The 69535-nt window shown below is 50.8% G+C and overlaps 3 protein-coding genes across 7 annotated transcripts; 1 reads left to right on the top strand and 2 right to left on the bottom strand.

The window, feature by feature from the left end:
• Positions 1 to 8835: 8835 nt before the first annotated feature.
• On the top strand, positions 8836 to 19860 carry SLC2A6 (solute carrier family 2 member 6). The gene is made up of 10 exons (XM_034751938.1): positions 8836 to 9148; positions 11259 to 11421; positions 12071 to 12277; positions 13163 to 13262; positions 14097 to 14308; positions 14713 to 14865; positions 16338 to 16446; positions 16743 to 16925; positions 17378 to 17523; positions 18983 to 19860. The coding sequence occupies exons 1-10, from the start codon at positions 9048 to 9050 to the stop codon at positions 19145 to 19147; spliced, it is 1539 nt and encodes a 512-aa protein (XP_034607829.1). The 5' UTR covers positions 8836 to 9047; the 3' UTR covers positions 19148 to 19860.
• Positions 19861 to 24660: 4800 nt separating this feature from the next.
• Positions 24661 to 38966, bottom strand: CACFD1 (calcium channel flower domain containing 1). Its single transcript, XM_034752073.1, has 5 exons — positions 38615 to 38966; positions 32167 to 32239; positions 31027 to 31152; positions 29138 to 29245; positions 24661 to 27367 (listed from the first exon to the last, which is right to left on the bottom strand). Exons 1-5 carry the CDS (start codon positions 38736 to 38738, stop codon positions 27274 to 27276), a joined length of 525 nt encoding a protein of 174 aa, XP_034607964.1. The 5' UTR covers positions 38739 to 38966; the 3' UTR covers positions 24661 to 27273.
• Positions 38967 to 41057: 2091 nt separating this feature from the next.
• On the bottom strand, positions 41058 to 68047 carry ADAMTS13 (ADAM metallopeptidase with thrombospondin type 1 motif 13). 5 transcript variants are annotated; one of them, XM_034793924.1, is made up of 32 exons: positions 67802 to 68042; positions 67464 to 67530; positions 66097 to 66380; positions 64591 to 64732; positions 63889 to 64025; positions 62928 to 63011; positions 62665 to 62789; positions 61408 to 61554; positions 59645 to 59779; positions 59192 to 59342; positions 58166 to 58270; positions 57384 to 57535; positions 56694 to 56757; positions 55680 to 55806; positions 55315 to 55463; positions 54577 to 54697; positions 53741 to 53821; positions 53280 to 53461; positions 51699 to 51834; positions 50728 to 50857; positions 50460 to 50639; positions 49741 to 49930; positions 48474 to 48591; positions 47963 to 48092; positions 47663 to 47842; positions 47072 to 47251; positions 46074 to 46278; positions 45121 to 45469; positions 44226 to 44372; positions 42156 to 42332; positions 41624 to 41808; positions 41058 to 41378 (listed from the first exon to the last, which is right to left on the bottom strand). In XM_034793924.1, the coding sequence occupies exons 1-32, from the start codon at positions 67874 to 67876 to the stop codon at positions 41220 to 41222; spliced, it is 4794 nt and encodes a 1597-aa protein (XP_034649815.1). In that variant the 5' UTR covers positions 67877 to 68042; the 3' UTR covers positions 41058 to 41219. The 5 variants fall into 5 exon arrangements, 4 of the variants coding, with proteins under 4 accessions (XP_034649815.1, XP_034649816.1, XP_034649817.1 ...); XM_034793925.1 differs by having other exon boundaries at positions 48474 to 48588; XM_034793926.1 differs by lacking the exons at positions 66097 to 66380; positions 67464 to 67530; positions 67802 to 68042 and adding an exon at positions 65206 to 65252.
• Positions 68048 to 69535: the final 1488 nt, after the last annotated feature.

Here is a 69535-nt window from a genome sequence, read left to right as displayed (position 1 = left end):
CCACCACAAGTAGCCAAAGGCAACGTGCCCGCTGTTTCCATACATTCCCAGGGCTTTGTTGCACTAGGGACCCCAAAACGCTCTCTTTCACGCCTGCATTTTACTCAGATACCAGGGAAGGTGGTGTTAACTTGGCATCATAGAGTCGGGTGGAGCTAGGCTGTCCAGCTAAGACATTTCCCCTTCCACTAAATTTCTGCATGGCCGAGGCCCAACCAGGGAGTGGGGGAAGATTCAGAATCCAGAGGGACATTGGGACCCAGCTGAAGCATGCAGCACTGGAATCAAATCAGTACATACGTCCTCCCGCCGCCCTGCCTGCCGCCCCCAGGCAGCACTCTGAGATTAGAACAGATAACAGAGAGAGGGCCAGCCAGCACGAGGACTGCCTGAGGACCATGCCTCGACCACTGGGCAGCCACCAGTAGCACATTCACAGAGCAGATGGGATGTTTTTACTCATCTCTCTTCTGAAAAGGCTGACACGAGGTCAACAGGAGGAAGAGAGAAAAAAAAATTACATGGTGGGAGGAGGGGGTAGAGTCAGCTGAAGGAACCAGGCCCTGTTTGTACAGGGAAGTGGAACAAGATGCTTCCAAGAACTGGGTTCCTTCAAGATTTGTCCCTAGGTCCGGGGACTTCACACTCACCCCTGAAAGTGAATTTCCCTTTAGCACGACAAGTTCAAGGACAAAATTAATCTCTCCTCAGTGAAGACAGGTTTGCAGCTAGCCCCTAATTTCCAGCATAAGTCAAACAGCACCTGTGACCGCAGGCCTAGAAGAACATCCCCTGTCTATGAGGGGACGCTACACAGAGTCAGCGTGCCTGTTAAGGACTCACCTGCATTGCCCACTGACACATTCCCGCTCAGGAACACACCAGCCCCCCGGGCCCCATTCCTGGGATACAGGCACCCTGCACCCTCCAGTACCTGCTTTTAAGGATGATTTGGGGCCTGTATAAAGTCGCAGCCTGGCAGGAAGTTCCTTTACCCGGAGGAGCATGTGGAAACTACTTCTTTTTCCATGCTGTTCCCAGGAAACCATCACCATTTCCCTGAGGGACATTTGTGCAGCCCAGGGTTTTTCCAGGGGGGGGGGGGGGGGGAAACAGATTCACTCTGCAACATCGTTTACCAAAAAAAGTGCGTTGGGGCAAGTGTTGATGCCAGAATTATTCTTCACCCAACCAAGCTAAAATTCAGAATTGCAGAAGCTAGAGTGGGAGTCAAAATGGCTCCATTTTCACTGACAAATTGACCTAATTTGGAGTCAAATGCCATTTCACGGGGGTTTGTTGGTTTGTGTGTGCGCACGCTAGGTCTCTGACTCTCAGGGAATGTGTGTGCTGTGAACTCTGCCACACAGCTCCCAGTCAGTCAGCTTCTGGTAACCTGCAACAACAGCCTCCTAGGACACCAGCAGAAAAGTTGTCAGACCAGCTCTGCCTGCAACTTTGCAGGAGCCGGGCAGGTTTGCAGTGACTCAGTTCTGGGAAAGGGGGAGAGTTAGACACACTCCAGGCTGAGTGGAGCAATCCACCCAGAGATACAGGGGCCAGGAGACAGGGTTTAAAGTGAGTTCTTGGTTCCCAACGGAAACACTAGACAGCCAGCTCCGTTACAGTAAGGCACTTCCAGCTACATTCAGAACCACATCCACAGCTCAGACCCATCTTTTGATAACAGGCCCATGGAGATGGCTTACCTGAGCCTGTAAACCCATGGAACATCTCTCCCCCATCATATCCACTCTCCAGCTGGGACCCACACTTATGTTATAAAAATCTCAGTTATTTTAGAAGGAGTGGGGAATAGAAAGAATTGGCCCAATACAGTGTTGTATGAGGACATTAACCTAGTTTTCTCAAACCATCCTTGTAGTTAAATCACTAGACATGGACTCAGGTTACCTGGGATCAATTCCCAGCTCTGACACCGATTGCCTGCATGACCTTCGGCAAATCACTTAGCCTATCTGTGCATCATAGAATCATGGGTTGGAAGGGACCTCAGGAGGTCATCTAGTCCAACCCCCTGCTCAAAGCAGGGCCAACCCCAGACAGATTTTCACCCCAGTTCCCTAAATGGCCCCCTCAAGGATTGAACTCACAACCCTGGGTTTAGCAGGCCAATGCTCTAACCACTGACTATCCCTCCCCCCATCAGTTTCCCCCACCTGTAAAACAGGGGCTAATACTCAGCTAGCAGAGGTGCTAGGAGGATACATTCAGTAGTGGCTGTATGGTGCTTAGGTACCATAGCAACAAACCCATAAATAAGGCAAACAAAACCTCCTGTCAGACCCAGCCTACACTGCAAACTCCTCGGCAAGCCTGCTGAGCCAAGACCCCTCTTCCTTACACCAGTTTTACACCTTTGATTTCAGAGGAGTTACTCCTGAATGAGAGAAGCAGGCTGTGTTTCCTTAACCTCCCTGTGAAGCATCATGCACAGCCCTGGCACTGTGTACAGGCACGTACCAATGAGCTAGAACTCACATTCCCCAGCATTTAGAGCAGGCACTAAACTTAATGCCCTGGTTTTAAAGAGACCTTGAGGAGAGGTGGAGCCAGGGGCAACCAAGAGGAAAACTTTAGGCCCTTCAGCTATTCATTGGAGGCAGTGAGGGAAACACAGTCAATCCAGGACCAGAGGGTCCAGCAGAGAAATAAGAGATGTAGATATTTACCTCATTCTCCTCCACCACAGGCTGACTCCAAGGACAACAACCCACACAGCTCCTCATCCTACAGACTTCCTCAACCACTCAATTAAGCTCAGACAGGTGATGATTTCCTCAGGTGTGTGGCCACCTGAAACCCTTCTCCTCCTGGAGGCAAGGTCTCCTCTTGGTCCTAACACCCACCTCATCCCTCTCTTTGTTGTTTGGAGGCCAACCCCTCTCTGGGAGACTGGTGGGTTCAAGGAGTGCCAGTCAAAGATATCTTCCTGCCAAAGTATTTTCTTGCCATTGGGGGTCCTGTCTGACATCAACCCATGGATTTGCATAGAGACCCCCAGCTGTGGGCATTCTATCCTCAGAATATTTAAGAGTCTCTTTCAACAGGAAAAATATATGAGTATTTGCTTTTCATCTGAGGCTGACAAAGTGCTTTACATGCAGTAATAAATGACACCTCCCAACCCAAGTGGGTGGACAAAGCAATTTCATTAGCCACATTTTACAGACAGGGAAACTGAGGCATGGAGCGGAGAGGCAATTTGCCTGAGGTCACCCATGGCACAGCTGGGAATACAACCCAGTCCTCGGTCCCCTGTTCTAACCCTTCAATGAACTATTTCTGCAGTGTTGATATACAAGTGTAATTTATTGACCTCGCCTATAACAGAGTCAGTAGGTATACTCAGCTTCATCTGTGCCAACAGGACCCCTGGCACCAGAGCGGGTAACAACATACAAAGTACTCAGAGGGTTCTAGGGTGACCAGACAGCAAGTGTGAAAAATCGGGATGGGGGTGGGGGGCAATAGGAGCCTATATAAGAAAAAGACCCAAAAATCGGGACAGTCCCTATAAAATCCGGACATCTGGTCACCCTAGAGGGTTCTCACTGAGACATAGAGAGCTACATTTTTTTAAAGCACAGCTCTGCAACTCGTGCATTTGTGTGCTTACAGGGGCGTGCGAAATGGGTGATTGTGCATACAACCATGGGCATGCCCGGGTGCCAGATTCCAGCACACAGTTCGGTTAGTCTGCGTGCACCCCCTGGGCCTCCGGGTACAAACATTTGGCCCGTCACATCAAGGTTATAGATTCCTGCAACATCCCCAAGATCTTTATAGGAGATGGCATGTCAGAGCACAGCACAGAGCTGGTCTCTGATCACAAGCGGGAAGCTGATGCTATCCAGCACTGAGCTCCCCAACACAGTCACAGAACAGCAATGTTCTGAGAGCGTCTGTGTAGAGCAGACAGTGTCCATTTGGTTACAGAAGCCTGTAATAAGTGATATAATAGCTGTCGGCCCCCTCTATCGATAGCTCAAAGCACGGTACAGGCTGCACGCTGGTATATAAAGGATCGTATGATTTCCCAAGTTATTGGGAGTGCCTTAAATCAAGGCACAGAGTCAAAAGTGAGGTTCAAGACTATGAGTTTGATTGATCCTCTCTGCACTGCATCATGGGTATCCACACACCAACCTGTCAACCCAGGACTTCCAGAGCTAAACCATGAGCTGCTACAGCATCAGCTAAAGGACACAGTCCCCACGCTAGCAGCTGCAGGCTCATATCCACTGTGGCTCAGACACAGCAGGGGACGTGTAACCAGGAGTGCTCCTTGCCATTTTGCTGGCCCAGGTGGAAAATGTTTTTGGGCCCCTGCCCTTTAGTAGCGGAGCAAACAACAAAGAAAATATCACTCAGCTTGTCAATCAACCAGGGGGTGGGAGTTGCAAAAGCCAGCTAATTAGCAGAGCAGAAACGTCTGCCCCATCAGACAGGAGAAAAAAACAAAAAAACCCAAATGGCACAATACTACATCATCCCCTGCAACCACCCAACTCACCCACACCGGCCTGTAACACAACTGGAGAGTGGGCTACGCCAGCAGGGAGTAGACTCAGCACACAGCATGGGATGGCTTCTCAGGAGGTGACTCTCCCCCTTGGTTGTTCAATAGTCCTGGTCAGGAACATGGAGGGATGTTGCCTAAACAGTACAAATCACTCCCATCTGGCATGAAATGCAGCCACCTCTGGGGCAGAACACAACAGGAATTCCATGACAACGTGAGTCAAGACAACAGTCTTCAGAAAGAGGCTGGGGAGAATAACTTCTCCGACTGATGCTGTGAAGGGAGTTTGAGGAGACAGGACGCACTGTAGAACTGGGCAAATTTACAAGCACTTTATTTCCGCGACATTCACAGTTTTCCAAAACCTGTAAAAATCAACTGCCAGTGATCATTTCCTGGGTCCCCAGCCCACCCAAGTAAGGCAGCACTCGTGCAAAGAGGCTGCCGCCATCCTTGTCCCGGCTCAGCACACAAATAAACAAGAACAAATATGTGGCTGGCCTAGACACGCAGAACGAAGTGGGTGTGACACTAACCAGTTACACAGTAATCATCTACCTTGGAATTTGGGCACTGCTGGGAGCCATGGACTGCACACAGCCAGCTCGCCCCGAGCGGGAGTCGATTCCATCATTCAAAGGTTTAAGTGAAGAGATAAAGTAATGCTTTCCCATGCACATGCAGCAAATACAATCTGATCTGGGAATGTACAATCACAGAAGGAGCCCCTGGCTAGGGGATTTTAGATGATCCAGCTCACCAAGGAGATTATTATCTGTAGTACAAGAGGGCCTAGAGACCCCAGTTGAGATCAGAGCCCCATCATGCCAGGCAGACACACAGCGAGAGACAGTCCCTGTCCAAAGAGTGTAGAGGCTAAATAGACAAGAGGTGGGACGGGACAGGGAGGTGAAGTGATTCCCCTACGATGATCAGTGACGGCTGAGAATGCAGCCCCAGTCTGCTAGTGTCTAGGCCACGGGTTTAGTTGTAACACTGACAGACCCCAGTTGTTGGTGGGCAGGATTGAACCTGGGACCTCTCAAGCGAAATGCCATGAGTCTCTACTGCATGAGCTAAAAGCCACGTGGCCCTTAGCTAAAGCTGTAGCAGACTTATTAATCTCTAAGGGGTCTCAGTGTCACTCCATGGGACAGAACACCACACCCTGGAGATGTGTGGGTTACATAGTCATCACACCACTCCCAACTCAACCCCATCAGCTGCAACAACTTACTCACCCCAGCACAGCACTTGTTCAACACCCTGGGAATGGATGGCTCTGTGGCCCGGCATAAAGATTTGGAGGCTTTGTTGCCAGCGCTTTGGTGGGAGGGCATCAGGAGCACAGCAGGACTAGCACTCGCTGAGTGCTAATGGGCCAGTGGGCTGAGGAAACCCCTGATCTCCCAAGGATGACGAGCCGTGATTTTTCTTGCTTAAATGGAAATAGTTTTCCCCCCATGAACAGCCCAGCTTCCCTCTGCTTGTCACACCCTGCTTCTGTCTCTGCACATACAGGCCCTCACAGATCTTTGTTTTGCAGCCAGCCTGACATCTGCTCAGGCCGATACCTGAACGGCACAAACCAGACACATGCAGAGTTCAGAGCCAGTTATCCCACGTGCCGCTGGGATGTTTGAAACAGGGGCTTTGCTTTCGCCTCCTCTTGGCAACCTAAAAGCTCAAATCGCTGCTGATAGCTGCTAACCCCACTGCTACACTTGGGCTTTGCTTCATCACATGCCCTTTGGCCAGTGCCCGTTCCCTTCTCCTGGGATGGATCCAATTCTAATGCAGTGCCAACCAGTGCCAGCCTGGCAGACAGTACTGAGAACCAAGTGCAGTTACTGCCTGTAGCCAAGAGATGGCAGTGTAACTATACCCTTTGAAACGCTGCCTTTTCTCCCTGGGGTGGTCCAGACTTCAGGCAGAAGGCTTCCCAACCCAAGTTGTGGTGAGTTCAGATGCAACAGACAAAAAAGATATTCACCATCAAAGCAGGTTTTTAAATTTCACATGGTGAATCTGGCTGCTGCTTGTCTCTCTCTAGGAGTTTATTGCCTTTGCATTTGGTTAAACGGCCTGAGGAAAAGGCCCTTTAGCTTTACAGCAGAGCCGGATAAACGACCAGTGGTCCTGATCGCAGAGAGGAGTTAATTGGCATCTACCCATCCGTGTTTGTCAAGGATCAGCTTCTGCTTTCAATGTCAAATCAGGGTAATGAAGAGCACAACCCAGCCTGAGAATGTTACATCAGAGCAGAGAGTCCCTAGTGGGGTTTCAAAGCCATATGGTCAGAACATGTGGCTTTGCCAGATTCTTCCTCCTAACTGGCCACGTGCTGCTACTGGGGGTCCATGCTGACAGGGTCGTACCCTGGGCAATTTTCAGATGAGCTGCACTGTGGCCTCGGGTTCCAAACTCCCCTGGCGCTCTGAGCTCTCTTCCTTCAGGGAAATCTGACACCTGAGCGCCTGAGTCAAAGGTAATGTCCCAGCACGACTCTGACTCCAAATAAAATCTGCTTATACAGCCCTGATGCGCCCAGGGCTTTGTGTGTGCACAAGAGAAACCGGCTCAGACAGTCTCCTGGGGCAGAGAGCCACCCCCTCAGTGACTCCTCGGGCTGCTGTGGGAACGGCATTGAGAGGGGTCCAAAGGGGGCCCTCCATCCCAGGCCTCACTGTACTATCCCCGGGCTTGGAAGGATTCGGGAAATGTCGATTTCAGCCTACACACTCGAACCAACAGAAAGAAATATTTCCATGGAGAACTCTTGACATTTGCAGCTAATCAAAAGGAGACAGATTTGCTTGAGAACCTGACATTTGATTTAAGGAACTTTACTGTATCTATTCAGACATGTGATGGTGACTATTGGTGATTTACCAGCTCTTAAGCTTTCACTTTTGAATCTCAACCCCTACTGTCATTAAATAATTATTGTGACCCCCCAACTGCCTGATGCTCCCCCCATAATTGCCCACAACTATGAACGTTTAAATAGATAAATATTAAAAATACAGTTACAAGGAACCACAGATTTTAGCTGTCAAAATTATTAAAAAGTAAACATGGAAATCCACCAAGCCCAACTCTGCTCCCAGGGTTGCACCTGCCCAGATAACCTCTTGTCACAGGCTGAGTCCCTCAACGACAAAGTGTATCATTGGCCCTGGTACAAGCTAGATCCTCCCTCCATGATCTCAGATCTGGTTCCCCACCAGAAGAGCCACTCCTGCGCGTTTCTGCAAGTTCATCCCACCATCACAGTCCCCTCATCCCAATCCCCAAACCCTGGGGAGGCTGGAGCCAGGGTGGAAACCAGCTGCAACATCTGGATCCGGAGCCAAACTTCCCCAAGGTCTGGGATGGCTGGCTGCGAGGTTGTGGTTAGGGCCCTTCGCTACTGATCCTGGCCGGGGAGCTGGAGGGGACACCTGAGCAGCCAGGGCCAGTCGTGCCTGGGTCCCTGCTTCACTGCCCTTCATAGGAACGAATCTTCCAGAAGGCATTTGCTGGACGGACTGGTTCCCGGGGACGAGGTTTGCCCTCGATCCTGCAGGCCCCTGACGATGCAGGATTGCTGTGCTCCAGTGCGTGTGAGCAGAGGGCACGGTCAGGGAGATGTTAGAGACCCTCAGTGCTGTGTGCTAGCGAGTCTCAGCCCCGTGCTCCCTGCCTAGCCGGGACATAGGGTAATGAAGCAGCGGGATGGGAAAGGGGCTTGTCTGGAGACAAGGGCTCCAGTGAGATCCCGATCACACTAAGCACGCACTTAGCTACCCGCTCCCCTCTCAGCCCTGCCACCAGCCCCCAGGAGTACCCCCATTACTGTAGGAACAGGTCCCGCCCGGCTCATTGCTCCGGATCTCGGCCTTTCAGTTTGTGCTTGTGACCAGAGCTCCCCCGGAGCCATGCGGCTGCACCGGCCGTACCCCGACAGAGGCACCATGTGCCCTGGTGAAGATGCTGTGCCCAAGCAGGGGGCATGCCAGGCTCCCCTTGCCACATCCAATATGGAACGTGCCACCCTCCCCTTGCTATGCCCCAGGGGGCATGCCAGCTGTCCCTGGCCATGTGACGCCCCGGGGAGTTTCCCTCCCCTTCTCTCTGTCTCAGAGGGTTCTAGGGTGGAGGACAGAGTGGGATGGGGTGGCAGTTGGGGTGGGTTGAGGGGGGGGTGATTATTTCCCTGTCACTCGTTCACATTTCCTGGCCCCAGACAGCTTCCTCTTCTGGGGCGCTCAGCCGCTCACCCACCAGCACAGATTGCACCGGTTAAGCAAGGCTTTGAGTTGCCTCCTCACATCTCTCTCTCTCTCTCTCTCTTTCGCTTTCGTTCGATTTTGTTCCTGCTTGTCCCCTGGAGACAATCCCAAGCCAGCAGCAGCCCAGAAAGCTGCAGAGGCGTCAGACCTGCTGGGGACGGTGGCTCCTGCAGCCCGCGCTGCCCAGCCTGCCTTGCCACTGGAGAGACCAGGACAAAGTCACTCCCATGGACGCCAGCATACAGAAACCGCTCCTGGGAGCGCCCAGCTCAACGTATCAGACCTTTCCGCAGAGGACTGCCCACCAGCTGGACCGGGAATACATCAGGTAGGAGCTGGGCTCGCCCCGCTGGGCGCTCTCACCTGGGGGCAGGGGTCTGACTGATGGGAGCTCAGGTGGGGCCATTGCTCTCAGAGAGGAGCATGTGCGAGCGACACACCTGTCCTGGGGCGGCTCCTCTCCCCACCTGTGCCCATTTCAGTGGGGATTGGGAGAAAGGCCTCATCTACTCCTCACTGTCCAGGATCATTATTGAGTCATCGGTATTCGGGTGGCACCCGAAGCCCCCGGCAGGCCCCGGAGCCCGGCTGTGCCAGGCGCTGTACGCTCACACTGAGAGCCAGGCCCTGCTGCACACAGCTCGCTGTTTAGTTTAAGACCAGAAGCAATGAGGGAGTGTAACAGGTGCAAACTGGCACCGCTCCCCTGGTATCGAGAAGGCTCTGCTGGGAATGCTGCGGGGGCGCGAGATGAACCGCAAGGAGCTCACACGCTGGCCCGGGCTACCAACAGGCACTGCTAGATGGCCCTGAATCGCCGGGACAGCCCTCTGTCTGGCCCCACTGCGATGTGCACATGGGGAGGTCCAGTCAGCGCCCAGAGCTCTGTTCTGCAGCCGGCTCCTGTTCGGCTGAGCCAGACGCCAGGACTGCTGGCTTTGCCAGGCTGGTGGGGCTGAACGCTAGGCGTACCGGGGGGGGTGGGCTTGTGTGTGTGTGGAGGGGGTAGGCGCTACGGAGGGAGAGGAAGGATTGTCCAGTGGTTAGGGCTGTAGCCTAGGACCTGGGTTCAAGTCCTTGCTATGCCACAGACATCCTGTGTGACTTTGGGAGGTCACTTTGCCATTCTCTGCCTCAGCTGCCCGTCAGCACAACAGGGATGGAAGCCCTGCCCCACTTCCTGGGAGCGGGGGGGGTGTGAAGATGCCGACACTAAGGACTGGGAGGCGCTCACACACGACAGTAATGGGGGCCAGAGAAGCGTCTCTGGGCACGTCTACACAGCACCAAGAGACCCATGGCAGCGAGGTTCGGCCCCTGGGTCTACTGAGTCCGGCTCGCTGGGCTCACGCCGCGGGGCTAAAAATAGAAAAATAGCAGCACAGACATTCAGGCTGGGGCTGGAGCCTGGGCTCTGAGACCCCGCGGAGAAGGGAGGGTCTCCGAGCCTGAATGATTACACTGCTCCTTGTAGCGCCACAGCACCAGCCCTGGGCGCCTGAGGCAGTTGACCTGGGTGCTGAGACTTGCTACCCTGGGGAGCGTTTGCTGGGTCGACGTCCCCTAAGCTGGACAGATGTGTGCTTTGGCCTGGGGTGGGATGCTGGTTTGGTTCCCACTCGGGGAGAGTGACAGCTTTATGTTCTGTGACTGCCTGGCCCCTACCCGGTGCGCGCCCGGGCACGAGAACTAGTAATAAACAATGATTTATCACTTTCAAAAGGAAAACTGCCCCTAGAACACACACACCCCCAGCTGACAAGGGCTAAAGGGAGTGGAGGAACTGCAGTGCACCACACAGAGGCAGCCCCACGGCCACTTCTGCATTCTTCAACCTTGGGGACATGAGGGTTCCTGGAAACTGTAAAGCAGGTTTAAAGACCTCACTGACTTTGGAAAGGCTCATATTTCACAGCCCAACCTGCCTGACATCTCCAGACATTTTCACTGCCTGACATCTCCAGCCCCACCCCCCTCCCACTCCCCTTATAACCCACAAGGGGCTGGTCTCCCACTCACAATGGGACAGCTTAAAGGGGGATGCTTACAAAAGGGCCCAGTATTTACAAGGGACTATAGTTATGCCTTAATAAGAATGTCATGTATAAAGCGCCCCCGTCCCCAGGCGCCGCTCAGAGCTCCACACAGCAGAAAGGCCGTTGACAAGCCCGTTCCACCCGCATGCTCCAGAATCTATAACCGACAAAATCAAGGAGGGCTGGAAAAGAGGGGCCAAAGGAAAAGCAGGGGTTGTTGGTGGTACAACAGAAGTGCCTGGGAGCCTACTGAGGAAAATCCTTTAGGATAAATAGGGCTTGATCTCATTCTTTATTGTGTTGAGAGAAATGTTAGCTTAATACACCCACAACCACCCCAACCCCCCAAACACCCCTTCCTCCTTTTCCTGCTCCCTCTCTTATTCTGTCTTTCTCCTACAGAACCCTTCAAAACAAGCGGCTCTTTCTAGCAGCTTTCGCTGCCGTCCTGGGGAACTTCAATTTCGGGTACGCACTGGTTTACACGTCCCCTGTGATCCCTGCTTTGGAAACATCCAACATCCCCGCCCTGAAAATCACCCGGGTGGAGGAATCCTGGTTTGGGGTAAGAAGAGGCGTTTTCCCCCTCCGTGGCGCGTCACCCCGCTGAGGGGAACAGCACACACGGCAGCTGAGCTGGGAGAAGTGATTCATGCTGATCCAGTGGTGGGAGATCCTGGGTTAAAGAGCCCTGCGTTGCCACAAATGACTAGTCGGTCCCAACCCGAGACCCCTTGAAGGGCCTGTTTTTCAGAGGGTGGGTGCTCAGCACTTTCCGGAAATCAGGCTCCCTTTTTAGGAATCTCAAGGTGGGCCCCCAAAAAAGTGAGACCCCCCCCCCCCCCAGTCACCAGGTGCTTTTGAAACCGTAGGCCCCGGTGACCGTGAAAGGGCAAAATGTGCGTATGTCGCTCCAGGGCGCCACCATGTGGCTGGTGATGGCGGGGCTCTGAAGGGGGAAGGAATGGAATGGCAGTCGGGGCGGAGGGCGGAAATTTCCACAGCTCTGGCAAGGATACACAGGAAGGCCCGAAAGAGGATTGGTAGGAAACAGCAGCTCCACCAGATAGAGGTTTGCAAATCTGACAGTGACTCAGAGCCACGCTGCCGTGGGAGTTTTGCCATTCCAGTCACTCGGGCCAGGCTGTCCCCCCCGAATTGCCATGGGAGGGCACAGAGCCGCCATGTACCTCCCACGCACCCTCCTTTTGCAGTCCGTGTTCACGCTGGGAGCTGCCGCCGGGGGCCTCAGCGCCATGCTCCTGAATGACCGCCTGGGTCGGAAGCTGAGCATCATGTTCTCAGCCGTCCCGTCCGCTGTGGGATACGCCTTCATGGGCAGTGCCCAGGGAGTCTGGATGCTGCTGCTGGGGCGACTGCTGACGGGCTACGCGGGCGGCGTGACGGCGGCGTCCATACCGGTAACGAAGTTCAATGAGTTAACAGCGCAACGGCTCATAGCCCCTCCCCCTCCGCTCCGCCCTCCTTGGGGGATTAGCTGAGGTAGCGAGTTAGTTCACGGCTGGAGACGCGGCTCCCACATTTAATCAGGTGTCATGGTTACCCCGGCCAGGCCTTGGGAGTGGGGATGCAATAACCAGGCCCTGCTGCTGCTATAGTAACTGACGGCCTTGAACGTCACAGGGGGTTAGGTGCCTGCTAGGGGCTTGGTAATGGGACACAGGTGACCTTCCTTCCTGGGCACCAAACCCACAGTGCCCTGTTACTCAGTGGCGATTGGGCAGCCTGTGTGCAATGAGTTGGGTGCTTCTCCCAAGGGTGCCTCTCCCTGGCAATCGCTGCAGAGAGGTCAAGCATTGAATGGGCCTGACCACTGAGCTCCCGTCTTACTTGCCCAGTTGGTTCCTCTGGGTCTGGGGGAGGCGCAGGGAGGGAGGGGGGCAGTTTCTGTGCTCTGAATAAGGAGAGAACTAAGGCCCTGAGAGCTGTCAGTCAGCACCTTTCCGCACCGCTAGGCGCTTGTGCCCACAGAGGAAATGAAGAGCTGGTCTTTGCCCTGTGCTGCCGTCCTCCCCACACTTACTTCCTCCTACATACAGGATACATTGACGGTAATATCAGCTCAGGGTGGCTTAAAATAGGGAAGGCAAGAATTGGGCAAGACTGAAAATAACCGGGTTGTGGTCTTGCCCTGTTTCTTGCCACGAGACAAAGACAACTCATTTAAAACAGTGCTCCTGCTTTCACATTGGCTTTTCCCAGGACACCCCTGGCAGACACGCTGCAGAGTTCGGGGAGTGGCACACCCCTTCCTGCCCCGTAACCATGGTGTTACTCTCTTCTAGGTCTATATCTCCGAGATCTCCCACCCTGGGGTCAGAGGAGCTTTGGGTTCCTGCCCTCAGATCATGGCTGTCCTTGGCTCCCTCGTCCTCTATGCCCTGGGCAAGTACACACCACAGAGGCTGGTTTCCTTCGGTATTCTGAGGGGTGGGTCAATCACTGGGCAAGTCATGAACATGTGAATGAAAAGAGGCAGAACCTAGTGGAAACTCCAGGAGAAGCCTGGGTGACCATCCAGCTAAGGTCACCATAAGAGATGAGTGTGCATTGCAGGAGCATCTTGGCAGGAGATTGTTGAATCTTGACCCTTCACTCTACAGAGGAGAAATGGGAAAAGCCCGCGGTCAGATGGGTACAGATAATGACCAATGTGGGTGGATTTGCAGCAATTATGTTGTTACTACAATGACTCGGCACCTCAGTCCCGGCATCATCAAGAGCGAAGAAAGATTATTTCCACCACTGTGTGCAGCCCAGAACAGCTGGCCATGGAGGGACTTTTCTCCATTTCTATTGGGTGCTGCCAGCTGCTGGAGGCAGGACACCACATTCGATGGGCCCCTGGTCTGTTGGGAGTGCTGGGATGGGGTCCTGCAGAGAAAGGAAGGTCTAACCAGCTGCCGTCTAGCTAGAATGGGTTGAAACTTTTCCATTGAAACACTTTTTCTGATGGAAAATGGCTTTTCCAACCAGGATTTTTCATGAAAAATGGCCACTGTGTCCCAAATTTTGATGTTTTTGTTGAAAAACAAAAAAAATGTCAATAGCTGAAAATGTTTAGTGGGTTTTTTTTTTTGACAAAAACACACAAAAAATGATTTTTTTTAATGAAACCAATTTTTTTATTTGAAGCAAAACTTTTTTGGGGGTGGGGGAGAGAGGGGAATCATTTCCTGGGCAGCCCCGCCTTTAACATCCTGCCGCTGCTTCCTGCAGGCCTGAAGCTCTCCTGGCGCTGGCTGGCCGTGGCTGGGGAAGTGCCGGTTCTCACTATGATCATCCTGCTCTGCTTCATGCCCAACTCGCCCCGGTTCCTCATCTCGAAGGGGAAGGACGACGAGGCAGTCGGGGTGCTGCGCTGGCTCCGGGGACCGAACACGGATTTCCGCCGGGAATTTGAGCAAATCAAAGAAAGCGTGAGACAACAGGTGCGGTGGGATGGGGCCACTGAACTGGGGCATGCTGGGGCATACAAAAGAACATTAGAACCACCGCCTCCTTTTCCCCCCTCCAGCTCCCATAGACTGTCAGCACCACCCTGTACCAATGCCTGACTGGGAGAAGCAGCGTGGCCCAAAGTAGGGGGCCTCAGGACACCTGGGTTCTGTTTCCAGCCCTATCACACACTTGCTGTGTGACGTTGGGCACATCACTTGCCGCTCTCTATAACGGGATAATGAGACTTCCCCACCATTGAGCAGAGCTTGGAGACCAAGAGATGAAAACGACCCAGGACTCCTCACCATTCATTTGCTCTGTTCTTTAGGTGCCAGATCTGGCCCCATGAGTGCAAACGCATGTTTACCTTTCCGCTCTCTGTCTGTGTGTCTAGAGCAGACGGATTTCCTGCGCGGAGATCAAGGACCCGTTCATTTACAAGCCAATCCTGATCGCGGTGCTAATGAGGTTCCTGCAGCAGCTCTCGGGCGTCACCCCCATCCTGGTGTATTTGCAGTCGATATTTCAGAGCACAGCTGTGATATTGGTAAGTCCCACAAGGGACCTGACTTTCCACTTCCGGTCAATCACGTAAGAACAGGAAGAGTGTTTTAACTTTCAGCTAAAGCCTCGAGACTGAACCCAATAGCCCACCTCTTCAGAGATCACAGAATCATAGAATCTCAGGGTTGGAAGGGACCTCAGGAGGTCACCTAGTCCAACCCCCTGCTCAAAGCAGGACCAATCCCCAACTGCCTATGGCTCTTTGCTCCATGGCCTAAATATTCAAGTGACTAGTGATTTTGGGGGCCCAACCTGAGACAGCTTAAAGGGGGCTGGTTGTACAGAAGGTGCTGAGCACCCGCCCCCAGAAAACCAGGCCCCTCTAAGGAGTCTCAGGTAGGGCACCAATAAATTGAGATGCTCAAAATCACTAGTCACCTTGCAAAATGTAGGCCCAGCCCTACCCCCCTAGTCATTCTGAGCCTGTAGAGACTACCCAGGTCATCCCCAATGGCACAGGCATGGAGGGGGGGGGGGTGAGAGGCACATGGGTTCTAGTAAACACAAAGTATTTGTATTGGGGTATTGGCCAATGCTCCCCCATGCTATGCCTTACCCTGGGGGCAGGACAGCTTCCCCGTTCAGCCGCCTCAGTCTGTTGTGGAACAGTTTAATGGCATTAGTGCTGATGTCCCGGTCCCAGTCAGGTGCATTTCGCCCAGGAAAACGTCCGTGGCAATTGCTGGGTGCCTGCATCAAACCCAACTCATGGGCAGGGCTGAAGATGAGATTCCCCTTTGCTGCTCCGTCCAATGCTGGGTTTGACAGGACGTGGCTCTCCGACCCACACTGCCCTGCCCAGCGCGGAGGCCCTCTTCACTCCTCCTGCCATGCCTTCTGCCTCTCTCCTCTTTGCTCCCAGCATGCACTGGGATGGGGAAGAGAAAACCTTTCTTGAGTTAAAGGCAAAGAACCTATTATCCCTGTAGAGCAAATCATACCCCAAGCAGAGCCTCCTCTCTGTGCATTGCAGCCAGGGAGACGCCAGGCTTCCCAGGGGGAGTCGTCTCTGGCCACGTCTGGCCTCCTGCTGTCCCAAAGCCATGGCCATAGCCAGTGGACTCCATGATCGCCAGTGGAAATTCACTCACAGAACACGGGGGACAGAACTTGGGACCTTCGGCTTCGAAGTCCCAGGCTTTTAGCATCGGAGCTAATGGCAAAACTCCTCGGAGGATGTGGGTGACAGCCCCATACTCCAGCAGATCTGATGTTCCAGCCATTGGAGGGCAAGGGTGGGATGCAAACACACACACTAGTCGAACGTTACCCCATGCAGCTGGCAGTCTGATTTATTAAGTCTAACTAAAGGAACCATTCTTCTGTGGCTTTCACAGAAATAACAGTAGCTATGTTTCATGGCTACAACTGAAGGTGATGCAAGCAGGAACCTGTACTGCCTCAGATCTTGCTTCTCGCTTTCCTAGTTTTTTTCTTTGTTTGTTTTTACTGTAGAAGCCGGAGTACGATGCAGCTATCGTAGGGGGAGTTCGCTTGGCGTCTGTGCTCATCGCCGCTGTCTCTATGGACAAAGCTGGGAGGAAAATTCTTCTCTTCGTATCGGGTATGTCTAGCCCCAAATTCCATAGTTTTCTCTCCCAGGGCGCTTGGCAAATGCTAATTCATGCGATGGTGCAGCCATGTGGTGCCCCAGTGGCTTTTTTCCTTTGAACGCTAGAGCGGAGTGAGGGGGACAACACAGCTCACAACGGGTCTGACTCCCGGTCTCAGGCCTGTGTAAACCAGGAGGAGTAACTCCATGGAACACGCTGGAGCTTCACTGGGGGAGCTGAGAGGAAAATTGGGCCTAAGCTCTTCATTTCGCCTTTTTGTTTCTTTATTCTCGTTCTCTATTAACAGCTGGGATCATGTTTGCCTCAAACCTGACCTTGGGGCTCTATATCCACTACACATCACTGCCTTCTCACAACTCTACCATGGCCGTCATTAACGGGACCCTAGTGAGCCCAGAAAGCCTTACTGCAGAGCCCTCCGGCTACATCACCCTCATCCCCCTGGTGGCTACCATGCTCTTTATAATGGGTATGAACTGAAGCTACAATCCATATTCCAGCTGCGGAGGTGTCCCCCGTCCAGGACTAACCATCCTGGGCCAGTGTGATATGAGCTGGGGAGATTCCACGCTGGGGCAGGGACTGGGGCAGGAAGGAAATATTTCTCTGGAAAAAGTGTTCATGTGGAGATCCTCAGAGGTCTGGGGTGTTGGAGCCAGTGGTATAGGCAGAGGAGAGGACCAGAGGCACAGGCTGAATGTTTTTGTCACATAAATATCACCACCACTTAGGGGCTGTAATCAGCAAGGGCTAGGTGTGAAGATGGATCCCTCACTTTGAAGACCCGCTAGTCTTGGTAGAGTGGCCGGTTGAAATGGAACTAGGAGCAGTCATGGGTCAGGGATTGGCAGGGAACTTTTCCATTCCCTACCCCCTATGGTCCTCTGCTTTTCACCTGATCTCTCCCTTTTCTCCCACCAGGTTATGCCATGGGCTGGGGCCCCATCACCTGGTTGCTGATGTCAGAGATCCTCCCTCTGAAGGCCCGTGGGGTGGCGTCAGGCCTCTGTGTCCTCGTGAGCTGGCTCACGGCCTTTGCGCTGACCAGATTCTTCCTGCTGGTTGTGGTGGGTACAGCTAGTGGCGGCGAGCGGAGGTTGGCCTGAGAGAGGCCTTTGGGGGTTGGCCCTTAATTTATTTATTATCATTTTTCTAACTGGTGCTAGGCCCTCCAAGGCTGCCACCCCTTGGGAGAAATATGGCAGAGACAGCCAATCCTGTCAGGAATGCAGACAAGGGACAGCACTCTTGGGAGGCAGCATGGTTGGGAGAGCTGAGAGCTGCAGCACAAAGATGAGATCTATTTTATCCAGGCGTTGGCAGCTTTGCCAACTCACACCAGTTTATGGCAACTCTTGCGATATTTGGTGTTTTGCTTAAAGCCTCAGCTCCTGGAGTCAGGTGATAACCTGAGACTCTCAGCTTTCTCTTTTTTTTTTTTAAAGTATATTTTGAGCCCTCATGATTGCAGTGCAAAGCTTGAAACCATGACCCGAGTGCGACTTTGAGGCCCAGAAACCAGAAGGAAAATAGAAATTATTGTTATTTTTTTAAATCTCATGATTTTTATGCCAATCTCTTGATTCAGGTCCCAAAATATCATACTTGGGGTTGGCATTATGAGCCTCCTCCAGAACTTCATGCAGACACACGAACACTTAGTTGGCCCACGTATGGCTTTCCACCGGGAGGTCTCCAAATGTCTTGCAAAGGAATGTCAGTGTCACTGTCTCCATTTTACAGATGGAGAAGCAGTGAGGGGGAGCTCAGGGTCATACTTCAGAGCTGGGACTACAACCCAGCTGTCTGGACTCCCTGACCGGTGATTTATCCACTGGACCATACTGCCTCCCATTAGCCCCTTCCATCCACGGCACGTTAAGCACATTAATGAAATAAGCCTCACTGTCTCCGTGTTAGAGGGGGAAACTCAGATGCAGAGAGATTAGGCGACCTGTGCAGGCCCACACACCAATTTAGTGGCCAAATTATGAACCGACTTCCTATCTCCTGCCCCCACATCCCCATGCCCATGCCTTAACCCCAAGGCTATCCTTAGGTCTATAAGAACGGCCACCCTGGGACAGACCAATAGTCCATCTTGCCCTGTATCCTGGCTTCCGACAGTGGCCGGTGCCAGATGCTTCAGAGGGAGTGAACAGAACAGGGCAATTTTGAGTGATCCATCCCTTGACATCCAGTCCCAACTTGTGGCAGGCAGAGGTTTAGGGACACCCGGAGCATGGGGTGCATTCCAGACCATCTTGGCTAATAGCCACTGATGGACCTATCCTCCGTGAACTTCTCTCTTTTTTTTTTTAACCCAGTTATACTTTTGCCCTACACAACATCCCCCGGCAATGAGTTCCACAGGTTCACTGTGCATTGTGTTCCTCTCTGTGTATGAAGTCTGAGGACACAGAGGGAAGGCGTCGACTCCCTTCATTTTCCCCAGTATTTTGCTAACCCACTCTTTCAATGGCTCTCAGCTCCCGAGTCACATGGGCACTTTGTCCTATTTTCCAGCAAGACTTCGGCCTTGAAGTCCCGTTCCTGTTCTTTGCTGTCATCTGCGCAGGGAACCTCCTCTTCACGGGTTGCTGCGTCCCAGAGACCAAAGGCCGATCCCTGGAGCAAATCGAATCCTACTTCAGGACTGGGCGGAGATCCTTTATGAGGAACCACATATGAGGATCCTTAGAAGCACCACCCTTCAGCTGAGCTTTCAAAACAAAATCTGACATACAAGGGGACAAGAAAATGTTTGTGCTGCTAGAGGCAGAACCTGGCATTTTCTCTGTGCCAACAAGGCCTACATACATCATGCACGCAGGCTCGCTGGTGACTGTCTAATTTTGGATGGAACCATTGTCTTTGAGAATCACACACTGGAATTTCACCTCCTTTTCATGAGTCACTCAACACTATTCTAAGGAACCGTTGTCTCTGGACAGAATGTTAACGACCTGGAATTTCTATCTGTGCTGCTAATTTTAACCTAGATAGCAATACCAGCTCCAAAACTGTACTGGAGGTAAAGAGGGCTCCTTAAAGTCAAACAAACGTAGTCTGCAGACCAGAGAAAACCAGCCGTTTCTTAACACAGCCTGTAAGGGCAAAGCAGCCCAGGGGAAGCAGGGTTTGAATCAAGAGCTTACATTGTTGGCCACTGCCCAGGGTGGGTTGGCAAAGGCCCTTTGTGCAGTTGCAACAATAAAGTGGTTTTGACTCTCGTGATCATGGGGCAAGAGACATCACGTTAATTTTTAAGCAAAGGATTTGACGCTCCAGGGCAGTGCCCTGCACTGAGGGCCTGTCCTAATACCCCTCCCAATGCACAGTTCCCAGATACGCACCTGGGAAATGTCTGTTCTTTTGTGCAGCATCACTTGGAATCTTGCATGAACAGTGATTTCAAAAAAGGCAGCGAGAGAGAGAGTTTTTCATATAAAAAGCTGCCACATTTTATTGCTAAAACTGCACATTACACCAGATGCCTAATAAACAGGAGTGAGACCCAATTCCGTCCACACAGAAAGGACCCTTAGAACAGAACAAAGAAAGGGAATAGAATCCAACACTCAGCGCTAGTGCAGCTGCCCCACTGCAGGAAGACACATTAGGTGCAGACAATACTTTTGCTGTAGCTACAGACAGGCCCTTCTCCCGCCAGAGATTGTTCTAACAAAGAGGGTGTGAGAGCTGGTTTTCTTCCCATGTTCAGCCACTGAAGGAGGCAGGGGAAGGCCTCTCTTGGAGATGTGTTGGCCCTCCCATCTTTGAGATTTCAGCTACACATGGTTAGCAGCACCTTGTCACCACCATCCTCAGCAACATCACCACAGGGCTACCCCAGTCTCTTGCAGGCTGACGGTCTCACCATAGCAACAGCCAATGTCCACACTATCCCTGGGTTAAACACAACCAGGCAAGTAGCTTGTAAAGGTTTTGAACAGCAACCCATACCAAAGGAGCTTGGAGTTTCCAGAACAGCAAAGACCCTGGTTTTGGACTGACTGTCCAACCATTCATCCAGCCACACGAACACTGTACCAGCAGAAGACTCACTGACTTGCCTGCTCCCTTCCATTACTAGTACACCTCAATGCACTGGAACTGGGAGTAGTGGGATGAAATTAAGACATGGTACATTTGGGCTGGATATCAGGAAAGGTTTCCTAATACTGAGATCTCCTGGATTAGACTGGAGAATGGTCCCCAAGGGCAATGGTGGAATTCCCATCAGATGAGACATTTCAAACTGAATGGGACAGAGGAGCAGAAAGTAGAGATGGGTCCAAATCAGAACTCCAGATCCAAACTCCTCTGGACTTCAGGAAATTTCAGATCCAGACCCAAACTTTGCAGCTCAGGCCCATATCTACCATGCACTGGCTAGGGTTTGACTAAGTGTGACCAGCACTATAAGGGTTCCCTGCAACTGTCACTTGAGTCGTGGAGGCTCAGCACCTTTGGAAGTCCTGCCCAAGACTTCTTCCATCTCAAATGCATCCGGACCAAATCCTGAAGTCTTTGAAACTCTCCTAGAAGCCAGTGGGCATTTTGCCTGAGTAAAAAGTGAGTGAGGCCAGAGCAAGAACCTCAGGGTTTGGCCTAAGGGAGTTTTGCATGAGTATAAAACTGGGAAGGTTGTTGGGTTGTTCTCTATGATGAGAACTTTATTCTTTGAGTGTAGCTTCTTTTCCTTTATACCCACGCCGGTCCATATTCTGCTATTAAGTTCAAAGTCTCAGAAATCACAGTGGCTCTTTCCGGAGGTAGAATGGTCTTTTATTCACTGCATACACAAAGAATCAATTAATTAGTCTTACAAAACCAGCACTCGCCGCCTTCTAGAGCAGCAAGGCCTAGGTACATAGTACAAATGAAGCTTCAATTCTTCCCTTTAATGCCCGGTGTAAAATTGTCCCAGATGGAAATGGAGCTGTCACCTTTTATGACTAAAATAGATGATGAGAGATTAGTAACTTTGCTTACGCCGTGCAAATGCGCTTTGGGAACGAGAACTGCCCAGACGGCTCTGGGTCTGGTGGTGGTGTGCACATGTGCACCCGGTACCTATGTATCGTTCGTTTGCAATGCCAAGCTCTTTGCAGCCAATGAATTCCCATCTCTCTGTAATTTGCACATTATACAACCTCCTTCCCTCTGGCCAGTTCTCTCCTGAGAGGCCTTTCCAGCAGGACCCAGTGCACACAGAACACAGAGGATCCTTGTCTGTAAAGACCCCTTGAAGTGTGGCCCTTCAGCCTACACATCACCAGTGTCTGAAGGGCTAGTGACCGGGTTGGACTGAGACTGTAAACTCCCTGGGGCAGGTACTGGAACTTCATCTATGCTTGTACAGCTCCTGACAGTGCGCAGCAAGTACTATTAATAACCACCCAGCACTGTGAATGGATCTACTCACTACTGTATTCATAATGTTATCTTAAGGGTCCTTAGCTACACCCCCAAAAGTAATTGCTTATCCATGCTAGGATCAGAGCCAGGCTAACTACAACTGTATTTACTGCTGCTGCTCCTAAAAGCCCTTTATGTGGCATGTCTAATACAGAACTCAGCAGTAAGGAGGGTGGTCAGCCTGCTGAAGTCTACAATCATGATAGCAACTGTCACAGAGACATCTGCAGCATGAAGAGGGGCTTGGGCTTTAAAGCCCAAGTTTCCAAAAGGGCCCACTAATTTTGGGTGCCCCATGCTGGTCCTGAAGTCAGTGGGATCTGTGGGTGCTCGGCACCTCTGGAAATCAGGTCCTGGGAGTCTCGAGGCACCCAAATTTAGTGGCCACTTGAAAATTCTGGCCAAAGGCTTGTACTCCATCCTTACAGAAACTTCCTTATGTCCCCAATTCATGTGCTTAACTCGGAGCATGTTCTTAAGGCTCATTGAAGTCAGTGGGGCCTAAGCACATGCCTAAGTGCTTTGCTGAATTGGGGCCTGACCCCAGACACTGGGGCTCAGAGCATAGGATGATCTCAGGAGACTTCCTACTGAGGTCTGGGGGAGTTTTGCCATTGACACCAATGGAAGCAAGATCAGACCATGCAAGCTGGCCGATCTTAGTAAATACTTTAAAGGTCAGAAAGCGCTCGGATGCTATTGTAACAGGGACCTGCTGAGAACCCCGTACTGACAGGAATCTAGGCACAACATGGTGAATGAAGGACCTTGCCACTTCACCGGCTTACTTCTGTGGGTGTAGGTTAGACTCAGTGTTATTCTATCACATCTGCTTTGCTTTTAATTTCCTTTTATTCAAGCTAGTGTATAACTACTCACCGAACAAAGCAATCACCACTAATTCATGCCAGCAACTATATGCTTTACTCTGCGATATCCTTCTACTGAATACTAGTCTAACTTCACTAAACCCCATTGAAATCAGTGGTGCAATTGTCCCATTCCCTCAGCGGGACATTACACTTTTCTTTTTTTATCTAGTAATGGTATTGCATCGGGACACTGTCCAGACAGCTCAAAGGACAGGGCTGCTGTCACATGACACGCTCCACAACCAGTCTTATTCAGAGGTATCCTTTAAACACAGAATCACTGTACGTTATCCATGCCATGAAGGGCCCATTGACATTAGTGGTGCAAGTTATCCAGGTGCCGTGCTACCTAGTAACACAAACACCCTGGAAAGTCAATGCTCCATGTGCAGGAAGGTCCATGTACAGTAACGCGGCTCTAACACAGAGCTAGTGGCTCAAAAATGGGATCAGAGCATTTATTAAACTCAGTGGCATCAGGGTTGACAATTCACATAAAGCGACGGAGGCCCTAAGATCCTAGGGAGAGGGGACTTTGAACAAAATAGCTGCTAAAGACTGAGCGGCAGGGACGTATGCGTGTCTGTGAGTCTGTCTGTCCGTCCAATAAACCATGGGCTAGAGCAGGGGTTCTCAAACTGGGGGTCGGGACCCCTCAGGGGACTAAGAGGTTATTACATGGGGGGTGACAAGTTGTCAGCCTCTGCCTCAAACCCCGCGTTGCCTCCGGCATTTATAACAGTATTAAATATATTAAAAAGTGGTTTTAATGTATAAGGGGAGGTCACACTCAGAGGCTTGTCATGTCACTAGGACAAAAGTTTGAGAACCGCTGGGCTACAGTCTCGGCCGGTATAAATCTGCACAGCTCCTTTGCCTTTAATGGAGTGACAGCAATTTGCACCAGCTGAGGCTTTGGCCCCAATAACCTTCGGCGGCCCCATCAGCTCGCTCTACAATACACACACTAATGCCTTCCAGCAAAATAAAACCAGCAGCCTGATTTTTCCACAAAACAGGGCTCAACCCTGCTCCCACTGAGGTCAGTGAAGTTTTGCCACTGACTTCAGTGACTATAAGATCTGTGCTAGCCACAACCGTATCTGAACCGGATTGTTGTTAACATGGTGTCAGCCAAACTGTGAACACAACTTCAAAAGATCGTTTCACACACTGACTCTGCGGCTGGAAGGCGACAGGTCAGCTGGTTGGTAAATCCCTCTCCTGAGTGTGTAATGAACAGCACCTTACTCTAAAGGTGAAATCGTTCAGAGCATTTTCTTACAGTAGCTAGCGCTCCTCTCTTTGCCCAGAGAGACACCTGAAATGAAACGAAACATTCCCTTGAACTACGGCGAAACACTGTCCTCTGTTAAACAGCGTTTCCTTCTGTGTCCAGTGAGAACAGTCCCAGCAGAAATACTTAAATACCCCCAAATAAATTATTCTTCCACTTCTCAACCAGAACAAAAAGCAACAGTGTAAAACAAAACCATAAATTCAGTGTAAACCTATGATCAGAAGAGAGTGTAGGGGTCAGTGTTGAGAAAAGAGGGAACTGGACTTAGAGAATGATCCATACCCTCCAGAAGAGAATCAAACAGAGAATGCGATTAGGGCACTGTTTATGTAGCAGGGGCGGCTCCAGGCACCAGCGCACCAAGCACATGCCTGGGGCCGCAAGCCGCAGGGGGCAGCCTGCCGGATGCTGTGAGGATGGCAGTCAGGCTGCCTTTGGCAGCATGCCTGCGGGAGGCCCGCTGGTCCCGCGGCTTCGGCAGTAATTCTGCGGCGGGTACGCTGAAGCCGCGGGATCGGCGGACATCCCGCAGGCATGCCGCCGAATCCGCGTTACCAGCGGACCTCCCGCGGCCATGCTGCCGAAGGCAGCCTGACTGCCGTGCTTGGGGTGGCAAAATACATAGAGCCGCCCCTGTATGTAGACTGTTGTAGAGAAGAAGTGAGTTCTGTAGTTCATCTAGTACAAAACTGGTGAATGTGGATTTGATCCTGCACCACGTTGTCAATGGGAGTTTCACCACTGAGCTGAACAGGAGCAGGAGCAGAGCCTGTATGCCCAAGTAGAAAGCGGGTAAGATGCATGTTAATTACTAAAGAGCCTTTTTTTTTCCTGCCAGGAAGATCCCAAAACTGCACCACTGAGAATCCTCAAGCCCTGCTTTAAAATGAAGCCACCTCTGGGGTAGCGCCCGGCAGCAGTTTAAGAGTGCCCAGCAGCAGGGTAAAACAGGAAGTGACGAACAGTTGAATTCATTTGGTTACACCTGTAGGATGCGTAAGACTTCTCAAGTGTAGTGTACAGTTATAGCTTGTTAAAACCCACAAAGCTATTATGTTACCTTTTTCTTCTGCGAGCTAAGAGCCACATTTTGCTCTCAACTAAACCACTGTAACGCCAGAGTCATCCGCTGAGCTCAGTGGAATTAATCCGGATTACTCAGAGTGCAGAATCTGGGCTCAAGTTCCAAGGCACCAGGTTAGAGCTAATGTTATTTTTAGCTGCACTTTGTCTAGTGGCTCCAGGACAGGATGAGGCCTTAACTTTCACAGTGTAAAAGGAAATCAAACTGTCGCAAAGCATGCTATTGGAAGCAACAGCTGCAAACAGTATGTAGTGTCAGAGGGTCCACTCGCGAGCACGGCCTCTTTAAAGGAGCAGCAACTTGGGATAGAAAAGTGAACTAGGGGAGAACAATATGAGCTGGAGTGGGCTGGCAGTGTCCTTGCTGCTGGATGCAACAAATGCACTTGACTCTGTGCAAGAGCACTGCGGCCTGCCAGGGTACCCTCTCGGCGACACATGATGATAGGGCTGGTGGGGATGGGGGTGTAAGAGCATTATGAGAGCAGGACACAAATTCCAGGGTATAACGTGAGTTGGTTCATCTTAGAGAATCCTAAGCAAATGTTCCCAGGCGGATGCAGCGTGGAACGCTTCCCAGATCTGAGGCATCCCAACGTTGCAGGGAAAAGCGCGCCACCTGCCCACGCAGCAGCAATATGGGGGGGCTGCAAGCCACCGGATTTTTGGCATGAGCCTAAATGCTAATGTTGGTGTGGGACAGAAAAAAAGAACATGTCCCACATCCGTAGGTACTGACTCTGCATGGAGAGGCAGTCGGAGAAAGCGCACCTAAGGAGGCTTACGATTCCAAATCAGAATCTGGGCACCTGAGCAAGGGACCTTCCTTCATACCGGTTACCGTATGTCACAGTTTAAATGGACAGGACTAGCAAAATCCTGCTCCGCTCAAGGAATGTTACCCTCATTTCTGCTGAGGGAAAGAAATTCTTACTCCCCTTTTCCTCCAGGGAAAGGGTGAGTGGTAACAGGAAAAGAAAGAAAAAAATCCCTACGGAGACAAACCGAGGAGCTGATCTGGTTCAAGTCCTCTATACAACGCAGCCGCTGCCTGCAGCTATACTCAGAGGGATGTGGAGGTTGTGCTTTACACGTATTAGGACCTGATCCAAAATCCATTCAAGATTGTGGGAGTCTCTCCATTAACTTCTGTCGGCTTCCGATCAGGTCTCTGGAGGGTTTGTTATTGTCTTAAGTTACTTTTGTGCTGTCAAAGGTGTTTTGCTGCATGGCAGTAATTCCTGACCTAACTGCCCCTCATCTAAAACCCTAAAATAAAGCAACACCAAGGATCAATTAGTTCCTAACACAATCCATTCAAGCATCTGCATTACTGTATATCGTTACACCCAAGATTAGCATAGTACACCCTTAAAAATCTGTACCACAGAGCACCACTAAAGACTTGTAATGCACAAAAAGCCAGGGCCAATGGGTAACCTCCCAATCACTTCAGTGGGACAAGGAACTGGCCCCATAGTGCACTCTGGAAAGGGGAGAAAGCATCTCAGTTGGGAGGGTAAGAGCTTGCCCAGTGTTCCTAATTCACTTTCCAGCGGCCAGGAATCCATAACGCAGGGCTCCTGGTACATCTTCCATCTCTTCTCAGGCAATTCCCAGACTAGCCCCCAAGTGAAATTGTGGCCTGCTACATGTTCTCCAGCAAAAACCCCACTGTACATCACGATCCCCCATGGTGAACCAGGGACCTTGCTGAGGAATGGGTACATACTATCAGCTTGGTTAAGCAGCACTTGAAGAGTCAGCTGAGATTTAAGTCACACACACCTGGTGGCAAAAAGGGATTTTCAGATCTTTGGTGCTGGGTATAACCTGGGCTGGGCAGGGCAGCTAATCACGCAAGAGGCTTCTTCCCAGTGAAACCTGCGTCTTCCAGTTGCAATGTGCAATACTCACAGACTGAGACGCCTCCATTTGAGGCTCTTTCGAGGTTATTTTGGAGAGCAAAGTGTCACCTCTTGCCCCTTGGAATTCTAGTTGCTGCAGTGTTTGGAAAGTTCACGAAGGAATTGATAGAAAAGTGATCAGATTCGTGTCAGAATGGATTTCCACTGCGTTTTTAGAGTCTCAGTGTCGGCAGAACGTGGCTCCGCAGGAGGGTCGCCCAGGAGGGAATTCTACAGCGCCTGCCCCTCCAGAGTCCCCGTTAGCTTCTCCTCATCCGCTTGCTTCTGCTGTTGCTGGATTCTTGCATAGGAAATGGCATCCCCTCTGCAGAGAGAAGGGACAGCATTAGAACACAAGCTATTCGGGGGCAAGGCTGTGTGTGCAGCACCTAGCACAAGGCAGCCCTGATCCAGAGTGGGACCTCTTGGGGCTACCAGAATCCAAAGAGTAAATAATAACTACGGTGAAAAACTCAACAGTCAACAAGGTACGACAGGGAGGTGAGGAGGACTGGGAATTAAAGGAATCACCCACTACTGACTTCTTAGGCACTTAAGCCTGCTCCCACTGGAATCAGTGGGTGTTTTACTATTGACCTGATCAGTTGCAGAATCTAACCCCAACTGAATAGATCTGGCTTTGGGGCTGGGATTTGCCGTCATCTCAGCCTGGGCGATTTAGCTCCACAACTGAAGTTTTGTAAACAACAAAAGGCAAAAGTTTACAGAGCCTGGGCCCCTGAGAACTGCTCTTGGCCGGGATTTTCATGTAATGCCAGTGAAAACGTGTTTTCTCGTGGGGACGTAAACGTTCTCCAGCAGCATTTGCACCGCAAATGCCGGCTTAGCACACGAGCACCAGAAAATGAAACTAACCAGAAATGTTAAAGTGAAGCTGATGGGAATTTCCTTTGGGTTGCAGAAAGCAAACGAACAGCATAAAAGAAAATCAGAGGGGCAAAATTCTGCTTTAATCGTATAAAGCCTGGTGAGTAATACAGGCAAGGAGATTTCTAAACACACCCACAAGATTCCAAACCCAAAAGGGTCCCTTTAAAAACTTGCTGACACGTGCTGGGAAAATTCTTAATTGGTACGGTGCAAGCTCCCACAGTGTGAGTTTATGGTTGTAACAGGGGTGTCCACCCCACACAAGGCCTGAGCAGGTTAAAAAGGGCCAATTAACTTTGTAAGCTGCACCTGGAGGAGCACCAAGGCTGGAGATGAAGCCCGGCTGGGCTTGTACAAAGCCAGGAAGTTGAGCACAAGAGGAGGCCACAGGGAGCAGTTGTGCAGTCGCTCCCTACAGAGAAAGGGAGTTGTCTAGGGATGAGGAGGCGTTGTAGGGGGTAAATTAAGCCCTGGAATCTCACCCTGGACTTCAGAGACTGGCAAGGAGCCACAGGGAGCGTACGAAGCTCAAGTTGGCAAACCCAGAGGTGGGCCCGGAGACAGAGAAGTGAGGGAGGAAAGAGCTCAGGGAAACAGGAACAGTCTGAATTTAAGTAGACCGTGGTTGCAAGACACAGCGTCCCTGGGCTGGAACTCAGAGTAGCAGGTGGTCCCCCTACCAGCCTTTGGGCCTGGGCTTGGACTGGAAGACTGCCTGACATCGCACATAGACAGCTTGTCCAGTGGGACTTTGACCCCCTGGAAGGGGAGGACTAAATCATGATCCAGCCAGAGGGCTGAGTCACGAAGAGGGACCCCAAGTCCCAGAGAGAGAGGCCACAGTGCAAGCAATCTATGGAAAACGGCACCAGACGCAGCGAGAGTTAATCCCCAGCCCCAAGGAGGCGCCCCAGCAGTGAATGTATGCACCCCATTACAAGGACGCTCTGACCCTGGCTCTCCTAGTGTGCTCAGAAAGACGTTAGCTTTCTTAAGATATGCTCTCCACACAAACTGTTTGCATGAACTTCGACTGCTGCAGGTATAATTAAATACCACCCACGCAGGGCCCAGTCTCACCACACGGACTGCCCAGCATCCCAGCAGCCCTGCTGAAGCCAAATGGCTCTGCTGCAGAGAGTCAGGGTCGCAGGGCCAGCCCCACCCCTGTACTGTACGTGAAATAAAGCGCTTTCTCCCTTACTTTTTGCCAAGCGCCGACAAGCCGTACAGCACTCCTGTTGCAAAAGCGATAGCATTTCCCAGTAACGTGGTCAGCGTCAGACTGAGTATGACTGGAAACACGGCCATGCTGGGGGAGAGAGACAACGTCAGCTATGAAACAATCCCAAGGGGCTTCCCTCTCCGCCTGTGTTGGAAATTACTTCCCTAGTAGGTTTACTAAGAGTTCCCATGACTCAGTTTGCACACAAGCGTTTCTTTATTAGTTCAAAGGTCGCTTGGTGTTCATTTCATCCACAACGTCAGTGCATGCTTGTCTTCTCTATCCCGACAGCAATACAGCTACAAACACTGCCCAAAATACCTACATCAGACCCAGGCCTGGGAGACTCCTGCCCATCATGGTGTAACTCCAGAGGGGGAAGGAGAAAGCTCTGACAAACAAACTTCGGGAAGCCTGTCTTTCTCTACACTATTGCAAACAACTGAAGTACTGCCAGTTACTGGATCTTCACCAAAGACCGAAAAGGCCGGCTGAGGGCTACAGCCTGCACATGATTTCCAATGAATCATGCTTTCTCTAGTTCCCAAAATAGAGCGGGTATTTCCAGGGTCACTACACCTTTAACCCAGACAAGTCTTCTTTCTAATTTATTCTCTTAGTCATGCTTTAAGCCTCTGGCTCACACGAACATTCAAACTCGGACCCATAATTAGGGGTCTACCAAATCCGCAGCTGTGAAAATCATGTCATGGACTGTGAAATCTGGTCTCCCCCGTGAAATCTGGTCTCCAGATGCACAGCTGTGATAGCAGAGCGGCAAGTGGCAGCTGCTGCCCGGCACCCAGCTCCGAAGGTAGTGCCACCCACCAGCAGCAGTGGAAAAGTGAGGGTGGCATTACCACAACCCCTAATAGGCTTGCGACCCCCTTCTAGGCCCGGGCCCCTAGTTTGAGAAACACTGTGAAGAAATAACGGTGGGTTTTTTTAGTAACATCTCCGCAAAATTTGCTATTTATGCCATGAACAACCCATGAAAATGGTGTGATTTCTCTGCGATTTCAGTAGACTCCTACCCAATGCAGGCCCCTGTTCCTACCAGCTGGGAGTGGCTGCACTCTTCCCTTCCCCTGGAAGCAATGCACGTGCTCTCTGTGACACCCTGGGCTGACCTCTCCACTAAGGGCCAAATTCTGCCTTGATTCCTGCTGAGTCCGGCACATCCCCCTCCTCACAGGATTGGGCAGAACCTTGGCTCTTCCACCCACAGGCCAGCCAGTGCAGCGGGGCTGGCACAGGGTGGGCAGTGATCAGCTGCTGCTCACACTATTTCCCCCTGGAAGCAGGGCAGAAATCGTGAGCACTGTCCCTTCCCTGGGCTGGCGCAGCTAGGCAGTGCCCCTTCCTCAGGGCTTTGTCCTTAATGTGCCTGAGGTGCACAGACTGAAAAGCTCAAGGGCCTGATAATGACCTCCCTGAGACTGGTGTAATTTCAAATCCTCCAGGACAGGGATGGTCTATTTCCTGGTTCTGTCCAGCACTCAGAACAATAGGGACAATGGCTCTGGCTAGCCACCCAAGTCCAAGCCTGCCTGACCCCCTGGGTCCGATCTCAGGTGGCTAGTCTGAGCCGCTAGCAGGGCGGCAACCTCTACACTGCTCTTCTTAGTGCGCTAGTTCGAGTGAAGCTAGCATGAGTCTGTCTGCCTGGGCTGGGAGGCTGCTTCCAGGTGCAGTGTGGACGTAACCCCTAGCGTTCAAGGCCGAAAGGGACCACCAGATCCTCTCGTCCGTATATCACAGGCCACCAAACCCACCAATCAGGGCCAAAGTCCACTAAACCACCCGTCCAAGCCCTCTGCCAGCCTCCCCCCGCCGGCCCACAGCTGGAGCCGGCCACCAGTCCTTACCCACAGTAGAAGGCAGCTTTTTGCCATGGCCGCAGCTTATCCGCCCGCGCAGACACCGCGTTTGCAAATTCGATAAACTGGCAGCAGAATGGAGCTTCGCACAGGAACAGGATAAAGGCATTTAACCTTCAAGACAAAGCAAAAGAGAGTTAACCCATCAGCACGCTCCGGAGAGGGAACTCGATTCTCACAGTCGGGGTCCCGTTCACACGTCTGCCAATGATCCAAACAGCTCCGATTCTTAACAGTCAGAGAGATTTTATTACATGGGGCCGGATTCTGCCTCCTCCCCCACTCCAGTGGCCAACAGTCCAGTTGAACTGGCCACGTGGGACTCCCCCTTTCACACAGGGACCGCCAGGGTAGCATGGAGCCAGTGAAGTGCACTCCAGCAATCCTGAGACAGGGGAATGACCCTGGTGAACCAAGCTAGGCCGGGCAAGTGAGAGATGCCGCCCCCCCCCAGTTACACGGAGCATGAGCCTAGCACAGCCGAGGAGCCTGCCCTGAAAGCCTAGCTCAGCAGCGACGTAAATGGGGGCGTAAGTTACACGTGAAGTGTAGGTTGGTCCAAACTGGGTGAAAATGCCCAGTCCACACACACTTGACCTTACACTCCTGTTAATCTCCTGCTGCCCATCCCCTCCACGAGTGGCAGGTTACACGCTTTACTGCCTACTCCCCACGTATCACTGGGGCAGTTCAGGTCACCACAGCAGCTACTTCAAGCCATATCCGGCCCGAAGCCTTGCTGGGTAAATCCTTAGTGATCACCAGGATTTGCGCACGAGCTTTGCAGCAGCAGACGTAGAAGCCTGTAAGACATCTGCAACCAGCGGCGCTTCAGGAAGGGACCCTGTTTATTTGCATGCAGGATGCCCCTGTTTTCTTCTGGATCAGAGTCTCCTGATAGTTGCAGACGGCAAGATCGGGGAAGATCAGGACGCTAGGCTAACCCAGCTGCCTCACGTCCCATGAGACAGACAGTGATCTCTCGCAGCGGTAGGTGGCCATTACAAAACGCGAGCGCCGAGTTATTTGCCCACAAAGCGCAGCTCTATCGCCTGCCGCTGCTAAATGGTGATTCCAAAGTCGAGACCAGCCGCGCTGGGGCAAAGAGGGAAGAACAAGCGTACTTACATCATCCACACCCCGGCCGCTATGTTCAGGGGGTTGATGGTCACGCAGTTCCAAAGGCCAGCAAGTGCGCAGGCTTAAAAGCAAAGAGAATGATTTTAATTCATGTGAAAAATAAACCACGACGCACATAGAGGTGGCAGCGTGATCTAGTGGCCAGGGCACTGGCTTGGCAAGTAGGAGATCTGGGTTTAAATCCTGGCTCTGTCACTGACCTGCTGTGTAACCTTGGGCAAGTCTCTGCACCTGTGCTTTCCCTCTTCAGCCTGTATTTAAACTCTCCAGATCAGGGAGTACCTCTCATTACTTGTATGTACAGCACCTAGCACAATAGGGCCCTGATTTCAATTGTCACCTGTAGCCACTACTATGATATGAATAACAACTACATAGACCAATCCACACTGAAGGGGAGAGAAAAATGGCCAGAATGATTGGGATTTAGGAGATAGCCAAATTCGGAGTACAGCCTAAGACAAGATCACGGGGTGCCTTTGCCTCAGGACACTCGTCCTTCAGGCTTGTGTTTCTACCGGCATTCAGGGCTATACCGAACCCCAGTGTGTTTGCTTTCAAATTAAGTCATTTTAATGGAGCCTCTGCTTTTATTTGCTGAAGAATCTCGAGTCACGTGTAACTGGCCCTGAGGTAAACAACAAGCTACCTGCCGGCAGCACGGCCTTCCAACGGCAGCATCTTTGGCAAGAAGTAAACAGTCAAACGAAAAAATAGCTGCAGTCTGCAGCGAACCGAAGGCAGAAACAAGAACTGACAAATGGGCCAAATCCCTCTCTCGTCTACAGCGCTGTCAATTCAGAGTGACTCCTCTGGAGTCGTAGGGACTTATCCGGAGCTACTCTGGGCAGACATGGGTGGAACTCAGAGCAGAACCTGGCCGTCTTTCTGCAGATATGGAAGCAGTTGTTTGACCAAGCAAGCCCCAAAATAACCCACGAGGCCTTGAGTAGGTAATGCAAGAAAAGAAGGCAGCCAGCAGTTTGTGAGCCTGGAGTGCATGCATTTACCTAGCAGCTCATTAAACTTGCAAAGTGTCACCTGCATTCGATACAGCCAGTCTCCTCAACTAACAATAAGAGGCTGCCTTTATGCCCAGGGTAACCAGAGCCCAGGTGTGGAGGAGGGCGCGTAGAACAGAGCCAGCGGCTGGCTCAATAAGGAATAACAATACTAAACAAAACTCCAGCTAAAATAGGGTCTCTAAAGGTTAGTATAGAGGCTGCTGGGGTTTTTTAACCCATGCAATGCAAATGACTGGTGTCTCTCTGTGTTTGAAAGCTGTGGCTTACTCAGCATTAAGGATTTCCATAGATTAGAGTCTACATGGGTCATTGCCCTGCCTGTGGTGTGTCTTGTGTGGTTGTACCTCATCTTAGAAAACAGAGAGCAACGTGGGGGAGTTTTTAAAGCAATCATTAATGAACCCTTAAAACCCAGTATAATTAGCACCTTCCACATATGGGGAAACTGAGGCACGGGGTGGCAAAGTGACTTGCCCAAACTTACCCAGTGTGAACTCCGGACTTGCCCAAACTCACCCACTGAACTATCACAGTGAAAACTCAGGACTTCCTGTGCTCGGCCACTGGAGCCCACCCTTTGGGAAACACTAAGGAGTACGATTTTCTAAAAAGGTCCATCAGGGGTATTTCAAGGAGATTAACGCATTCCAAAGAAAATGAAGACTCAGTGCGAGAGGTCAGCCGGAGAGAAGAAAAGACAAAGGAGAAATAATAATAACTCTTATCTAGTGCTGCTTTACAACAGAGGTATCATTATCCCCATTTCACAGATGGGGAAACTGAGGCACGGAGCGGCAGAGTGACTTCCCCAAGGTCACCCAACAAACAAACCAGTGGCAGAGCCAGCTCCAGCACCCAGGTCTTCTGAGGCTCAGTCCAGTGCCCTATTCCCTAAGGATACATGCACTAACAGGAAATTGAAACATCCTGCAGGGTTCAGGAGATTCTTTATTCAATGCTTCCTAAACTATCTGATAGTGAGGCCTGCGTGTGCTCCCACTGGAACCAGAGCTCCAGGCAGGGCTAGTGGGACCAGCTGCTGGCACAAAGACAGGGCATAGACAGCTCTACTGCTTGTCCTTGATACATCTTAGCAGATAAAAGCATCGGCTTGTGAGCAGGGGAGGTGGGCAGTTAAACCCAGGGCTTCAGGCACTCACACTGCCCATAAGAAAGTGCATGATTATCATAAGTAGGAACCACTTAAGAGTCACATAGCAGCTGTCATCCGAAAGCACTTTCAAACTGATAGACCTGTTATATACAGGGATCACTTCACCCACCACGGAAACACAACTTCCTCTGGGGTGGAACACAGCAGCTGATATTCACCACTCACAACAAAACTACACGACAGTGTAGGAAATTTAGGAAGATCACACATTCAGCTGAAACCATAGAGAGAACTTAGAGGGCAGAATGCTATAATCCAAGCACAAATTTGGCCTACACACCAGGGCTAATAACTTCTTGGAATACATTTAAAAAAACAATAATGATTTGGGGGTTCTTGTTATGAGGACCCACCCCCAAAACAAACCTGACTGCAGAATGCCTCCGTACGACTCTCAGCTAAGCAAGAGATTGTTTTAACCCTCAGTGTAACAACACCAGTGACAAAACCATTCCCTCACTCTTATCAATGCCTTCCTTAGTAGCCAACAGAAACAAACAGCTGTCAGTCAAGATTTCTTTTCCAGTTCAAGGCCACAGGGGAGCTTTTCAATTATGAAAATGTCTGCTGGGATTTGTGGTGTGGAAGACGGACAGGTCTGGTGCTTATTCAATTAACTAATTTGCTGAATCACAAAGAAGCACACAGCGAACATGGAGCTAAAATGAACTCTTAGCAAAAGAATTCACTCCTCTATAATTCATAGAATCATAGGACTGAAAGGGACTTCGAGAGGTCATCTAGTCCAGTCCCCTGCACTCATGGCAGGACTAAGCATTATCTAGACCATCCCTTGCTGCAATTTAAACCCATTGCTTCTTGTCCTATCCTCAGAGGATAAGGAGAACAGTTTTCTCCCTCCTCTTTGTAACAACCTTTTATGGTCTTGAAAACTGATCATGTCCTCTCTTCTCCAGACTAAACAACCCCAGTTTTTTCAATCTTCCCTCATAGCTCATGTTTTCTAGACCTTTAATCATTTTTGTTGCTCTTCTTTGGGCTTTCTCCAATTTGTCCACATCTTTCCTGAGCCCCAGTCACCTGCTCCAACCACTAGACAGTTCTGTCTCTAATATATTTTGGGCTAAGTTCAGGTATCAGCAGTCACAGCTCCACTGGCGCTGACTCTCCCTAGGCTAGCATTTGAAACCATTACAATACAAACCCCTTTTGTAATTGAATGAATCTGGCATTTTATGAATAAACTCTCTTTCTTTTTAGCAGCCTGGATACAATTAACTAAAATATGAATAAATTGGTTCCATTTCTTAGTGACCCACAAAGGCTAAAGATACAGTCCAGAGTCCTGTAGCAAATGGTGTTGTCTCCCTGCACTCTGGGAACCTGCCTCGTGTTATTTTGCTTCCCTGATATGAAGCTCTTTGAAAAGACATCGTTGTTAGTATGTGGGATTCAGAGAATTGTCCCTTCTGTTACCTGCCATTAACTTTGGCCTCTACTTGCTCAAGAATCGCTCAGCATCTTTTTTCCCTACTTGGCTGTAGCAGGGCAGTTACCCCGCTCCTGGAAAAGGAGGTTAAAGGTAGGCTGAATGGGGAAGTGGCCACAGCTGGGGCCACACTTAATCAGGCCCTGATAAGAAGGGCTAAGGGAGGAGCTGGGTTAGAGTCTCACTCCAGCCCTGCTCACCTCCGCCTCCTCCCCTGAGCGTGCCGCCGAGTCCTGCTTCTCCCCCCTCTCTCCCAGCGCTTGTGCCACGAAACAGCTGTTTCGCGCAGCAAGCAGTGGGAGGGAGGAGGAGGAGGAGGAACGCGGCGCGCTCGGGGAAGAGGTGGGGCCAGGGCGGGGATTTGGGGGGGGGTCAAGGGGGGGGGGGGGGGGGCCGGGGGGGAAAGTTGGTGCCTGTGGTGAGAAAGGCCTGGCTGCCTGGGAGCAGAGGGTATCTCAAGCAGAGCAGTGCTGGGGAAGGGCAAGAGGAGCTGGGGAGCACCAGCCTGGCAACTCCCCAGGCTGAGGCCTTGTCTAGGGTCTAAAGAGGTACCGGGGCTGAAGAGGGGCAGCCCTGGGATAGGCAGAGGCCGCTGGTCCTACCCCCTGGCCAGTGATGAGTGGCTATTACTGACTACAGTTTGCCCCAGAGAAAGGGAGCTAGATGATGACTGGCAGTAGCCACTGAGGCAAGGTGGGTATAGAGGGTTGGGGTTCCCCTGGGAGGGGAGACCCAGAGTGTGGGGGTGTTGCTGGGGCAGAATCCCAAGGTAAAGAGCACTGGGGTCCAGGAGCATGGGGGCCTGAGACAGGTGAGACACTGGCCAGCAGAGGGCGCTCCAAGAGCTGAAGTGAGCTAATTCCCAGACTGACCAGCAGGAGGTGCCGCACTGGTGAGTCAGCGCTCTGTTACACTGGCAAAATCACAAGAAGAAGAAACTATCAGGTGTATACGTTGATTTTCCGGCCTTCCTGGTTTGTTTGCAATACTGTTACTGATCATAAGAGCCTGACCGCAACTCTTGCCAAATCTGATGTTTGCCGGACAGCCCCAGCACCTGGAATCATGTGAATAGGTGAGACTCTCAGCTTTCATGTTTTTACACCAAGTACATTTCGAGTGCTCCTGGTTGCAGAGAAAAGTTGGAAACATGACCCGCGTGTGCCCTAAATGCTCAGAAGCCAAAGAAAAAGAACCCAAATGTCTTATTTTCCCCAATCTCATGATTTTAAAGCACCCTGGTGATTTTTTTAAGGCTTGAAGTTGGCAATGCTGGCCGTGGCACATAACAGCTCTGCACCCTCAGCCCAGAGCATTTCTGTGGCTCCCAACCATCCTTTGCTAAAAACTGCAGCTCGCCAAGGACTGTGTGCTGCACTGAAACTACTGAGGCTGGAGTGGAAGCCTACAGGTAGCTCTGGTAGCACTCACACCCTGTGAGGTAGATTCCTCCCTCCCAGCCCTAGGGAGACTCTCTTCAGCAAATTTCCTGACTGTATGCCAGGTAGGGAGGGCCTTGCAAGAAGCGCTGTGCACTGAGGTGAATTTCACCCAGTAGGAGCAACTCTGTTACATCTTTTCACCACACCAGAAATGCAGCTGCCAACATGCGCCTCAGCTGTGCGGCGTGTTCTGAAGCCCCAGCCCGGCACATCCTCAGGTTAACAAAAGGAACTGTAGCAAACCTGCCGCCCCCGCTCCAACTCCAGAACAAGAGCCAACCGAGGAGGCGGAGACAGAGAACGGGAATGGATGCAACGTTACAGCACACGCTGAACAAATCAAAAGTGAACGTCTTTCTAAGAGACACGCTCTCACGTCCCCAGAAGTGATGGGCTCGATGCAGGAACAGGCACCCGGTGGAATTCTCCGGCCTGCGCTATGCAGGAGGCCAGACGCGGTGATCGTAACAGTCCCTTCTGGCTTTAAGATCTATTCATCTTGTCAAACCATGGAGCAGCACAACCTAATATGACCCAATGATCCCTGGTGGAACTGCCTTGACGCTTTCCATGGGAGCTTGTTAATTTCAGGGGCAAGTAATTAACAAGCCAGCACAGCTCTCCTGCTTTGTGCCATCTCCCTTCTGTTTGTTTCAAAGATAAAATCCCTTATTTAAAAAAAAGGCTCAATTTTATCCTTTTGGGGTCTCTATTCGTGGGTTAATAATAACAGAAGCAAACACACACACACACACAGAACCACTGTGAAACCAGGAGATCAGCAAGGAAAAGAAAAAGTGGAAACACAGAAGCATGGAATGGTCAGTAACAACAATGAACCAACCCCCGAGCCTGCAAACAGCACGCGGATTGCTTTGCCCATGCAGAGCCCCCTTAAAGTCCAAGTGCCATCCCTCTGCCTGCTACACGTTGCAGGATCGGGGCTTCACACCCGGCTTCCATTGCCTCCCAGGAGCATTCCACCTGAAGAGGAAACGTCACAATTTGGCACAAGAGTAATGATTTATGTGTAGAATGACGTTCCTCCCCCAGGATCCCAAAGTGCTTCCCAATGAGGCCCAGGCGGGTTAAACAATCAAAGCGTGCACAACGCAGGCTCCAGTTAAAATCACTCTGATTCCCGCACCTAGACAATGTGCTTCTGGATCTTTGTCTGGCTGTGATTAGACAGACAGGCAGACAGACCATTGCTGCTAGGACCTAAGCCTTCTTTCATCGCCAGTCACTGGCAGGTGGGCACAGATCAGCATCGCTGACCCAGGACGGCCCATCCCTGGAGGTTATTCCAGGGGCATCCGGCAAGCAGGACCTTAGGGCTACTTACACACGCCCCCGATGACACCGGCGATCCTGCACAGCCACTTGTACCACCAGGTCATGCCATCGTCCGCCGAAGAGGCAGCTGGCGCAGGGGCTGCTTGTTGGAACTGATCCTCCTGGGAGCTCATTGTGTGCCCCCGCCGCAGGGGTTAGGGGCAGCCCCCCCTTTGCACCTGAGCCACAGCAGAAGGGGACACCCCCACACACACACCCCCACACGAGTCAGTGACAGCTCCTCACACCCGTCCTGCGGCGGGGCCCCTCACCACCGCCCCAGGGACCCGGCCTGGCCCCTGACAGCTGCTCTGTTCTTGCTGACAATGGAGAGCCTCTGTCCCCAGCAGTAGCACAGCTTCCACGTCTCCCTGCGTGTTGCATTATGGGCCCCCTCCCTTCCGAGAGGGAGGACTCTGATGTCACCCTCTCATTAAATAGCTAAGTGGGCAGGGCCCTGCCTGGCCACAGTGAGGAGCAGTAGCTGGCTGAGGAGTGACTGAGCCTGTGGCCATAGGTTGTGTGTGAGTGTGACCTCTGCGAGTGCACGGGCCTAGGCTTGCTTGTGAGGCTGCCTGAGTGTGCAAATGCAAGCGCCTGGGCGTAGATGTGCTGCTATCTTGCCTTTATAAAGCATCTTTCAAACACAGAGGGAGCGTTTGTAAGAGCCAGTCTGGGAACACAAGCGTTCCTTGATGTCCTGCGTTCAGACCCCCAACCCCACCCCACTCCCACTACGTCCGTGTGGGTTCAACAGCTCTGGTGAACTGTCTTCTCCGCTCGCGTTTTTCATTCTTGTGCGTGTCTCTGCACTTTGGCTTCACCAGAGAGGTGAACGGACTTGCCCAAGGTTACACAGATTACGTCAGTGGTAAAGCCAGGAGCAGAACCAGGAATCCTGACTCCCAGTGCCCTGGGCTGCGCTAACTCCTAGGACATGCTGCCAAGGTGGCCAGTGTGCGAGGGCAGGATCCAGGTCTGTCAGACCAAGCGGCTTGGTAGGAGACATGACGGAGGGTGCGTCTCTATATGCAAACCAAAGAATGTACTGAGCTGAGGCTGATTAGAAGGGATTGGTTTGGGAGGGACTCAGGGAAACTCCCACTCCACCCTTCACCCCACCTCTCTTCTCTCTCTCTCAGTGTTCAGTGATTTCCAGAGCTGCCAAATCTCAATCATTTGGAAAGAGAGTCCCTTGGATAGGATTTAATTTTATGGGGCAGTTCTTAAAGTGTTTCCCCCTCTTGTGAAGAGGGATTTTGCTGTGTGTTTCAACGAGGCATTCCAAATCGCTCGTCTTCCTGGAAATCTTCCCATTCCCATTAGAGACAGGAGGAAAGCACCGTTTAAATGTGGCGTTGACAACTCTCATGATTTTATCATGCGTCTCGCAATATTTGGAGTTTTTCTTAAGGCCCCTGCTCCTGGAATCATGGGAGTGCATTAGAATCTCAGCTTTGGTTTTTTTCTGGCTCTCGTGGTTGCAGAGAACATGAACCAAGTGCGACCTAAAGGTTTAGACACCAGAAAACAATGAATAAGAACCCAACATCTTTTTTTTTTTAAAAAGCTCATGATTTTTAAGCCAACATCTTGATATTTGAGGCCTGATTCATGATTTTGGAAAAAGTACAGAAAAGGGCAACAAAAATGATCAGGGGTATGAAACAGCTTCCATATGAGGAGAGGTTAATAAGACTGGGACTTTTCAGTTTGGAAAAGAGATGACTAAGGGGGGAAATGACAGAGGTCTATAAAATCATGGCTGGTGTGAAGAAAGTAAATAAGGGAGTGTTATTTACTCCTTCTCACAACACAAGAACTAGGGGTCACCGAACGACATTAACAGGCAGCAGGTTTAAAGCAAACAAAAGGAAGTATTTCTTCACACAACACACAGTCACCCTCCCTGTGGAACTCTCGGCCAGAGTATATTGTGGCACCGAGTTCATCATTAGCAGGACGAGTTCTCTACCTAAATATTGGGAAAAACTATTATTGCTGCAGGACATGTAGTGCCCAATTCTCATTTCTGCATAAGGCCTCTTTCCACCATTCTGATAGTCAAGTGGGTATAAATGTCAGGGTCCTTGTACACTGCTAGAGCGTAAAGGAGCATCAGGTCCATCAATTCTGAAAGGTTTATCCGTCCGCGACACACATTCATACCATTGGCCAAAAGGAAAAATGCTGAAGCGTTAAGCTGCTGACTTTCACTAACTGCTCTAATCTACATCTTCATCGGTGGAGGCTGAGGCACTGTGAGCAGACCAGACCCTGCTAGCAAGGTGACATTAGATCACAGTCATTCGTTTCAAACCGGCAAAGTGTCTCACTACTAGTTGGGAGAGACCGGAAAAAACTTTTAAGAGAATCATAATATTTGACAGCTATAAAATGCCTTTCACTTGAGCATCTCCACATGCTTTACAAATATTAACTGAGCAGCCCTGTGAAGTAGACAGGTATTGTTATTCCAATTAAACAGAAGGGGAAACTGAGGCGGAGAAGTTAAATGACTTGCCCAAGGTCAAACGGTGAATCAGTGGCAGAGCAGGGAGTCCTGACTCTAATTGATCCACTGATTCCCTGGCTGGGGTGTCCCTTGTTTCCATTTATCTGGGCTTTCTGACCCAGTACACTGCTCGGAAACTGACACGATCTTCTGTAAAGCCTTCATTAAATTCAATTTCAGCCTGGCTCCCCGTCGATTCCCAGAAGAACAGCTGTTTCCCACGAAACACTGTTGTCTTCATGGCATTCACATCGCGTATCTGAACAAAGAAAGGAATGAATCACAATCACATAGCAGTCTGCCTCTTTCAAGCAAGAGCATTGTTTGTGCTATGCCAGGACGCCTCAGAGAAGCGCATCACATTACACTGGTGTAACTGAGATCAGAATTGGCTCTATATGATTTCCAATGTGCTTTGAAGCTCGAACGTAGAAGCAAACTTCTCAGGGCCTGTGAGGGGAAAAGCGTGAGCTAGAGGTGCCCCGCCCCAGGCTGATGTCTCACCGAGATGTAATTGGAGTGTGTTTGGTTGTTTTCAGTCCCCAGGTCCATGTAGAGGGCATGGATGGCTATGCGATACCGTGGAGCCACGTTGATAAAGGTCCGACATGCCACTTGTCGTTTTGGGTCCGGCAACTGTCCAGGATTCACTATTTCACCCCAGGGACCAAACAGCTGCACATCACAGTCTGGGATGGGGAAGCGGGGTAGGAGAGAAAGCAATTTGGAACACTGTTTGGTACGTCCATACAAAAGAAAGCACGCCCAGAAAGTTCCCTGGTGCTCTCTAGAAGGGGATCTCAAAGCACATGCAATCTTGCAGGGACTCAGCTACAATATAGAAGGGCAGCCAATGGAGACGACTGTACCCAACATTCAATATTCTGCCTTCAGCTGAGAGGCCTCCCTGGTGAAGGAGCAACATCTCTGGGCCCTTTGGTCTCCATGGGCAGCCATGAACTGCACAGTGAAACTCAGTGGGCCTTGCTTTCCCTGCCCCGGCCCTAAAGCCACAGTGAAGAGTTCAGCAAAGTACCTTGATAATATTTTTTTGCAGCTGCTTTGCTGTTGTACTGAAGAACAACACCATTCCCTGGCAGCAGGAGGCGCTGTCTCACCATCAATGTGTTGGTCTTGGAGTTTACGGATGACACCGTCAGCTTCTTACAGCCTGTCCGCCACATCGTCCGTCCAGAAAACAGCACGATCTCCCCTGAAATAAAATGAAATAGTGATAAAGGACCCTTTTACCGCAAAGTACTTTACAGAGAACGTCTCAAAGGTTAACATCCGTGAAAAAGCAAAAACAACCAGCGTCGAGGCAATGATCGCAGGAAGGGTGGTCAATGAAAACGCTTCCCTTAAGCAGAGTCTCACTTTCTGCGGCATAAAAGGTGATAACTTTGAAGACACAGCCAAGGACAGACGTGAATGGATAGCAACTGTCAATCAAAGATGTAAACCCTTTGAGGACGACAGATGCAAAAAACGGACTGGAAAAAGGGCCAAGCGTCATGCCAAGTCCTCAGCAAGAGCCTGCACATTCCCATGTGACATCTGTTTGCAATCTTGCGCCTCATATACACCTCCATGAGAACACACACGCTGTCGTGACGGCACAGTCGGATACAACAGACAGGCGTATACTTTACAGCTCTAAGAAATTGCTTTAGAGACTAAGGTAATGATCACTTCACCCATCAATGAAATGCAGCACCTCTGGCATGGAACACAGCAGCTGTTTAACAGCACACAACAGCGCTACGTAACAGTTCAAGCAAAGAAGTGGAGAAGAATCAGGTATCTAAATGAAACCACAAGGATATTTTAAGGAGCAAGATTATAATTGGGCACACTGGAATCTGGCAAGGAGGCTGTCGCTAATACCTTGCTAAAAAGGTGCCGTGAACTCTTTAATGACCACCAGTGGCCAGGACCTTGATTTCATGTCTCATCTCAAAAGATGGAGTCACCATCACCAAGGGCTGTGCTCCATCATGGCCCTGCGGTCATTTCTACATTAACACTAATACACAACGCACTTTATTAAGATAGTTAAAAACATTTAAGTAGCACCACAAGTTATCCAGGGCTTTACAAATATAAATATGACGTTGTCTCTGCCCTGAACATTTGTGTAACGCAAGATAAACAAGAACAAAGATATCAATTCAGGATGGGAGGATTCTTGATCAGGAGAAGAAAACTTAAAAACAGAAGCAGATGTTTAGTGGGTAAATGACTCGTTGCCAAACCTAGTAATTCACTGTCTAAGACACTGCTTGTAAAGTATGTAAGACTGTTCTACATAAGAGCTATTGGGTTGGACTTAAACATTTCTATATATCTGTGTGCTTTATTCTGAAAAACTTTTATAGTATTTCCCAGTAGGTAGTTATCTGGAATGACAGAATATTTGATGTGTTCTGGTTCCAGGCAGTAAATGAACTGCACTTGGGAGCATAAGACCCATGATTCAATGAGAAGCCCCTGGTGGAACTTACACTTCTATCCTGAGAAGCTCAGAATACACATCCGTCCTTCGTTTTTAAGGCTGAAAGGGGCTGTTATGATCATCTGGTCTGACTTCCTGTGTCAGACAGGCCATGGAATTCCAACCCACATTTCTTACATCTAGCCCTTAGCTGGTCAATGTCAGCCATGAAAGTGATTTGATTTACTTTATTAGCCTGCACAGACCCCATCATTGCAGCATCTGGGCCCATCACACTTGAAAAGCATCACTTTATAACAGACCAAAATGGGAAGTAATTTTCACCCCCACTCTACCCCACCATGCACATACCTATCACCAGTCAAGGAAGAAATCAGAAAAAATTGGGAAAGAAAAGGCAATGGCTTAATTTAGTCCCACCTGGTAAAGACTTGACCGAAAAGATAAACCTTGCGTAGTGTTTCAGGGGCTAACGCACTTGGGCTGGTCCATAGCTGGAGACCCTCTACTGAGAACACCCTGGTGCCTGTCCCCAACAATGGACGTGCAGGACTCCCAGCAAACGTGTACATAGAAGTATCAAGGAGGAGGCAGACGCAGGGTTCTGGAAGTCCCCTGCCAGGAATGAGCTCTGCTGGCTCTGAAACGTACCTGCACTGCAGTTTAGGGAGCTCTCCAGCACCTGGACTGTTACCACTTCCCCCAAGGGGCGTCCGATGGAAACCGTGCAGTCACTGACCTGCAGGCCGGTCATGTTGATGACCCCAGTGGAGTTGAGGAAGAGCCTCCCACAGACACCTGCGCAATAAAACCAAAAGCACAGACACCGCGGATGAGTACGTGCAGCAGGAGGAACGTACACCCACTGACACCACTCCCTATACATCGTGGCATGTGCACCGTACTGTCTGCAAGCTCCCTGGAGCAGAGACTGCAATCACTGCTCCTGAACACGTGCCAACAGTGTGCTTGACCTCTGTACAAGACACACAGCCCTGAGGTGCTTGCAGTTCAAAGAATGCAGGAGGCCCTGGGAAGAGAGCTGTTGCTCCTAACTCCCTTCTGATGGGTGGCCCATGACGCCTGGAAGGCGTGACCCACAGCAAGACTTTCAGTGAATCCGCTCCGACTTTTCAGTCTGCAGCAAACCCGAATCAAGGTGCGTACCGGGGGCTTCTGGCTTGTGCTATGAATGTTCCATGCAGCTCCTAGCGAGATGCTCTTCACAGCAAAGCAGAACAGGTGAACTCTGAGCAGAACTTGCCCGTCACTAGCCATACCAATGTGCTGTACCCGCTTGGGGCTTTCACCCTCCTGAGCTGAGAGGGAGCTGCCCTGGATCTGAGCTTGCTGTGGGCCGGAACTAGGCTCTGCAATGAATTTCATTTGATTTTCAATGATCATGAGCCTGGAATCTGAAGTCTTGACCCAGACAAATTTCCTACTGCAGTGCTCCCTGCCAGAGTACTGCCTAAGTGCGGGAGGATCTCAGACTCCTGGCTGGAGTACTGGCTAAGGACATCACCCAATGTAATCACCACCTAACTGTACACTTCATCAGTGTCCTCCTCCCCCGCTGAAAGCTCCTCGGGGCGTTTGGGTGAAGGAGCCAGCACCCTGGTTGGAAGACGATCCAGGGCTTTGTATTCCAGCCTCTCGGGATAAATGGTGGCTGCTGTCGTTATCGGGTTCGTAGCTGAAGTTGGTATCTGGCGTTCTGTTCCCGAGGACCCATCCACCGCAGGCTGCTCAGGACAGGGGCTGGCAGAGCAGCCACGCACCGTGATAGGCTTGGGGGAGCGCATGCAGAAGACGGGGTTCACGTGCTCGTGGGTTTTCGGATTGAGGCAGAAATCCTGCCGCATCTGAATGCCGTTCCCACACGACGCTGAGCACTGCAGCGGAAGAAACCCAGAGGCCGTTATAAATCCACAGTCAGGGTTCTATGCAGGGGGAAGGAGGTTCAATGGCTAAAGTGCACATCAGGGAGTAGGGAGACCTGGGTTATAGTCTCAGCTGTTCCACTGATATTGGCCAATGCATTTAACCTTTACGTCCTTGAGTTTCCCCAGCTGTGAAATGGAGATTAAAGTGCTGAGCCACCTTACCGAAGGACCCTGAGACCCACAGATGTATCAATACTCGTGCACAATAGTGATTAGGTGGGTGTCTGACAGGGGAAGGGTTTGACCAAAGTTCAGAAAAGATTTGCATGGAGCACATTGCCCCAAAACATGCAACGGCAATTTTTAAACAGCAGCCAAAGACCAGAAGTCTAGCAACGTGGGGGCTGCACAGATACCCTGCTCAGGGAGGGAGAGAGGAAGGCAAGATGGATGACATCCCTAGGAACAGTTTGGTATTTTGATGGATGCTAACACCATGCAGTGTGCGAGAGAGGAGTTATTTCTCCTATAATGGTAGTCCTGGCATTTGCTATGAAGCCAGAGCACTGCACAGCTCCTGCACTTAGCGCTGCGTTAGAAGGATAGCAGGTACCTCTGTCCATTCGCTGAAACCCCACTCATAGGAGCACATTCTGATGAAACAGGGGATGCTGGGGAGGGGTTTCTCGGCCTCCGGACAAGAACTCTCTTCCAGCTCGGTCTCTAGGCCTTGGTGGAGCTGCACGCAGGTAATCAATTGTGTGGCTAAGCCGAGCCCACAAGAAGAGGAACACGAACCAGTCGCTGCTACTTTCCATCTGATCCAAGGGGAAGGAGAAAATTCAGTGAGGACTGATTCCCCTCCTCCCACCAGCCCCTGCTAAAAAGCACACCCTGAGACTTCCTCATCTTCCCACTTTCCCAGTCATCCATAGACTCCCTTCCTCAGCCACATGCACACTGCAGCCTGGGATCATCCCAACTGACTGTGGCTCCAATCCACATCTGGAACAGAGCCCGGCCCTGTGGCAAGGTTAGAATATCTGGGGATGATGTGGAAGTGGGTCCTCTGAAAGCTGTAGAGCAGCATCTTCGGGTTTTGCCGAAACCCCATGAGCTCAATATTTGCATGGGTGTTCACAGTACCTGCATCCCAAGCCCTTTCCCCACTCCCCTCAGGGAGACATGTACAGGCTGAAATGAGTCAAGACCTGGTCTTCTCGTGATATTTCCACCCCCCTGGAACTGACCTATCCTGAACAGACCAACTCTTGTGTTATTTCAGCCCAGTAAACAGCCTCCTGCAGCATCAAAAACAAAGACAGATACTAGAAGCCACACACCCTCCTCGCCAGCCTGTGCTGAACATGCTCCCACTACCACCCTGCTGTGCATCTCCGGCCTGAAGTTACGGGGTCAGAAGTGACTGGGCAGTGAGCACCCTTCCTCTAGAGCACAAAAGCACTTTGTCTCCAGCTTCTAGAGAGTGACAATCCAGAGGTCCCCTCTGTGACCTGGCTCCCCGACCACACTGGGTTGAGTCCATGGCACTTTTAAAGACACACACTCTCCCCAGGCACACGCGGTCTTGGTGAGTGTGATTACAATGACCTTGGAGGGCACGGCTCCAGATTACACAGCTCCTGCTCCCCTGGGCGAGGCAAACCATGACAGTGTGCATCTGCTACAATCTCTTCCACCTTGTCCCCGATCTCCCTCGCACAGTACAGGACCCTGCGCAGCACACCTCCTCCGCAGCTAGCACTGCACGAGTCCATTTTGTAATGCCACCTGGGAACAACGCAGCCATCAATGAGCGACTCCAACCCTCAGCGAGCCATCCCCCAGCCATCAGTGAACTAAGGTGGATTTGGGGTCCAACCTCCAGAGAACTAGATCCAAAGATTTTCTTAATGGGCTTATTTGGGAGATTTGCCTGCAGAGGCTGTCAGCCCTATTTAAGGCTACAGCTGATTGTCCTTTAGTTCACATGGTAGATGCCTGGGGTACTGGAATGTCTAAGCACAATTTAGGTGGTAACTGTGGTGTCCACTTTTACAACCCCAGATTTGTTACAACGGGGCTCCTCCCCACTCCAAGGTAGTGAAGTATCAGGGGTATTGGGCTAAGGTTTCCCATGGCACATAAGCATGCAAGGGCTTCACTCAGTTATACCCAGGCCCTAAAGCGACTAGCAGTTACCTTGCTGGGCATGGATCAGTGCCGCACTCCTTGGTGCTGTCTGGCCTGGGCATCCTACCACATTTGGAATGAGGAAGAGGACGGGTTGTATTTCCTTCTTGTCTTACACAGCGAAGAGAGAGTGGTATTCTTCCTCCTCCACAGCTCACTGGGCATGCAGCCAGCTCCTTCACCTCCCAACTGGGGGGGGACACAAGAATGGAGAGAACATCTGTACCAGGACCCACACAACACTTCCCCTGCGGGAAACAGTCGGTCCCATCCCTGGAGGCTGACAGTGAAAAGAGACCTGTCTCGTACCTTGGAGGGCACAGCATGGGATTGCAGCTTTCCAGCCTGCTCGCTGGCTTTGGCACTTGATTACAATGTTTCTCTTGGGTTTCTTCTTTGGTCTCGAAAGCCACACACACATAACGAAGCTGGGCCACACCTAGACGGGAAGGGGAGACAGTCTGATAGCATGGCATGGATGCGAGTGTTGAAACAAGATCATTTCTGATAGCAGCAGCCTCACACTGGAGCTCAGTGCTGTTTACAGATCAAGCAAGCTCTGCCCAAGCTCCCGGCACCTTCTATTAGTACCAGCCTACTCTGGATTCAAACCAGGAACGTTACAGGGGAAGGCTCTGCATCCTCGCTCCAAGCCCCAAGCCATGCACCCCTAACTCTTCCAGACTCTGTGTACTTGTGACCACAGCCACACGCACACCCCACTCCTCAGTGGTGAAAGGTTAATTGCACGAATGCACGAGGCAGCCGAGCTCATCCCCAGAACAAAGAATGTTTCTGTGCAGCGTCACAAGCATCTCACCTCCGCCACAGGTCACGGTGCATTCGCCAACGAGAGGGCTCCAGACATGCACCGAGTGATTTTCCTTCTGGATACTCCCAAATGGCACCAGCTCTTCCCGTGAGGGCGAATTGTCCTGCTTCCAACAGAGCAGCAAAAAACAAGTGACTGGCAGCTGCTGCTCGCCCAGGGCCTGAGTCAAGCCCATTGGAACCAAGGGAGCCTTTTCATTGGTGTCAGAGAGCTCTGGACCATGCTCACAGCACCTGTGATCTCTCTCACAGACACTTCCCCAGGCTTCTGCTGGAGCAGGGGCAGTTTCCAAACTGGTATGCAAGGCTGGACCCCCAGGACTCCCCCTCAGTGATGCAAGCTGTGCATCTAAGCCCCCACAAGAATCTCTCTCTGTGACTGAAGAGAGACAGATTTGAGCATTTTCCTTTTAACTATTTTAGTGGGACACTGGCCTGTAGATTTTAGTGCTGGCGAAAGGTGCTCGACAGCCCTGGAGGCCAAACCCCGCGTTTATCCCACACAGTGGTAGCAGCACAGCACACTCAAGAGACGTTTCCCTCACAGGGCCCCACCAATAAGGCTGAGCCGTGTGGAGAGAGAGCCCCTCCAGACTTCATGGCCAGTAAGTCTCTGGCCCCTTGGCTGAGACTGCCTACATGGGCACCTCTTGGTTCCCACTGTGGGGGTGGGTCTCTGACATGGACACACATTGTCTCCAGATCGCTGACCTACCTTAGATAGTCATCACTTTCAGTCACGCCTCACCCAGGTTGGCTTAGAACCAGTGACCTGCAGGGGACAGTCTCTACACCCCATTAACAATCCCCAGAGCCAATCAACTCCCCCCTTCCAGTTTCATTCTGCAGTCTGTTTGTGAATGCCAGGCTCCCTCTGACAGACGGCCCCACGGGTTCTTTACTGGAGGTGATTTCATGAGGGGATGGCTCTCTGTGATAGATGCGAAAGCATTTCCGCCTCTGCTTTGCTTGGAGCAATATGGCTGCATGGGAAGGAAAGCAGGTGGGATGATGCCCAAGGGGGTTTAGCCGGCCCCTCCCAGAATTAAATCACCCCCACCAAAGCCTGATGAACCCGGCAACATTATCTATGGTGAGCAAGGCTCCTGCAGCGACTACATGGGACTCTGGACTAATGAGCTATCCTCTGTGCGTAACACCCTCTCAACCTCCAGCAAGAAAATGGTCCTTCCCAGCCTGGGATCCTCCACGGGCCAGTGTGTGAGGTTCCCCATTAGCCAGGCCAGCGTACTCACTGTGTTCCAGCCTAGAGGACAGATGTTAACCACACATGGCACAAAAGCGAGAGGTTTTTCTTCCGCCGGGCACAGGCTGTCGTCTACTGTGGTCTCCAGTCCATCAAGAATCTGGACACAGGTCACGTTCTGCTGGGTGACTCCAACCCCACAGATGGCAGAGCATTTGCCCAGCTCAGATTCCTTCCATCTACATGGGAAATAATAGCACCACTCAAGGATCTCAAAGCACTTTATAAACATGAATCAGCTGATCCTCACGACTCCCATTTCACATATGGGGAAACCGAGTCACAGAGGGGTGACATGATATGTTCAAGAGGTCGCACAGCAAGTAGTGGCTGAGCTGATTAAAGAACCCAGGCGTTCTGGCTCCCAGTCCCCTACTCCAGCCTAGACAACACTTAGACCTTCTCCCAATTAAGAGCCGTGCCACTGGGGAGAACACTTGGTCTCTGTGATTGGAAAGGAAGGGCAAACATCCCCTCATGGCTGAGTCCCCACACTCCCAGCCTGAGGAGCTGTTGCCCCCGCAGGAGTCACTGTGAAGGGCATAGGAACAGAAATGGTTACATGGCCCGGGCAGGAACAAGGAGCCCACAGGAATGAAGAACACAATAACCCACCCTGACCACGGGACTGTCACACAAAACAAGGGGAGAAAGAGTCAATGATTTATTCCCCCCCACACACACACATTCAGGGGGCCTCTGAATTACCTTATGGGACACGGCTCAGTGCTGCATGCCTTGGTGGAGGCAGGTTTGGGCACATCCGTGCATTTGGAATTGGGAAGAGTCAGGATCAAGCCCCCTTCTTTCTTCATACAGCGAACCAGCCGCTCCATCGCTCCACCCCCACATGTGGCACTGCAGGGGCCGAAGTCCCCCGCCACCCAGCTGTGAAAGGACAAGAGCCAGCTATGCCCATCTCTAGTGATAAGAGACTTTAGCTTAGTGGTGGAAAAGGCCATTCAGGAATACTCACCCTTGTGGGCATGGTGCCATGACACAGGGCTCCTGCCTGGAAGGGGGCTGTGGAGTTTCCAAGCACTGCCGATCATCTGTTATTTCATTCCTGGTCTGGTCAAAGCAGGAGTGATCAACCAATAGCACCCCTGGGAATGAAAGTTCAGTAAAATATTAGAACCGCCATTGCTGAGGTCCCCAGCTGAAAAGGGGAAAGGAAATTCTAGGCTGACTTACAGGCTGGTCTTTGCTCTTACAGAAAGAAACTGTGAGTTCCCTTTGTCCAATGAGACAGAAGTGAATCCCCAAATGTGTCAGAGAAAGAACAAATATGGGAATTCAGCCCTTATATAAACTGTTAAAACTCTATTTCTTGAAAGATTTTCAAGGAACTTTTTCGCGATCAAGAGGAAGGTTCTAAAAGATAAGCTGTTGAACTGTTAGCCCAGTTCCAAAACAGAAATAAAAAAAGTTTTGTGCATAAAAATTCATCCGGCTCTAGATCAGACATTAGGTAATAATTTGGTTTCAGTATTAAGACACTTCACTAGCTCTAAATCATAGACTTGATGGACTTTGACCAAATTCTTTAGCTGGGGTTTATAACCAAATGCACAGCCACCTTCTTAGAATCCTCTTTGGTGTTTATAAGGATTGGTTATATTGAGTATTCCTGAATGGCCTTTTCCACCACTAATTCCAATCCATTGTTGAATCTAGCTTGTTGATTTGCTCATGATTTGAGAGCTGTATTGCTTTATTCTTAGTTTAATTTAATATTAGTAATAACAGCTTAGATCTGGCCACTTTTTAAAATTTCAGTTTGTTTAATAAGTTTTAATAAAATGTATGAAACCGATACCGAGCGTATTTCTTTCAATAAGCAAAGTGAGTCCAGAAAGTTTGAGGACTTAGGTGGATAGCCGCCAGTCAACCTCCAAGCCTGAGCAGCTTCCCCCAATTAACCATTGGTTCTCACATCTGCCTCACCTTCCCCACAGCTCACCGAGCAGGTCCTGAACTGAGGAATCCACACATGTGTCTGTTTCTCCTTTGGTATAAAGTAGCTGAAGGTGATGTCTGGGTTGGTGACATCTCCATATTCTTTCCCATACTTCCTATAAACCTGGGAAGGAGAAGAGTGTAGAAATCTAGAGCTTAACCCAGGTCAGTATGGTGTTGCGTATCCAGATCAAGTCAGAGGAATGTGTCTGAGCACATGGATAGCAAAGATGGAACCTGGGTGCAAGATCTGGATGTGGATTCCAAACACTCCAGTAGCTGGGGTTTCTTTTCATACCCACCTCTAATAAACACCTGGTTGTACCAATGCCAATGGAATTTCTGTCAGCCAATCAGCATGCTGGAGAGTTTATTAGTACTCCCTAATAAAAGTTTTTAAACTCAGCATTCTAAAAATGGTTCAGAGTTAGGACATAAGGCCTTAAAAGAACTTTTCAACCAATCAGGTACCACTAATAGAATCGCGGCAGTGCTGGTTTCTGATTGGCCACAAGTACAGTCTCTGGTCCAATTGTGACACTTCCTTTCTATATGGTACAGGCAATCAACTCTTGCTGCCCTACTCAGAAGTCCCTTACACACAAAATAGCATCATCTGTATTAAATTCCTTCCCGCCTCTTTGACTGTTCCCTGTTTAATTCCAGAATTTATAAATTAACTGAAACATAGTGTCTGCAGCCTCTTGGTTATCCTGATTATCACTTCTCATTATACTCTCTAATTAACGTAGTGCTCGTGAAAGGTGCTGGGTGAAAAGCCCTGGAGTGTGACAATCTCTGTGTGTTACAGCACAGGCAGGGACAATGCAATCTTTTCTCCCACTGCTGCTCCCCACCAGCACTCGCCCCCAACTCAGAGGGTCTGTCTCTGATGGCAGTAGAGTCTCTCTGGCCAGTTCAGCCCTTTTGCCTCTGCTGAGACAGGCAAGTAGAGCAAGCTGTAGTGGGGGGACTTACGCTGTGAACACCCATCCACTGGGCACTGAATAGACACTATGAAGCCAATGTTCTTTGTAAACATTTCAAGTTAACACTGGCTCTATGTATCACTTCCAATCATTCAAACTCAGATTAAGTCTGCCATAAAAACCAAAACCCAAATCTGAATTCACGTCCTGATAGGGACATCCCTCTTCTGGGTGGCTTTGCCTCAGCATGTGTGTGTCAGCTACTGGAGCATGAACCTCGGTAATGAACGATGGGAACTGCTTAATTAGAGAAACAGCCTTGTAATTCCACCAGGTTTGTTCCTGGGAAGAGAACCAACCTCTTGCATCACAAGGGAGATTTGCTGCCAGGATTCCACTGTTTTCTCCTTTCTTCCCCCATCCAGTCTTCACCTAAGTCTACAGAAAACGCACAGAGAACATGTGCTCAACCATTTCCAAGGATAAGGAAACCATCACCTGCATGGAGCTCAATTTCTGCTGCTGTGGGGGAATCAGCAAAGCCTCAACCACCATCAGACTCTGCCTTGTAGGTCTTAGCCCTGAGCCACGCAGCCCCAAGCCAGTTCTGGCTATCCCCCTTCCAGCCCTACCGAGCTACCTGTATCTCAATGTCCTCTTGGGTTGGCCCATCGACATGGACTTCCTCCAGGCTTGGCAGGTTGTCCTCGGTGAGAAACACCCTGTATTTGATCTGGTTGTCCTCTATTACCGACGGATAGGTGGTGTTCAAGGAGATTCTCTCCCTCCCGGCCACCACATACCGACCTTGGACCTTCACAGCTAGAGAAGCATCAATAATAGTCAGGGCAGAGGTTATTGTGTGTTCACAGAATCAACTAGAGACAATGGCTTCCTTCTATGCATCCACTAGTGACCTCTCCAATCTATTTTAAATCTCCCAAGCAATGGAGCTTCCCCCACTTCTCTACAGAGAGTACCCTACAAGTGATGAGACTGCACTTCCAGGACCCTTCCCCCAGTCTGCCCTTTCTCTAGACTGCCTGCGTGTTTGGGGGCACAGGAATCAAACCAGCCTGGTAGCCTTCCCATTATACTCACCCAAATGTGTGAAGAGGGGTTTGCGATTGGCAACGTAGACGAGGGTGGTCTTGTGAGGCAGGGCTAGAAACGTAACATACTCTGGGAAACGAACACAGAGAAGACGCGGTCACATTCACTTTTGCATCTTCTGTAAGGAGTGGGGGGATTTGTAATTACAGTCCTTGCCCTCACAGTGCACCTTCCGAGGATCTCAAAGCACTTTACAGACAGTAATTAACCCTCTAAACTCCCCTGCACGGAAGGTATTATATCGCTATACTACGGAAGGACAGGCGGAGGCACAGAGAACTAAATTCCCCCCGGTGTCACTTCACTGACTTCAGAGTCACCCCTGGGACAAATAGAGCCAGGAGAGCTTAACTGAATCAGTGGCAGACTTGGGAAGATGGCCTCAGCGTCCTCCGCTCTAGCTGCCAAAGCCCTCCGCTCACTTTCAATTTTTAAAACTACCCTCCAGAGAAGTCTACGTGAGGGTGGCGGCAGGGGCTAGCTCAGGCAGATCAACATTTTACTGCTCAGGCAACCCCCCTGTTTTACAGAACTCGGCTAGGCTGAGCTCGTCCCCGCAGGCCAGAGTTCAGGATCCCTGCCCATGGCAACAAGGGAAGCCACACTGCAAATGGCTCAGCGGGGAATCTCAGGCTGCATGAGCATTAATCTCATCAGTCTCCATCTCTGACAGCCTCCACCAGCATATTCCACACCAAACCGAAACAAGCAAAACCACATCCAAGAAGTGGCATGGGCACAGAACAGAGCTCGGCATCTGCTTTGGGGGCATCCGGCAACTGAGATAGACCCTGATGTGGAGAGCGGGGCTGTGGCTTGCAGACCTTTGGCTTTTCCTTCTGCGTAAGAGCCGCTCACTCTGGTGCACGTGGCGTTGTCTCCCCCGCACACCCTGCAGGAGTCCAGCACCATCCCAGAGTTCATCCTGCCGTCACAGCCGAACACCTGAGCAAAGGGTAGAGCCACCAGATCGGCTTAAAATGGCATTTCCTGTGTTACATTCTTTAAGCTACCTTTCTCTTTGTAACCCCAGTGAGCACGGATACACATGGGCAGAGGAAGAAAGCGCAGATGGTGGTTACACCGTGGCTTTTAGAGTCAGGATTCTTAAATTCTATTCCTCATTTTGCCAGTGACCCCATTGTATGACTCTAGGCAAACCTCTGCTGCAGGAGAGTTAGTTCTGTCCAGGTCTGCCCACTTACCTTAACAACATATATAGCTATGCAAGCTGAATTGATAACAAGGTTATTTCAGTCGCATGCATCAAGGTATAAACTGATTGCTGCACTGGTCAGGAAGGAATTACACACACATGTACAGTACTGTATAATCAACAGGGTGGACTGGCTGGGGAGGGTTGGTATTGGATGCACAAGCGGGATGCCCAATTAGTTAGTCCAAAAGTCCAAACAGCCACAACAAATCCTGATCTTATAGAAGAGCTCGCCTCAAAAGTTTGGGTCGCAGTTTGCTTGTTCCTCAAGGAGGTGGCTCCTTTGAGACCATGTCTGAAGCTTGGCCCAGATCCACCATCCACTTGCGGGGAGGAAAATCCTTACCCTGCAGCTGCCCATCACGCACAGATCGAAAGCCGCTTCAGCTCTGCCGTTGCTCTGCTCACACCTGGTTCCATCGGTGAAACTGACCCCACGGCTCACCATGAAATTCTTCTTCTCTGCCTTGCACATGTGTTTGCACAGGGTATCCCCTGGGGTGACAGACACGGGGAGAAAGGCAGAGTTACTCAAGCAAAAAGGCACAAGAGAGTCAATTGCACTATGGGAAGAAGGCAAAAGGAATTGTCAGGAAAGGCTGTAACCACCAGTAAAGCTGCCATTTGATTTGCCATTAAGATCAGGACTCTAGGCTGCACTGGGGGTTCTCTATCCCAAAGGAACCACTGTCTCTCTCTCTCCCTCTTTACCTTTGGCATAAGCAGCAGCCGACGTCCACTTATAAAAAGACGGGACTTCTGGAATGAGATACAGCGGCTTTACATTTGTCGCGGCACACTGGTCAGCCATAAACTCCAACTGGGAGGTCAAACAGGCCTATGGAAGAGGAAGATTATTTAATGCAAGGAAAGTGAAATGGAATATAATAAGAGCAGAATCCAAGGACCCACTTCACCCACTACCTAAGTGCAGCCACCTCTGGGGTGAAAAGCAGCAGCTGACAAATAGAAAAATAGCAAATGAAGAAGACTATCCCATTGAAGTGAAGTTGCAGGAGAATTTGGGGAGGAGGAGATGGTCTAGGAATGGGAGATAGATGGTTTGCAGATGATGTTATCTTTCCTACTTGTGAACAATACAAGCATGGCCCCTGTTGAGCACAGTCCCGCACTGAAAGGACTCGGGGTATGTACATTGCAGCTAGAGGGGTAATCTTCAGCTCGGGTGGACAGACTCACACCAGATTTGATTGAGCTATCGCGCTAAAAGCTGCAGTGTTGCCATGGCGACACAGGCACTGGGACAGGCTGCCCGCCCAAGTACAATCCCGTCCAAGACCCTAGGTCAGTACTCAAGTGGCTAGCGCATGCTGTCACCCGCACCATCATAGCCACTTGCATACTAGCTCAACCAAAGCCAGCGGCTGTCCATCTACCTGGGCTGGGAATTACCCCTCCCTCGGAGTGCCTGGCCGGCTCTCTGAGGGGTCCCAGATAAGATGCTTTATTAAAGATTGATGGGGCTGGTCAGTTGTTAGTGAGTAATTGGCCTCAGCGGCAGTGGAACAAATACCTGTCTTGTCACACAGATGGAGACTGCATGCCCAATGCTTGGTTTCCTTCCCAGGGAAATCAATTGTTTCAACTCTCAAAGCTGTGGCCCTGGATGGTACAGTTCTTAAAGGGTTCAAAGTGGCATATAAACTGACAGTGCATTGCTTGGCCATGCGGGTGATGCCTGCGGAGCTAGAGAAGGCAGCCTACCTGCGTATTGCACATCTCAGCCTGGAGGTCTGCTCCCTTGCACTCCTGACCCCCGAAAGCAGGCCTGAAAACAACAGACATGTGGGTCCGCAGGCAGCCAGGCGGGAGGCTGGAAGAGCTGCCCCACAGTGAGGAAACAGAGGATCCTGATCAAATACACAGGATCTGGGACTGCCCTGCAGCAGCAAGATCTGGCTCGTGGACAGCCACACCGAGACGGCTAATGAAACGACAGCTACACGGGTCAGTGATGCAGCCAATCAATGGAGCGACGGGGGGCATGGATCAGCGTTCATGTCGCACTCCCAGGCCGGGGAAGCTAATGACCCAACCAGCAGACCAAATTCAGTGATGAATCCTGGTCATGTGCCACCCGAGGCGCGTTGCGCATATGCTAAGAAGAAGAATGGAGCGACACAGGCATCAAGGCACTGAAAAGACTCATCCGGACAATGACACGCCTGGGCAGGGGAAAGGCAACGAGACCTGAGACTGACACACACGGTCAGTAGAGACACAAGGAACTTGTTAAACTGGCAAAAGCTGTGTAGAGCGCAGGCCGCCAGCCCACGTTTCAATGAACTCGAACACGTGAAACAAGCGGAAGCACGGCCACTTTGGGCCTGCAAACAGCCGGAGGGCCCTGCGAGCACCTCCAATGGCACTGCCGGGAAAGAGGAAAGTCTTTACCTGGGGTTGTTACAGAGTCGTCTTCTCGTTACAACTCCTCCTCCGCAGCTGCGGGAGCAAGCGGTGAGGGGGCTCCAGCTGGACCACTGCCCATGCACCACTGCCACAGGGTTCAGCTCTTCCAGAGAGCTACAGCGTCCCTTGGAGCACCACTGCAACCCAGAACACCACCGAGATCAGCAACGGCAGTGCCACAACTAATACTGCAGGGAGCTGGTGGGGGGAGGCTCTGCCCCTTCGGCTGGGAGAAATGCAACTGGAAGTGTCCAGTATCTTGTGCCTTAGTCACTCCCCTGCCTGGGAGGGGAGGGAAATTGGACCCCAAATCGCGAGGGGAGGAGCTGAGTGAGGCATCTTCTCCTGCAGCTCTACCTCCCGGGGGGGACAACAGTGAAAACATCCTATGCCAATAGCATATTTGATAACGGGCTCTTCAGTCCAGCAGACAGAGGGATAACCCAGTCCAACGGCTGGAAGGTGACACCAGACAAATTCAGACGGGAAAAAAGGTGCAAATTTTTAACAATGAGGTTAATTAACCCTTGGAGCAATTTACCAAAGGTGGTGGTGGATTCTCCATCACTCTTCAGACTTAGCTCTCTACATAGGAAAGCTCATTCATCCCATTGTACCAGCCATCCACTATGCCCTGTAGCCACCCACTCCGCCACCCAACCATCCAATGTGTCCTACAGTCATCCACTGCACCGCCCTGCCCCCCCATGTGCCCGGCAGCCACCCACTCCCACCTCCAATCTTCACAGCGCCTGGAGACCCTTTACCTTATTGATCCCACACTCGGTCCCATCCAGAAGGGGAACAAGAAGGCGTGTACAGCTGGTCTGGTCAGCCCGATGGGTGTGGCAAGAGAGAACTCTGCACATGTCCTGGGAGCGCAGGGAAGCCAGGCTGTTCATTGCGTGCCCGAGGCTGTTGTGCCAGTCACTCAACCTGAGCTCCCGCCCCATCTCACCAACGTAGGATCCCCACGCCTCCCAGCCAGAACACTGCAGACCACGGTAGATGGCTTCCCTAGGCCGGGCCATGGCTCTGTGTGTGCTCGGCACTCACAGGATACCGGGGAGCAGCAGGAAGACAAGCATGCCTTACCCACACCCACCCAGCCGCTTCCAGCACCCGCTCTCTCCCTCCAAATCCCAAGGGCCTAGGCAATTTCCTGAGCGTCTCCATTTCGAGTGGAAAGAGGTGAGGCCCATGCTGCATGTGGCAGGCATTGTAGGCGCTTCCAGGTACTGGCACTGCCAATCATTATGGCACAGGACGAGGGCTGGTCGCTGCGGCGGAGGTTTGCAGCCGGATTAGTGTTTCCTTGTTAACGAGATGCATTAACATTGCTGCGCATGGCCTGCAAACAGCAGGGAGCCACACAGTCTTGTACAAGGGAGGGGCCAAAGGGGATCCAGAGAGCAAAGAGATGGAGTAGAACAAGAGAGGGAAGAGGGAGAGCTCCTCACCACACGGCGTCTCTCTCCCTGTGTGTTTGTACAGCACCTAGCGCAGCATGGCCCTGACCAGGTCAGGCTCTGTGGGCACTATTGCAATGCAAATGTTAAATCAGAATGAAGAGGAGACTTGAGTGGAGGAGAGAGAGGAGGGGCAGAAAAGGGGGCAAGTGATCCAAATTCTTTTTAAGCCTCTCTCTGCCGAGAGCCCCACAGATGAACATTGCCCCCCCCTCAATGCCAGCCCACCGCCCGGCTGCGCCACCACGCCCGTCCCAGCTGCAGTACTTTGGGGGTGGCCATTACCAGCCAGAAGCCCGAGGGGATGGAAAGTATTGTACCTACAATGTCATTCCGGGCAAAGGTGCACGCCGTGGCTGCGCTCCCGAAGGCTATTTTACACTGCTCGTCTGCGCCGTAATATAAGCCAGGCTTCCACCCGGGGATGCTGCCCTCCAGGTCCGGCAGGTCGTTCAAGCAGCTTGCTTGGCCTGTCCTGGGAAAGCCACAAGAGACATCACTTTCCCGCACACGGCCAGCAAGGACACGCACGTACGCTAACACAGGCGCAAGGCCTTCAGTCTGGGAGCTCATTATTGGTGTCCCGGGAAACGTGAGCATTGTGCTAGGCTCAGAGAGGTCTGCTCTCTTCACCACTTGTTCATTCCGAAAATCAACCAGCCCCCCGAGGAGTTACAGCGCCTCATTCTCCGAGAGTCCCCCACCTCGTTCCTTGCCTTTCTCCTCCCCCCAGCGCAGACATGCCGAGGAGCATGGAGAACAGCTGGTTCCTTCTACCTGAGAAAGGCAAGGAACTGCTCTCTGCTGCAGTCCGACCAGACCAGGTCCACACTGTTGCGGTTGCCTTCGGAGCCCATGACGTTGCCACTCCCACTGCACCGGTTTCCTTCGCCATCGTGATGGAGTCCAAAACTGCCACAAGAGATAAAGGGGCGGGAGGCATTATCGATAATCTCCAGCTGATCTCCTGGTGTTATATTGCAGGAACGGAGCGCAGTTTCAACCCCCGCTGGGAGGCACCACTCCTGCGTTCTATTCCGGGAGCGCGTGAGTGATCTTGGCTAAGTCACTTCCCTTCTCTGTGCCTTAGTGTCTCCCTTTGTAAAAGGGGGTCAATAGTATTTCCCTGCTACGTGGCAGTGGCGTAAGGCGTAATTCACCGTTCACAAAGTGCTCTCAGACCCTCAGCCCAATGTGGAGAGATGCAACGGGAGGGAAGTGCAAAGTGTTAATTAATATTGAAGTTTCCACTGCGTTTTGTTCTAATTCCATCTCCCTCCCTTTCTCCCTAGCGCGCTGCGCTTTCTCCTGAAGAACGCTAGTGCTTACTGGGTATTACTGACATTACATTAGTGCCTCTACGCCCGTCAGGATCAGGGCCCCCTTGTGCTTGGCACTGTCCATACACCTAGGAAAAGATGGTCTCTGTGCTGAAGAGTTTACACAGGCTAAGAGGGACGAAGGATTGGGGAAAGGCGATGAAGAGGCACCATTGTACCTGAGGCTGATGGAAATGTTTGGCTGTGAATGACATGGCTCAAGCAAAATAATGGGCCAAATTCTCCACTGGCGTAAATGAGCACAGGCCGGCTGAGGTCACCAGAGCTGCACAAATTCACACCAGACAAGAATTTGGAGCAGGGATTATAAATCTCAGCCTCTGTTCTGTTGTGTTTTTCTACGTCGCCAGTCTTCCCCTCGTTATCCTCGACCCGCCCATAGGTAACTCGCTGCACGGAGTTCTCGTCACCACGCCCCGCCATGCCACCGGGAGTCCCCACCATTCTCTGGACCAAGACCCCACCACATCGATTAGCAAAGGTGACCTGTGCCCTCTGAGGGGCTGGAATCCAGCTGGTGGCACACGGAGCCGAGCACGGAGGACGTCCATGCAGAAGAGGATCGGCTCTGTGCACAGTGCTGAATACCTCCTGAGTGCCCTCAGCTCCCAGTGAAGATGATGGGAGTTAAGGGAGCTCAAAACCTTGCAGGATTGGGCCCCTCATTCCCATTCCTTCTCTCCAGAGTTGGATTTCAAGCAACCTGAGCAAGGCTGTCCTTAGGCATACGCAGCATACCTGGCTGCGGAGGGCACCCGAAAATTTTGCGCCAGTGCGGCGCATTCTGCATGAAGGAGAGGGCACCGGGGTCTCTGCAGGGAACTGTGACTCTCCGCCACCGTGAGGAGGGCTGGGCGGCTTGGTATCCTTTGCTGCCTCGTCCTCCCACCCCGGGCTGTGAGCCCGGGCTGCCACAGTGTCTGGTGCATACGAAGCTTGGTGTGTGTCAGCAATGGGGGGGGGTCTTCTGGGGGTCCACAGGTGGGGGTGATGGCTGTGCCCCAAGTTGGGCATAGTGGCACCAGTTTAATAATACTGTGTAGGGCTCCATAAATCCTAAGGATGGACCTGAACCTGAGGGAACCCCAGCACCGCCCGAGGTGACTTGCTCGCTCCCTGAACTCAGCTTGCAAACAGGGGCCGATTTTCTCTGAGTGAAAGGGCTGACACTTCGTGACTCTCTGGGTCTTGCCCTCTGACCTGTGCCCGATCTCATGGGCTATGGTGACTCCCAAGTCGAAGCCAGTGTCCTCGGTGATAACGCAGCTCCAGGAGGAGGAGCAGGCTCCCCCGAGCTGGGTGACTCCACGCAGCTGCTTGTTTCCATCAGGTAACTCCAGGTCAAACCTCAGAGAAGGGTGAGACAGGTGGGGGGGAAACGGGAGAGCAGATCCATTAGGATTAAAAACCCAAGCCGTGAACATTGTCCATTGAAAATGTCTTTAGCCTCTCCCAGCTCAATCTCACCCGGTATTTACCACCCCTTTTCACTTTGATACGTCCATCTCCCTGGGGCTGAGATGCTCAGTGAAGGTTTCACTGAGGCCTTGGCTACACTGGCGCTGTACAGCGCTGCAACTTGCTGTGCTCAGGGGTGTGAAAACGCCCCCCTCCCCCGAGCGCAGTGAGTGCAGTGCTGTAAAGCGCCAGTGTAATCAGCGCCTGCAGCGCTGCACACTCGCTCGCAGCACTGCAAGCTACTCCCCTCGGAGAGGTGGAGTACATACAGCACTGCGAGAGACTACACTTGTACTTCACAGCGCTGCCGCCAAGTGTAGCCAAGGCCTTAGGATCTAGAACCTGCTCAGGAACCACCCTACCCGGCGCGTGTTGATTAGATATAACCCTGTCTGCAGGAGACAGATACAAGAATCCCCTCTGTGCAGAGAAGAGCAACTAAACAAGGACATTACATTCAATGGGAGTTTGTCAGGTGTCATTAGCTACGGTCAATTGAGAATAATGTGAGCCTGGGAGCCAAGCAAATGTGTGAATCAGAGGAAATCTCTGTAGCTGGGGAATTTCTCTATAACAACCACTGGGTTTCTACCTCTTCTAGACTTTTCTGCCCTCACATGAGCCTCCCGTGATCATACAAACATTGCTGGGGTCGCAGGCTTACGCTGGAATTGTGCTGAGTCCGCCACAGCCGGGCTGGGACATTCCCGTTAACACTGAAACTGAGGAAGTGGAATTGTTCAGCATTCAGCCCCATCTGTGCTCTGGGAGCTGGTGGGTGCAGACATGCAGAATACCTGCCCCTTCCAGACCAGGGGAACAACTGGCATGAGGGCTTTCTACACCACAGCAAGCCACCCGCAAGGAGAATTGTAAGGCCCCTCTCCAAAGGCTGCACATTTTCCTCCCATCCCAGCTGAGCACGTCCAGCAGTTCGCCTGACTCTGCCAGCCTGACCTTACGTCTCTAATCTCCCCTCAGTCAGGGGAGTTCTGTTACCTGGTCACATACAGGACAAGGTCGGCGTGCAGGGGATCTGAGTCACTCTGGGGATTGACCTTCTTGCTCCACTCACAGACACTGACCAGCGAGGAGGTGATGTTCGTGGTGATGTTCATACCCACCTAAAGAGAAGGCACATCTTCATATGCCTCCCCTTTAGTGGCCCTGTCACAGGCTGGCTAGCCCTCTGAGGGGAGCTGGGCTCAGCCTCGCCTGTGACAGACCCTTCTAGGGGTTGTGAACAACCCCCCATGTTCTACCTCTGGTTCTGTCAGGACCATCATTCTCATCAGGTGAACCCTGAGCTGAGCTCCCAGAGAGGCATCTCGCAGCAGCTCGGCACCCTGTAAAAAGGAAAACCAGGAGCCAGAAGGAGATTCATAATGATGTGACTCCTGCCTGTGCCTTACACATACCGAGGATCTTCCACCGTCCCAGCCGGATGCACTGCCAAGGTGACACACCGGGTCATTAGAATGGGCAGTTATAAAATCTGCAACTCACCGGGAAAAGAAACAGGCAGATGCATAAAATGCACCTGTTACAAACAGAACCAGGATTCCTCTGAGAAATAAACTCAGTGGAAGCCACCAAGTCTGTCCACTAGATGTAACTAACAGGATTAAAAGCCTCCTGGAGAGAGAGAACCAGGGATTTCACAGGGTGTGGAAATGAATGTCAAGACCCCTCCGAGTCCCCCAGCCCCTGCCATCCTCATGAACACACAGTGATACGTTCCTGCCTGGAGCAAGGTGGGCAGCGCTGAAGAAATGAATAATAGAATGTTAAAAGCCATACAGTGAAATGATAGATCAACTCAAATACAGCCCAATCCAACACCCACTGAAATCAATGGGCGTTGAAGGATAAACTCCTAATGCTGGAGCCAGCACCCAAACAGCTACTAAGGAAATGAAGGGACACATTTTCCAATTGGGGCTTTCAAGCTGCACTCCCCGCGTTTGTGAATGCCCTCCTTTATGCTTGCAGCTTCCTGGATGAGGGTACAATGGCCCAGGCAAAGCAGGTGGCTTCTTTGCACCCCAGTCCAGTATTCTGTACGTCCCCAGGGGAGGGGCGCTCCCACTCACTTCTGTGGAGGCCCTTCCAGAACATTTGGCTAGGGGCTTAGCCAGACGCCCCCCCCCAGAGGTCCCTTCCAACACAAGCCACCATAGGCTCAGGAAATGTGGCACTGAAACCAAACAGAAAGCCACTCACGATGTTCAGGTTGGTAAGGATGTACCTCTCGGTGTCCTCTTTGTGGAACTGATAAACATCAGGGCCCACTACCACCAGCAGCTCCAGGTGCATGACTCTCCCCTCTGCCCTTTTCCAGAGACGAGGAGATTTTCTTTCTACAACGTGAGGGAATACAAGGGAGATTAGGATGGAAGAAGGCATGGAAGCCCCATAGGTCCATCCCAGTCTATTGAACACTTATGAGCAATACATTGCTTCCTCCAGACACTTAGCTAATTCCCATCTGCCCTGATTTCTAGTAGCTGCTGCTGCCTCCCTTGGTAATTTATCATGCACAAGATATCCCCCCTACATACCCTGAGTCCTGACTCATCCTCAGCTGAAGTTCATATCTCTCTGCTCTTGTGTTTGGCAGTAACTGGTGAGTGACAAGGCCATGCCTATCCGACCAAGATAAATCCTGAGTCCTTACTGAGGCTATATGTTGTTTTAGCAATGGTGAAAGCAGATGGGAGAGTGACAGACTGCAGCTCGGCCTCTTCTCCAAGGCACAGACAGTGCTCCTGGACTACACAGGTCTCAATGAGAGCACCATTTACACGTTGTGATGGCAATAAGTCCTGCCCTCATCGTCATTCAGGCAACCCCACTGACTGCAGGCAAAAAGAGAGGGCAGAATTGGGCCAGGGGTTCCTCTCTTGGCCCCAAGACATCCAATACCTCCTATCGTCCTTGTCCCTCTCCCTGCCGCTCTGAAGATGATGTGGGGTCTGGGGGGGCTGGGGTCTTCCAGCACATTCAGGTGTTTGCTTCTCACAGGCCTGATGTGAATCTTTTCCTCGTTCACGATGATAGCCCCTTGCTAAAGAAAGCAAAATCCCACCCCTATGTTATTCCAGAGGCATTCACCACCAAGAGAAAGTCACAGGCCACCTCTCCTCCCGCTCTCCCCTTTACCGCCAAGATTTCCCAAATGGGTGCTGCACCCAGGCAAGACTGAACATGTTTAGCACATCAGGATGCAAAACCAAAGGCTTCCTGTTTGTTTGTGATCAGTAGGATCCTACTAGGATCTAGGAGGGAGTGTGGTCTAGTGGTTAGAGCAAGGGACTGGGTTTTAGGCTTCTTATATTCAGTTCCTGACTCCACCACGAACTTGCTGTGTAACACTGGGTGAGTCATTATCCTCGCAGCTTTCTCGTCTATAAAACGGGGTTACTATTACCTTCCTCAGGGCAGTGTGACGCTTGGTTCATTAATGTTATAAAGCACTTTCAGGTCCTCATAGGAAAGGATACTAAATCAACGCTAAGTATGATTATTGCCGTGGAGTACCTCACACATCATCGGGATCTCCCGTTAGCAGAAGGATTTGGATGAACACCAAACTGCCAGGTTACCAAAAGCTCTGAAAAATTAAGCAACTGGAGGCTCAGTGAGGCAGCATTGGGGTGACCAAAAATAAGGGTTTCAAGACCTTCCTCCCTTTGAGCAGGTGTGGGGGGAGCGGCTTATTTCTTTCTTTGCCTGTTTCTACATTTTCTCATGGCAGAATTGTGATCCCATATACTGTACTGAACTGCAAACCCTTCAGAGCAATGACACTGACTTTTCTGGACTCTCTGAAATGCCTTCACAGTGCTATCTAACTAGGAGAGATGGTCCCGAGCCACAGTACCAGATCAGAAACCCTTCAAACTCTGGAGGAAATTTGGATTTGAATTTCTCCACTCAACCTCACTTCTGTAAAACTGATCTGAACCCCCTGAGACCTTGAAGGAAGTTTGGACCCAGCTCCAAACTTTTGGGCTTTGGACCCAACACCGTCAGTTAGTCACCAATAAATCAAAAGTAAATCCCCTTATGTTTTCGAGAGGGCAGGGCATTTTCTTCCATTCCAAGCTCAGGGTGAAACTCATCTCTAGGCAGAGGGGCCAGCACCAGGCCAATGCACCACATAAGTTCCACTTCCACCCCAAGCATTCTTCACAACACCTTCAAGGTCAAAGTGGAACTTTTATGGAGTGCGTAGTCCTCACACTGGTTCTCTGCACAGGAATGAATTTCGCTCTAACCCCTTATTTCTGATCTGACACTTTGCTTTCTAGGCACCTGGGTCTTCACGCTGAGACAACTGGCCAAGTGCACATGGCAAAACATCGTTGGTCATTAGGGGTTGTAAATGCAGCCGATGTTTTGATTTCAAAGTCTATGCTGCATACTCACCAGCTGCCCTTCGCAGTAAGTGACTCTACATTCAGCCCCTGGAGGGTGCAGTAGTTGTCCACCGGCAACGCAGGTGCCTGGGAATTGCTTTAGTAAACTAACGGAGGAGTTCACCTTTCGATCGCTCACGAAGGAAGAGGAAAGAAAGACGTGGTCCTCTAGGAATTCAAAGGCGTAGAGTTCTCCCCAGGCCCTAAGGGAGCAGCGTTGAACTTGACAAGATTTTGGTTCAACTTGGTCCTCTTCACAGGGACACGCTGGCTGAGCAATAACAAATTCCGGTACTGGAAGAAATACCAGAAATTACTAGGATTAGAGACATGCTTAACAGTAATAATAACATGCGTGGGAAAATAAATACAATTATCTGCTTCCGTGAAAAACAATACTCTCCAAAGAGCCTTTTCTCTTTAATTATGTCAAGAACCCTGATCCTCTGTGTTGTTATCAACCCCGAAACTGATGATATATCACCTTGCAGCTAAAGCACTGAACTGGTGATCAGGAGGTCCAGGTTCTCCTATTAGCACTGAAACTGACTTGCTGTGTGAACGTGGTCAAGACTTGTAACCTCTCTGTGGCCCCATTTCCCCACTTGTATATGGGGATAACAATTTACTTGACAAAGAGGTAAGATATTTTGAGTTCATCAGATGTAAAGCATGACAGAAGTGAAAATTATTATTGCTAGGTACTGTACAAACATGTAAGTACACAATGTCCCTGCCCTGAGAATCTCGCCTACATCTAAACAGTATCTTAATCCTGAATTATTATTGTCGGAGAAAAACACAGTTCTCACTCTTTTGTTTGGGTACAGATCCGTAGCAGCTGCCGGTGCTTCTGTGGGCATTGCCATCCTGGATGAGCCCCCAAATTGTCAGAGAAATAAAGCATCTGACTTGCTGTATCCAAACAAAAAGTGAGAACTGTGTTTTTCTCCGACATTATCAATCTAAAAGTATTATTATATTTTCTTGAAATGTTTACAAAAAACACTTACATAAAATCATCATTATAGTCTATACTCTTGTACCCAGCAGATCTGGATCTGTTCCAGGGTTATTTAGAATCTTTCCTTCTATGAATTGTGCACTAAAACAATAACAATATGCAGAAGGGGAAGTGAAACAGAAAAGTGCTAAAAGAATTACTGGATCGGATTTCCAAATAACAGACCCAATTCTGCAAACATTTACACACTTGAACCAAACTACTAAAGTCAATCACAAGCATAAGTGTTTGCAGGTCAGCTCAGGGCTAATGTCAATAAAAGTGTGTGCTTACTGATATCAACTATACAGTATCAGAAAGAAATTTACAAACATGACACATTACAAAATTCAGAAGGAAGAAGACTTGCATACCATCCAGGACTGCACTGGTGCCAAAATAAGAGAAAACGTCTTCTGCATCCAACGCCTTGAGAAATTTCTGCAAAAAGAAAAACAGCAGCTTTACGTTTTCAAAGCAAAAACAAATGGAAATAAAACTTTATTCAGCACCACCCACCCTGTGCAGAACGTCAGCAATTTAACTATTATTCATTTTCATTTTGACGTCTTTAGTACAGAATGATCACCCAGAGGAGATGGTTGTACTTTCTTGATTAGCGGGGCTTGATACATTTTGGTTTTAACGCACATTGTCCTATTTCTATAGAGAGGGGGAAAAAGCATTCTTGCAATCTGGAGGTCAGACTTACCTCTTGGAAAGCTGCTAGCCAGCAGAATCCCAGAGGGATCACCGCAAAAGCTAGGAAAATTGAATGGATGGTCATGTTGAAGGAACTGCTACTGACCCACAACAGCAAAGGCTGGCCTGGGGTGATTAAAATGTTTAGCCCAAGGCATCACATGGAGCGGAAGTGAAGAATACATAGTTTAAACAAATAAAAGAGTTGATCCACTGCAGAGAGGGGCAGCTGAGGGGGAAATCAGTTGCTGCAGGAGTTTTTACAAGAACAGCTGTGGAGAGAAAGCTTTTGCGCAATATTTGCAATTTTGTTACAGCCAAAGGGCACTGCAAGAATAGAAACTTTGGGCCAGTTTTAACAGCCAAGTAAACAACAAGTAAAAAAGCAATTTGCAGGGGAGGAGAAACAGATCTAGAGTGTCAAAGAAACAAGATGATTTCCCAGCTCCTGAGGGAACAATCTGGCAGTGCCTATCCAGGCAAAACTCCCACTCACTCCAGTTCTATGGGGAGAATGACACATAACTTCACTGAGACACAAGAGTGAGCTGTATTCAATCTCAGAGGCCAGGTTCAAGCCATGTCTACACTGGCATACAGCCACCATAATTTGTGTGTAGCTGGGGCCAGTGTACACTTGGCTGCTTGCATCGATGCAAAGCGTGGTGCACCACAGGTAGGAATCCCAGGGTGCCGTGCACCACCATCCAATAGAATGCCTTTTGAGACATTTTTGCAATGTTTTGTGATTTAGGAATGACTTGCCTAGGTCTCTTTGGGAGCTAGGGGTCCAGTTCCCAGCACGCAACTTTCTCCAGCCAATAATACTATCCATAGCCTATAATTTTCATGCTGTTTTTTAAAAACCCCACAAACCCATGTGTTGCTTTGCAGTCTCTGCCATCTCTGCCAGAAGCATGGAGTCTGCAAAGCTCTGCACTATTGTCATGAATGTTGCAAATACAGGATGCACAGTTTACCTGTATTTGCAGACCCACCAGACGTACTGCAACAACGGAGCACATGAAGATATCTTCAAGGACAGTTTGCTGATGGACATAGTGAAAAACAATGTAAGAGTTGTTGGTGGCATTCACCAAGCAGCTGCAGAGGGTGGAGTGCCAACTCTGGGCCTGAAAAACAAGCACTGAGTGCTGGGATTGCATTGTAATGCAAGTTTGGGACAAGAAGCAGTGGCTGCAGAAGTTTCACATGCAAACGGCCACCCACATTCCTGCACATGTGCCCAGCTCTCCAACATAGGGGCACCAGAATGAGAGCTGCATTGACAATGGAGAAGGGAGCAGCAATCACTGGAAGCTTGCAATGCTGAATTGCAATCAGTCAGTGGGAAATCACTTTGGAAGTGGAAAATCCACAGTGGGGGCCATCGTCTGGCAAATATGCAGGGCCATTAATCATACCCTTCTATGCAGCACGAGGACTCCCAGCAATGTGCAGGACATAGGGGATGGATTGGAGCAATGGGGTTCCCAAACTGCAGTGGGGCAATAGACCGCATGCATATCCTTATTTCGGCACCAGCTCACCCTGCCATGGAGTACATCAACAGAAAGGGCTACTTTTCTATGGTTATGCAAGCGTTGGTGGATCATCGGGGATGCTTCGTCAACCTCAGTGTGGCCAGGGCAGGGAAGATGCATGACGCTCGCATCTTTAAGAACACTGGACTTTTTAAAAAGCTGCAACCAAGGATGTTGTTTCCAGACAGGCAGATTACCAC

This window comes from Trachemys scripta, chromosome 17 (genome assembly GCF_013100865.1).
Source record: "Trachemys scripta elegans isolate TJP31775 chromosome 17, CAS_Tse_1.0, whole genome shotgun sequence".
NCBI classification, from domain to species: Eukaryota; Metazoa; Chordata; order Testudines; family Emydidae; genus Trachemys; species Trachemys scripta.
Note: the sequence above shows the minus strand (reverse complement) of the source record. Positions and strands in the feature narration are given on the sequence as shown.

Bases quoted from the DNA above. Each gene is read 5' to 3' on its own strand.
- ADAMTS13 (XM_034793924.1), bottom strand. From the start codon at position 67,876: ATGACCATCCATTCAATTTTCCTAGCTTTTGCGGTGATCCCTCTGGGA. The intron at 63,012-63,888 runs GTGAGTGGCTTT...TCCTTTTTACAG, and splicing joins TCCTTACCAACCTGAACATC to GGTGCCGAGCTGCTGCGAGA. The intron at 53,822-54,576 runs GTCTGCAAGCCA...TTCGTTTCCCAG, and splicing joins CGCAGAAGGAAAAGCCAAAG to AGTATGTTACGTTTCTAGCC.
- CACFD1 (XM_034752073.1), bottom strand. From the start codon at position 38,738: ATGAGCTCCCAGGAGGATCAGTTCCAACAAGCAGCCCCTGCGCCAGCT. The intron at 31,153-32,166 runs GTAAGTACGCTT...TTTGTCTTGAAG, and splicing joins GCGGCCGGGGTGTGGATGAT to GTTAAATGCCTTTATCCTGT. The intron at 29,246-31,026 runs GTAAGGACTGGT...TCTCTCCCCCAG, and splicing joins AAAGCTGCCTTCTACTGTGG to CATGGCCGTGTTTCCAGTCA.
- SLC2A6 (XM_034751938.1), top strand. From the start codon at position 9,048: ATGGACGCCAGCATACAGAAACCGCTCCTGGGAGCGCCCAGCTCAACG. The intron at 11,422-12,070 runs GTAAGAAGAGGC...CTCCTTTTGCAG, and splicing joins TGGAGGAATCCTGGTTTGGG to TCCGTGTTCACGCTGGGAGC. The intron at 16,447-16,742 runs GTATGTCTAGCC...CTCTATTAACAG, and splicing joins AATTCTTCTCTTCGTATCGG to CTGGGATCATGTTTGCCTCA.